This window comes from Eriocheir sinensis, chromosome 20, assembly GCF_024679095.1.
Source record: "Eriocheir sinensis breed Jianghai 21 chromosome 20, ASM2467909v1, whole genome shotgun sequence".
NCBI lineage: Eukaryota > Metazoa > Arthropoda > Malacostraca > Decapoda > Varunidae > Eriocheir > Eriocheir sinensis.
In genome coordinates, this window is record NC_066528.1 from 11,222,246 (window position 1) to 11,277,245 (window position 55,000).

Sequence of the window (55,000 nt, forward strand, 5' to 3'; positions counted from 1 at the left end):
AATGAGAAATGAGGACAAATCAATTTCTGTATGTTAGTAAATGTGATAATGAGATAACTGCACACCCTCTGTATGTCAGTAAATGTGATAATGAGATAACCTCCACCCCTTGTATGTCAGTTAAATGTGATAAATGAGATAACCTCCACCCTTGTATGTTGGTAAATGGATAAATGAGATAAACACCCTTCTGTAATGTCATTAAACGTGATAAATGAGATAACTTACACCCTTGTATGTCAGCAATGATAAATGAGATAACCTACATCCTTGTATGTCAGTAAATGTGATAAATGAGATAAACCCCTTGTATGTCAAGTAAATGTGATAAAGAGATAACTCCACCCCTTGTTTGTCAGTAAATGTGAAAAATGAGATAGCCTGTACCCTTGTATGTCATTAAATGTGATAAATGAGATAACCTGCATCATTGTATGTCGGTAAATGTGATAAATGTGGATGACCCCTTTGTATGTCAGTAGATGTGATAAAGTGATGACCTGCATCCCTTGTATGTCAGTATATGTGATAAAATGTGATGACCTGCACCCATTGTATGTCGGTAAATGTGATAAATGTGATAAATGTGATGACCTGCACCCATTGTATGTCGGTAAATGACAGATAAAATGTATGACCGTCGGTAAATCTGATAAATGTGATGAACTGCACCTTTGTATGTGTCGGTAAATGGGATAAATGATATAACCTGCACCCTTTGTAAGTCAGTATGTGATTAATGTGATGACATGCACCTTGTATGTCGGTAATGTGATAAATGTGATGACTTGCACACCTTGTATATCAGTAAATGTGATAAAATGCTGTGACCTGCATCCCTTTGTATGTCGGTAATGTGATAACTGACACAATTGCCCCCAGACCGCTCTCCAGGGGATTCTTCAGTTGGGCAGAGTTTGGCAGGCAATTCTTCAGTTGGGCAGAGTTGGGGGTGCAATTCTTCAGTTGGGCAGAGTTGGGGTGCAATTCTTCAGTTGGACAGAGTTGGGGAAGGCAATTCTTCAGTTATCCTTCTTTCTTTCCTCTCTCCTTCTCCTTCCTTTTCCATCCTCGCTTTTCTTTGTTCCCTATCTTCTTCTTCCGGAGGAGAGAGAGAGAGAGAGAGAGATAGAGAGAGAGAGAGAGAGAGAGAAGGGGGTTAAGTTACTACTTGAGACAGTGAGTGAGCTATGGGAAACAATTCCCTCTCTCCGGCGAAGAAGAAGATAGAGACAAAGAAAAGCGAGGGATGGAAAAGGAAGGGAGGAAGGAGAGGAGGAAAGAAAGGAAGGATAAGAGGAAGGAAGAAAAGGAAGGAGAGAAGGTTGGGGGAAAAATATAAAGGGAGATGGAGAAGGAGAAAGAATAACTCTGAAAAATGACTCTGTATCTATCTGTCTGTCTGTCTATCTGTCTGTCTATCTGTCTGTCTGTCTATCTGTTGATATATATTCTACATATCAGTGTTTCCACGTCACAGCCGCTTCACAGGACAAAACAACTTTATGTCGGCACCGTTTCCGTTGCCACGTTTCCAACTGACCTCGCACACCATGCCCCCCTCTCTCTCTCTCTCTCTCTCTCTCTCTCTCTCTCTCTCTCTCTCTCTCTCTCTCTCTCTCTCTCTCTCTCTCTCTCTCTCTCTCTCTCTCTCTCTCTCTCTCTCTCTCTCTCTCTCTCTCTCTCTCTCTCTCTCTCTCTCTCTCTCTCTCTCTCTCTCTCTCTCTCTCTCTCTCTCTCTCTCTCTCTCTCTCTCTCTCTCTCTCTCTCTCTCTCTCTCTCTCCTCTCTCTCTCTCTCTCTCTCTCTCTCTCTCTCTCTCTCTCTCTCTCTCTCTCTCTCTCTCTCTCTCTCTCTCTCTCTCTCTCTCTCTCTCTCTCTCTCTCTCTCTCTCTCTCTCCTCTCTCTCTCTCTCTCTCTCTCTCTCTCTCTCTCTCTCTCTCTCTCTCTCTCTCTCTCTCTCTCTCTCTCTCTCTCTCTCTCTCTCTCTCTCTCTCTCTCTCTCTCTCTCTCTCTCTCTCACTCTCACTCTCTCTCTCAGGCTCTCTCACTCTCTCTCTCTCTCTCTCTCTCTCTCTCTCCTCTCTCTGGCAGCTGTGTGTGTGTGTGTGTGTACGTGCGAGAAAAGTGGGGTGTACTCATATGGGGAGTATGGTGCACGACAATGCATAATAATAATAATATTAATAATAAACCTCTTTAAAAAAAGCACCAAGACTCTTTACCTCTTGGGTGGTGTGGAAATAAGGTCAAAGTGTAATATTTTAATGTTCTTAGCGACCACTCCTTCCCCACTCCCTGGTCATCCCCGGCGGAACCTCACCATTCACCTGGATGATTCACATCAAAATTTGCTTGACGGTCCTGGCATTACATATACAGGTCCAGTCTCCATTTTTTGTCATAATTATGCCATATGGCTGATATTGTATGGCAGATGGCAGACACACACCAAAAAATGGCAGAAATGCGATAATTAAAGCAGGCAGAGCAACTGGCACCTGCGGTGTGTTTGGTTGACTTGTACTGACAACGCCGCGGTGGCAACGCTGCCAAGTGTTGTACAAATTTCTTTGTATTCACTCACAGAAAGAGAATCAATCATAAAAACCATATCTGTTTTTATACTAGAGTGAGAGAGAGAGAGAGACACGAGGAGAGAGAGAGAAGGTGTGAAAGGCACGGTGCGCGAGGTCAGTTGAGACATAGCACCAGTGTTCAGCGGGCTGTTCACGTCAGAGCCGCCACTTAAGATTTGCCGGACTATACTACTGCCTCTACTACTACTACTATTACTATTAGCACTACTACTACTACTACTACTTTTAAAACTACTAAAACTACTATTACTACTACTACTACTGCTACTACTACTACTACTACTACAACTAACTAGAGTATATGGCGAACATTATTATAGTGAGTTTTTAACATAAGTAGGATAAACATATAACAGACAAGCTAGAATATATTGCAAATTTTATTATAGTGAAATTTTAACATGGTGGCATACGTAAGATATGTGTAACAGGCTAACTGGAGTGTGTGGCGAACAATACTGTATGAAGTTTTAACATGGTGTCATACGTACGATATGTGTAACAGGCTTACTGGAGTGTGTGGCGAACAATACTGTATGAAGTTTTAACATGGTGGCATACGTAAGATATGTGTAACAGGCTAACTGGAGTGTGTGGCGAACAATACTGTGGCGAAGTTTTAACAAAGTGACATACGTAGGATATGTGTAACAGGCTTACTGGAGTGTGTGGCGAACAATACTGTGGCGAAGTTTTAACAAAGTGACATACGTAGGATATGTGTAACAGGCTTACTGGAGTGTGTGGCGAACAATACTGTGGCGAAGTTTTAACATGGTGACATACGTAGGATATGTGTAACAGGCTTACTGGAGTGTGTGGCGAACAATACTGTGGCGAAGTTTTAACATGGTGACATACGTAGGATATGTGTAACAGGCTTACTGGAGTGTGTGGCGAACAATACTGTGGCGAAGTTTTAACATAGTGACATACGTAGAATGGATATAAGCCAAAAGAAAATCATCGAAATGAAACTAAAAAAAAAAATAAATAAATAAAACTGACTGAAGTAAGAAAAAAAAGAAAACATGATATAATAAAAAAAAGTCTAATAATAAGACGAGCCCTTGGCAGAAACAATCATGGAGGGAAAACACGCAACAAGCTCAAAGTGAACACTGGCACCAGAAATATGAAGCAAAAAAGTGAACACTGGCACCAGAAATATGACGCAAAAAAGTGAACACTGGCACCAGAAATATGAAGCAAAAAAGTGAACACTGGCACCAGAAATATGACGCAAAAAAGTGAACACTGGCACCAGAAATATGAAGCAAAAAAGTGAACACTGGCACCAGAAATATGACGCAAAAAAGTGAACACCGGCACCAGAAATATGAAGCAAAAAAGTCAAAAAGTGAAAAAGTGAAAAAAAGAAAAGAAATTGTCGAAACAACAAAACTCACTGAGAAATATATTGCCTGTTCACTCCTCCTCCTCCTGCTCTTAAACCACCTCCTCTTCTTCCTCCTCCTCCTCCTCCTCCTCCTCCTTCACGCCATCACGCCTGCTTGTCTGGAGGGTACGGTGCTGCCTCCTGCTTGTCTGGAGGGAACGGTGCTGCCCCCTGCTTGTCTGGAGGGCACGGTGCTGCCCCTGCTTGTCTGGAGGGCACGGTGCTGCCCCCTGCTTGTCTGGAGGGAACGGTTCTGCCCCTGCTTGTCTGGAGGGCACGGTGCTGCCCCCTGCTTGTCTGGAGGGCACGGTGCTACCCCCTGCTTGTCTGGAGGGCACGGTGCTGCCCCCGCTTGTCTGGAGGTCACGGTGCTGCCCCTGCTTGTCTGGCGGGCACTGTGCTGCCCCTTCTTGTCTGCAGGGCACGGTGCTGCCCCCTGCTTGTCTGGAGGGCACGGTGCTGCCCCCTGCTTGTCTGGAGGTCACGGTGCTGCCCCCTGCTTGTCTGGAGGGCACGATGCTGCCCCCTGCTTGTCTGGAGGTCACGGTGCTGCCCCCTGCTTGTCTGGAGGGCACGGTGCTGCCCCCTGCTTGTCTGGAGGGCACGGTGCTGCCCCTGCTTGTCTGGAGGACACGATGCTGCCCCCTGCTTGTCTGGAGGGCACGGTGCTGCCCCATGCTTGTCTGGAGGGCACGGTGCTGCCCCCTGCTTGTCTGGAGGGCACGTTGTTGCCCCTGCTTGTCTGGAGTGCACGGAGCTGCCCCTGCTTGTCTGGAGGGCACGGTGCTGCCCCTGCTTGTCTGGAGGGCACGGTGCTGCCCCTGCTTGTCTGGAAGGCACGGTGCTGCCCCTACTTGTCTGGAGGGCACGGTGTTGCCCCTGCGTGTCTGGAGGGCACGGTGCGGCCCCTGCTTGTCTGGAGGGAACGGTGCTGTTCCCTGCTCGTCTGGAGGGCACGGTGCTGCCCCCTGCTTGTCTGGAGGGCACGGTGCTGCCCCCTGCTTGTCTGGAGGGCACGGTGCTGCCCCCTGCTTGTCTGGAAGGCACGGTGCTGCCCCCTGCTTGTCTGTAGGGAACGGTGCTGCCCCTACTTGTCTGGAGGGCACGGTGCTGCCCCATGCTTGTCTGGAGGGCACGTTGTTGCCCCTGCTTGTCTGGAAGGCACGGTGCTGCCCCTGCTTGTCTGGAGGGCACGGTGCTGCCCCTGCTTGTCTGGAGGTCACGGTGCTGCCCCCTGCTTGTCTGGAGGGCACGGTGCTGCCCCCTGCTTGTCTGGAGGGCACGGTGCTGCCCCCTGCTTGTCTGGAGGGAACGGTGTTGCCCCTGTTTGTCTGGAGGGAACGGTGCTGCCCCCTGCTTGTCTGGAGGGCACGGTGCTGCCCCCTGCTTGTCTGGAGGGCACGGTGCTGCCCCCTGCTTGTCTGGAGGGCACGGTGCTGCCCCTGCTTGTCTGGAGGGAACGGTGCTGCCCCCTGCTTGTCTGGAGGGCACGGTGCTGCCCCTGCTTGTCTGGAGGGAACGATGTTGCCCCCTGCTTGTCTGGCGGGCACGGTGCTGCCCCTGCTTGTCTGCAGGGAACGGTGCTGCCCCCTGTTTGTCTGGAGGGTACGGTGCTGCCCCCTGCATGTCTGGAGGGCACGGTGCTGCCCCCTGATTATCTGGAGGGTACGGTGCTGCCCCCTGTTTGTCTGGAGGGTACGGTGCTGCCCCCTGCTTGTCTGGAGGGCACGGTGGTGCCCACTGATTATCTGGAGGGCACGGTGCTGCCCCCTGCACGGTGCTTCCACTTTCTTTTCTGGAGGGCACAGTGCTGCCCCCTGCACTCTGCTGCCCTGCTTGTCTGGAGGGGACGGTGCTGCCCCCTGCTTGTCTGGAGTGCACGATGCTTCCCCTGCTTGTCTGGAGGGGCACGGTGCTGCCCCTGCTTGTCTGAGGGCACGGTGCTGCCCCTGCTTGTCTGGAGGGCACGGTGCTGCCCCCTGCTTGTCTGGATGGCACGGTGATGCCCCCTGTTTGTCTGGAGGGCACGGTGCTGCCCCTGCTTGTCTGGAGGGCACGGTGCTGCCCCTGCTTGTCTGGAGGGCACGATGCTGCCCCTGCTTGTCTGGAGGGAACGGTGCTGCCCCTGTTTGTCTGGAGGGAACGGTGCTGCCCCCTGCTTGTCTGGAGGCCACGGTGCTGCCCACTGATTCTCTGGAGGGCACGGTGCTGCCCCTGCTTGTCTGGAGGGCACGGTGCTGCCCTGCTTGTCTGGAGGAACGGTGCTGCCCCCTGCTTGTCTGGAGGGCACGGTGCTGCCCTGCTTGTCTGGAGGGAACGGTGTTGCCCCCTGCTTGTCTGGCGGGATCGGTGCTGCCCCTGCTTGTCTGCAGGGAACGGTGCTGCCCCCTGTTTGTCTGGAGGGTACGGTGCTGCCCCCTGCATGTCTGGAGGGCACGGTGCTGCCCCCTGCTTGTCTGGGGGCACGGTGCTGCCCCCTGTTTGTCTGGAGGGCACGGTGCTGCCCCCTGCTTGTCTGGAGGGCACGGTGGTGCCCACTGATTATCTGGAGGGCACGGTGCTGCCCCTGCACGGTGCTTCCACTTTCTTTTCTGGAGGGCACAGTGCTGCCCCCTGCACTCTGCTGCCCCTGCTTGTCTGGAGGGCATGGTGCTGCCCCCTGCTTGTCTGGAGTGCACGATGCTTCCCCCTGCTTGTCTGGAGGGCACGGTGCTGCCCCCTGCTTGTCTGGAGGGCACGGTGCTGCCCCCTGAGTGTCTGGAGGGCACGGTGCTGCCCCCTGCTTGTCTGGATTGCACGGTGCTGCCCCTGATTGTCTGGAGGGCACGGTGCTGCCCCTGCTTGTCTGGAGGGCACGGTGCTGCCTCTGCTTGTCTGGAGGGCACGGTGCTGCCCCTGCTTGTCTGGAGGGCACGGTGCTGCCCTCTGCTTGTCTGGAGGGCACGGTGCTGCCCCCTGCTTGTCTGGAGGGCAAGGTGCTGCCCCCAGCTTGTCTGGAGGGCACGGTGCTGCCCCCTGCTTGTCTGGAGGGCACGGTGCTGCCCCCTGCTTGTCTGGAGGGCACGGTGCTGCCCCCTGCTTGTCTGGATTGCACGGTGCTGCACCTGCGTGTCTGGAGGGCACGGTGCTGCCCTCTGCTTGTCTGTAGGACACGGTGCTGCCCCCTGCTAGTCTGGAGGGCACGGTGCTTCCCCTGCTTGTCTGGAGGGCACGGTGCTGCCCCCTGCTTGTCTGGAGGGCACGGTGCTGCCCCCTGCTTGTCTGGAGGGCACGGTGCTGCCCCCTGCACGGTGCTGCCCCCTGCACGGTGCTGCCCCCTGCTTGTCTGGAGGGCACGGTGGTGCCACTTGCACGGTGCTGCCCCCTGCACGGTGCGGCCCCCTGCTTGTCTGGAGGGCAAGGTGCTGCCCCCTGCTTGTCTGGAGGGCACGGTGCTGCCCCCTGCTTGTCTGGAGGGCACGGTGCTGCCCCCTGCTTGTCTGGAGGGTACGGTGCTGCCCCCTGCTAGTCTGGAGGGAACGATGCTGCCGCCTTCAGGGTGCCCTCATCCTGCAGTGCTCACCCCTGCGGGCGTGCTGGCCTGGGTGTGGCAGCAGCCGGGGCCCCGTGCGTCAGGAGCGGGGTCATGCAGTCTCGCCTCACCACTTTGTGACCCCTGAGGGCGTGCCCGGAGGGGCTCGCCTCGGAGCCAGGTAGTTTCCGTCATCGTATTCTGAATCTTCGTCTACGTGGCATTGTGAATGCTCGGCGACATTTTCGTAGATTGGAGGCTCGGCGACATTTTCGTATATTGGAGGCTCGGGGATCTCCTCGTAAATGTGCTCCTCGTCGTCTCCGAAGTACAGGTAGTCGGGCTCCTGCTGCCGCGGCGCCACGCGCTGGAGCACGGTGGGGCCCGTGGGCGGCGCAACGTCTACGTAGTTGTCGTCGACCTGTACCTCGCCGCCGAAGCGCCAGGAGGCGGCCAGTCCGCGCTGCGTCGGCACGCGGGGCACTGCGGGAAGAGTGTGACCATTACGACGACGACGACGACGACCGTCACGATGGGAGAGAGAGAGAGAGAGAGAGAGAGAGAGAGAGAGAGAGAGAGAGAGAGAGAGAGAGAGAGAGAGAGAGAGAGAGAGAGAGAGAGAGAGAGAGAGAGAGAGAGAGAGAGAGAGAGAGAGAGAGAGAGAGAGAGTGTGATTGTGTGTGTGTGTGTGTGTGTGTGTGTGTGTGTGTGTGTGTGTGTGTGTGTGTGTGTGTGTGTGTGTGTGAGTGTGTGTGTGTGTATGTGTGTAATAATAATAATAATAATAATAATAATAATAATAATAATGATAATAAACGATTTATTAAATGATTGCAGCTGTAAAGCTGAAAATATACATGTTAAAAATACAATATTGAAAAAAAAAAAAGTACAATAGGAAAGGGGTATAGGGGGTCTGGGTTGGTGGGGGGAAGGTGAGGTGGTGGAATGCAGTGCGTTAGTGCTGTAGGAGGCGGTGTGGTTTTCCGAGTGACGGGTCAGGTGCTTAAGCCCCAGGTCAACCCCAGGTCAAAAAAGGGTCAGGTCGCAGTTGATGGCAGGGGTGCAGGTAGAAGCGGTGTCGGCCGTCACTCAGCTTAGTGATGACCTTCTAATCTCTCCGGCCGGTGAGACAAGATAGGAAGAGGTGGACCGAGAAGCGGTAGGAGTGGGAACATCTAACGTCTGCACTTCCCCATGCCACTTGCCCTTGCCACTTGCCCCAACCATGACTCCACCTGAGTGACGGGCCTCAACACTGCACTGCACCTGAACCGAATTCTCCCAGCAGCATGATGGTCGGGCTGGTGTACCTGGGGGCACCTGGGGGCCGGCGTCGGCTGGATGGTTAGGCGGCGTCGACGTCACACTGGCCATTACTACTCTTCAGTGTCTTCACGGCACCACAAACGCACTGCACTCACTTTCTCTCACCATGATTAAGCTTGATGTCACAAAAGTTTCTTACAGTGTTGGGTTATTGATGAAAAGGGAGAGGGGGATGGAGGGGAAGGGGAGAGGCCAACAGGCTAGCCCCTGGCTGCTCCTTACGGAGCGCCGTGACCCATATCTGACCTCGGTCAGGTCTGGGCCACACGTGTGTGTGTGTGTGTGTGTGTGTGTGTGTGTGTGTGTGTAATTCATCACAGCCTCATCACGAGCTGGACTCGTTTTCGCCAGCAGGTACCCTCCCGACATGAGCAAGTGCGTCGATCTCTGGGTACTGCCAGGACCTCACACACCACACACCCCATCTTCTTTGCTCAAGAACGACTCACTGATATTAGGAGACTTTAACCTCCCCCATATCGACTGGGTGACACTGTTAGGTACAGAAGGCGAGTCACATAGAATGATCGAATTTCTAGAAGAAAATTATCTAAGCCAAATGGTTTCTGAGCCAACTCGACAAAATAATATACTCGACCTTGTTATAACGACCCAAGATAACCTAGTCAGTAATGTCACGGTAGGAGATCACCTCGGTTCTTGCGATCATAAATTAGTGCGCGTCGACGTTAGAGCTCAATCATCAGTGACTGAAAATAAAGTAAAGGTGCCCAATTTGAAAAGAGCTAACTTCGTAGAAACTGACAAAACTAACAGAAATACAACTATCAGATGACGGCAACGTAGAGGAATCCTGGCTAAGCTTTAAAATCACTTACTCACTCAGCAGAACACATTCGTCCCCTTGTCCGAGAAGCGAATTAACACTAATAAAAGCCCACTGTGGTTTAATAGCGAAATTAAACAATCAGTCAATGAGAGAAAATTGTTTTACAGATTAAAGAAAGAACAAAGCACGCCCGAAAACATTAGATTTTATAATGATGCCAGGCGACGAGTAAAAAGACTAGTAGGTCAGGCAAAGCGTAGATATGAAGAAAATATTGCAGCCAACTGTAAAAATAATCCGAAATTTTTCTTCAGTTACATAAACAACAGAGAGGCGATCAAAAGTGGTATTGGACCTTTAACAAACAGCGACGGTGCACTAGTGACTGACAGCCAACACATTGCAAACCTCTTAAACAACTACTTTTCCTCTGTGTTTAATACTAACAGTCTTCCTCTCGCTACCACCAACACCAGTACTATTGTAAATCTCGAGCATGCATTGCCTAATTTTGAAATAACAACCGATGAAGTCCTTAAAGCTCTCCATTCACTTAAAACAAATAAAAGTCCCGTACTCGACAAAGTATATCCTATACTGCTTAAAGAAACAAAGACCGAAATACTCTCCTCCCTCACTACCGTATTCAATATGTCCTTGCGACAAGGCATCGTCCCTTCGGACTGGAAAAAGGCTAACGTGACACCGATTTTTAAGAAAGGAGACAAAAAAAAAAAACAGGTAACTACCGACCCATTAGTCTAACTTCAATTGTAGGTAAGCTACTCGAGAGCATAATTAGAGACAAAATTGTGAGTTACCTCGAAAACCACTCATTAATTGGGGATTCACAACATGGCTTCCGTAACAAAAGATCCTGCGTGTCAAACCTACTGACCTTTTATAACGATCTCTTCTTAATTTATGACGTAACCAAATCACTGGACGTAGTCTATCTTGATTTCCAGAAAGCGTTTGATAAAGTCCCACATTATAAATTACTTTATAAATTAAAGCAAATAGGCATTGACGGTCAAGTAAACCAATGGATCGCGAATTGGTTGAGCAACAGACAACAAAGAGTTGCGATTGACGGATTTAACTCAGAGTGGGCGCCGGTCACTAGGGGCGTCCCTCAGGGCTCGGTTCTTGGCCCAGTGCTCTTCATTATTTACATCAACGACGTGGATGTTGGACTCAATAATCGCATTAGTAAATTTGCAGACGACACAAAGATTGGTAACTCGGTTCTCACTGACGAAGACAGGCAAAGCCTCCAAGAGGATTTGCAGAAAATTTCAGCTTGGTCGGATAAATGGGAGATGCCCTTTAACGTAGACAAGTGCCAGGTCCTTCAAGTTGGAACAAAAAATAAGAAGTTCGATTACGAAATACGCAACGTTAAACTCACAAGCGTTCAATGCGTTAAGAACCTGGGGATTAAAATCGCTTCTAACCTCAAATTCTCACATCAGTGCATCGATGCAGCAAATAAAGCGAACAGAATGTTGGGCTTCATTAAAAGAAACTTTTTATTCAAGAATAAAGATGTAATACCTCCGCTCTACAATAGTTTAGTCAGACCCCACTTGGAATATGCGGTACAGTTTTGGTCTCCCTACCATGCAAAGGACATTGCTAAATTAGAAGGTGTTCAGCGTCGAGCAACAAAAATGATCCCTTCCATGCGCAACAAATCCTACGAAGAAAGGCTTTCCACCCTTAACATGTTCTCTCTTGAGAAACGTCGCCTCCGAGGAAAACTGAACGAATGTTTTAAAATACTTAATGGTTTCACGAATGTAGACAGAACAAAATTGTTTATGATCGATGACACTTTGCGAACGAGGAACAATGGCAGAAAACTCAAATGTAGACAAGTAAATTCAGACTGCACCAAATTTTTCTTCACCAACGTTGTAGTGCGAGAATGGAATAAGATCCCACCATCAGTGGTCCAGTGTAACACGATTGACTCCTTTAAAAACAAGCTCGACCGTCACTTCCTTGAACTTAATATTATCTAGAGTAGAAAAGCAACGTTTTGGAGCCATCTGATTAATGTAAACTCACTTAGGTTTAAGGACAGACCACCTAGGCTGGACCATGGGGTCTGTGTGGTCTGATTTTCTATGTAAATCTATGTAAGAATGAACAGTAACCACTCCTAGTCAACCGAAAGAATCCGGCCTGAGCGGGGCTCGAACTGCCGCCTGTTTGGCCGTTAAGCCTCGCAGCGGAGCGCTCTACCGACTGAGCCACCGGAGCGGTGTGTGTGTGTGTGTGTGTGTGTGTGTGTGTGTGTGTGTGCCCGGAGCCGTGGCCGCCACTCAGCCGTGGAAGATTCAACTTGAAAACTTAAGCCGCCAACTTTTAGATTTCTACAGTAAACTCGCGGCACTCAGGTGGCTTTAGGGCAGAAATTAAGCACACACACACACACACACACACACACACACACACACACACACACACACACACACACACACACACACACACACACACGCCCCCTCTCCCTGTCCACGCCGCCGCCTCCGGTAGGTCACACACACCACAATGGCCAGGATCACCGCCACCACCACCGCTATCGGCACCGCTATCACCACTGTCGAAGAGGAGAGAGACAGAGTGACCTTTCCTTGTGGCGGCGAAGGTGTGGACGTGGTGTGGCTGTGGTTGTCAGGGTGGAGGAAGAGCTTGTAAGAGGAACACCTGGAGGGGCTGTGGTGGCATAGGTTGTGGAGGGTGTTGTGGTGGTAGTGCCTGGAGGTGTTAGTGTTGTTGTGGTGGTGGTGGTAGTGATGGTAGTGGTGTAGTGGTGTTAGTACTTGAGGTGTTGTTGTGGTGGTGGTGTTGATGATTTAAATACCTGAAGGTGCTGTTGTTGTGGTAGTGGTGGTGGTGGTGGTACTTGAAGGTGCTGTTGTTGGTGTCGTGGTAGTGGTGGTGCTGGTTGTGGTACTTGGAAGTGCTGTTGTTGTTGTGGTGGTGGTTGTGGTGGTGGTGATAGGGCGCGGCGGATCCCTGCAGGTGGGTGGGTTCTGCAGGCTCGTGAATTGTATTGGACCGAGACATCTGCCGCCCGTTTCTTCGGCTGTGCTTGTCCAGCTGGAAGAGCCGTGAGCCACAATACTAAAGCCAGTAATGACTTTGTACCATGATTGTTGCCTCTTGCATCTTCCACTGTATCCTTCAATGTTTAGGGTGAAATGCAGAATTTGGGTAAATATATTCGTGTCGTCCACATCCACCTTCAGTTTGATCCACTTGTTGTCGCTGTAACACTTGTCAAGGCCAAACCAGGCTACTTGAGTTGTTGCAAAGAGTACATTTCTTTCTGTCACTTCAAGACTAACTCCCTGGAAGTCATCTCCCGGCTTCACGTACACTGTTGTCGACACTTTATTTTCTAATCCTAATGCCAATGATAATGCTGATCTTGTCTTCAAACAAATTGTCTCCTTCCCTCCTTCACTGACGGCCACCACTCCATGAAGATCCTCACAGTCCCTGGTGCCGTGGGCGCCTCCAAGACGCAACAGGAGCACCGCCGCCACAGCCACACGCCACGCCATCACCCCAAGACACGCCAGGCCTGTTTGTCTCCGGGTTTGAGGGTGAGGGTGCAGGATGGACGCCGGATATACTTCCCCTGATAATATAATGCAAAAACATAAAACACACACACACACACACACACACACACACACACACACACACACACACACACACACACACACACACACACATATGGCATTTATATATTACATATTTATATATATTATGGGGAGTTAGTTAGACCAGGAAGAAAATCATTTAAGAATTTGATCTTGAGTTTGTGTGGTAGAAAATGAAGAAAATAATGCGAAACAAAGTGATAGAGAGGAGAGGGAGACCAGGGAAGGCACAGAGAAGAGAAGACGGACACCTGAACGCCATATTAGGAACAGAAACAAAAATAAATAAGAAGAAGGAAAGGAGAAAGAAAAGAAAAGGAAGTGAAATAAGAAGGAAAACAACAAAGATAGAGAAACATGAAGAAAAAGAGAGAGAGAGAGAGAGAGAGAGAGAGAGAGAGAGAGAGAGAGAGAGAGAGAGAGAGAGAGAGAGAGAGAGAGAGAGAGAGAGAGAGAGAGAGAGAGAGAGAGAGAGAGAGAGAGAGAGAGAGAGAGAGAGAGAGAGAGAGAGAGAGAGAGAGAGAGAGAGAGAGAGAGAGAGAGAGAGAGAGAGAGAGAGAGAGAGAGAGAGAGAGAGGGTAGGAGGGAGGGAAGGTGATAGAGAGAGGGGGAAGGATATAGAGGGGGAGGGAGAGAGAGATAGGAAGGGGGATTATGATAATGATAATAATAATAATAATAATAATAATGAGGGATGAGGGATGAGGGAGGACGGGAGAATAGGGAGGAGAGATGGAAAGAGGAGAGCGGAAAGAAAGGAGAGGAGAAGGGAGGAACGGAGGGAAGAAAAGACATGAAGAGGAGGAGGAAAGTGAGGAGCAGAGAAAGGAAGAAGACTAACGGAGATGAGATAAGAAAAAGGGAAGAGAAGCGGAGAGAAGAGAAAAACTGAGGCACGAAGAGACAAATGAATAACAGAGAATAACGAAGGAATAGAAAGACGAAAGGAAAAGGACAAAAAGAAGATAAAGAAAAGGAAAAGAGAAAAAGGAATAATAAAAACGATAAAATAGAGAAAAGGAAACGAAAAAGAATGAAAAAAATGATATATATATATAGATATATATATATATATATATATATATATATATATATATATATATATATATATATATATATATATATATATATATATATATATATATATATAAATGAGGCACGAAGAGACAAATGAATAACAGAGAATAACGAAGGAATAGAAAGACGAAAGGAAAAGGTTTTTCTCTTCTCTCCGCTTCTCTTCCCTTTTTCTTATCTCATCGCCGTTAGTCTTCTTCCTTTCTCTGCTCCTCACTTTCCTCCTCTTCATGTCTTTTCTTCCCTCCGTTCCTCCCTTCTCCTCTCCTTTCTTTCCGCTCTCCTCTTTCCATCTCTCCTCCCTATTCTCCCGTCCTCCCTCATCGCCCCCTTCTTCATTCCCTTTCCCTTGATGGTAGGTTTGGCTGGTATGGTGGTGGTGGTGACAGTGGTGGTTGTGGTGGAGGTGGTGGAGGTGGTGGTGGTGGTGGCAGTGGTGGTGTTGGTGGTGGTGGTGGTTCTTGTCGCCAGAGGAGGTCATAGCAGCGATAAAGGTCACCGTGTTTGTAAAGTCATGAGCCGCGACGGATGTGTTTTGTCTCTGCGCATCAGTCACCTAATCTCAAAGTGCTCGTTTCTTTGTGCATGGGCTGACTTCTTATTGCTTCGTGTCTCCATGTCCACGTTCGTCTCTTTCTCTGATAACCTCAAGACGAGCTCCTTCTCTTCGTCCGCATTCCCCTCTTTAACGCCTTCAAGAGGAACAAGAAGACCAAGACGCCTCGCCAGCCAACCCTGATCCCTCACCCTTGCCTGACCTCCTTCTGCCTTGTCGTGCTGGGGGGAGGGGGGGGGAGGTTTACAGTGGTGGTGGTGGTAGTAGTGATGTGACCTCCTTCTGCCTTGTCGTGCTGGGGGGGAGGTGTTCAGTGGTGCTGGTGGTGATGTGACCTCCTTCTGCCTTGTCGTGCTGGGGGGGAGGTGTTCAGTGGTGCTGGTGGTGATGTGACGTCCTTCTGCCTTGTCGTGCTGGGGGGGAGGTGTTCAGTGGTGGTAGTAGTGATGTGACCTCCTGCCTTGTCGTGCTCGAGGGGGGAGGTGTTCAGTGCTGGTGGTGATGTGACCTCCTTCTGCCTTGTCGTGCTGGGGGAGGTGTTCAGTGGTTGTGGTAGTGATGTGACCTCCTTCTGCCTTGTCGTGCTGGGGGGAGGTGTTCAGTGGTGGTGGTAGTGATGTGACCTCCTTCTGCCTTGTCGTGCTGGGGGGAGGTGTTCAGTGGTGGTGGTAGTGATGTGACCTCCTTCTGCCTTGTCGTGCTGGGGGAGGTGTTCAGTGGTTGTGGTAGTGATGTGACCTCCTTCTGCCTTGTCGTGCTGGGGGGGGGAGGTGTTCAGTGGTGGTAGTGATGTGACCTCCTTCTGCCTTGTCGTGCTGGGGGGGGAGGTGTTCAGTGGTTGTGGTAGTGATGTGACCTCCTTCTGCCTTGTCGTGCTGGGGGGAGGTGTTCAGTGGTGGTGGTAGTGATGTGACCTCCTTCTGCCTTGTCGTGCTGGGGGGAGGTGTTCAGTGGTTGTGGTAGTGATGTGACCTCCTTCTGCCTTGTCGTGCTGGGGGAGGTGTTCAGTGGTGGTGGTAGTGATGTGACCTCCTTCTGCCTTGTCGTGCTGGGGGAGGTGTTCAGTGGTAGTAGTGATGTGACCTCCTTCTGCCTTGTCGTGCTGGGGGGAGGTGTTCAGTGGTGGTAGGAGTGATGTGACCTCCTTCTGCCTTGTCGTGCTGGGGGGGAGGTGTTCAGTGGTGGTAGTAGTGATGTGACCTCCTTCTGCCTTGTCGTGCTGGGGGGGAGGTGTTCAGTGGTGGAGTGATGTGACCTCCTTCTGCCTTGTCGTGCTGGGGGGGAGGTGTTCAGTGGTGGTAGTAGTGATGTGACCTCCTTCTGCCTTGTCGTGCTGGGGGGGAGGTGTTCAGTGGTGCTGGTGGTGATGGTGCTAAAAGAAGTGGTGATGGAGCCCGTGGTTTTTAGAGGTGGTGGTGGTGGTACTGGTGGTGGTGGTGGTGGTGCTGGTGATGAGGTCGGTGATGGTGGTTGTCCTGATCTATTTTAATTTTTTTCCTTCCTGCGTGTAGTTCACCCACGGCCGTATCACGCGCTGGGCTCGCACTCCCCAGCAAGTTCCCGCCTGGCAGGAGCAAGGCTCGTTATAGTCCATCTCTGGGTACTGCCGGAGCCTTGTGTGTCTCTGTGTTGTTATTCTTTATTTACAGCAAAGGAAACAGCTCGAGGGCAAAAAAAAAGAAAACAATGAAAAAAAGAGCCCGCCAATCACTGCTCCTACAGAAAAGACTTCAGAGGAGTGGCCAAAAGAGAGTTCAATTTCGGGAGGAGAGGTGTCCTGATATACCCCATTGAAAGAGGTCAAGTCGTAGGCAGGAGGAAAGGAGAGAAAGGCAGGTGTGTGTGTGTGTGTGTGTGTGTGTGTGTGTGTGTGTGTGTGTGTGTGTGTGTGTGTGTGTGTGTATAATCACCGCAAATTAAAAAAAAAAAGAAAATCAACCCCACCTCACGCATTATATCATTAGCCTATAATTATCATTACTATTATTTTTTATTTATATCGTTGTTGTTGTTGTTGTTGTTGTTGTTGTTGTTGTTGTCGTCAGGTGAGGCGTTTTCGGAGGCTGGGACACCTTACCTGCCTGCTCCTTAATTACTCCCCTCACCTGTTTGGGCGTCGTGGAGAGAGAGAGAGAGAGAGAGAGAGAGAGAGAGAGAGAGAGAGAGAGAGAGAGAGAGAGAGAGAGAGAGAGAGAGAGAGAGAGAGATAGAGAGAGAGAGAGAGAGAGAGAGAGAGAGAGAGAGAGAGAGAGAGAGAGAGAGAGAGAGAGAGAGAGAGAGAGAGAGAGAGAGAGAGAGAGAGAGATAGAGAGAGAGAGAGAGAGAGAGAGAGAGAGAGAGAGAGAGAGAGAGAGAGAGAGAGAGAGAGAGAGAGGAATGCGAGAGAGAGAGAGAGAGAGAGAGAGAGAGAGAGAGAGAGAGAGAGAGAGAGAGAGAGAGAGAGAGAGAGAGAGAGAGAGAGAGAGAGAGAGAGAAAGGATGGGGGGGTTGGTCGTTACTATTTTAGACAGTGAGTGAGCTATAGGAAACAGTTTTTTTTCTCTCTCTCTCTCTCTCTCTCTCTCTCTCTCTCTCTCTCTCTCTCTCTCTCTCTCTCTCCCGGCGAAGGAGAAGATAGAGACAAAGAAAAGCGAGGGATGGAGAAGGAAGGGAGGAAGGAGAGGAGGAAAGAAAGGAAGGATAAGAGGAAGGAAGAAAAGGAAGGAGAGAAGGTTGGAGGAAAAACATAAAGGGAGATGGAGAGAAGGAGAAAGAATAACTCGAAAAAATAACTCTGTATCTATCTGTCTGTCTGTCTATCTCTGTCTGTCTATCTGTCTGTCTGTCTATCTCTCTGTCTGTCTATCTGTCTGTCTATCTGTTTATATATATTCTACATATCAGTGTTTCCACGTCACGGCCGCTCCACAAGACAAAACAACTTGGCTTTGTCGGCACCGTTTCCTGCCCCGGTGATGCTTCTGAGGGTGACAACTAAACCCCCCCCCCCCCCCCGCACCCCCTCTCTCTCTCTCTACCTAGGTTCAACTCCTCCTTCTCCTCCTCCTCCATCTCCTCCTCCTCCTGCTCCTCCTCAACTACTGCTACTGCTACAACAACTACTACTACTTTTTTTTTTTTTTTTTTTTTTTTTTTACAGCTAAGGAGACAGCTCAAGGGCGTAAAGAAAAAAAAATAAAAAAAGGCTCGCTACTCACTGCTCCCGAACAGATGTTATAGGAGTGTCCAAAATAAAAATACTACTACTACTACTACTACTACTACTACTACTACTACTACTACTACTACTAAGTAGAGTGTATAGCGAACTCATTTATAGCAAAGTTTTAACACAAGTAGGATAAACATATAACATACAAGCTAGAGTATATAGCAAATTTTATTATAGTGAAACTTTAACATGGCGACATCTGTAGGATATGTGTAACAGGCTTACTGGAGTGTGTGGCGAACAATACTGTGGCGAAGTTTTAACATGGTGACATACGTAGGATATGTGTAACAGGCTAACTGGAGTGTGTGGCGAACAATACTGTGGCGAAGTTTTGACATAGGGAAATACATAGGATTTATATAAGCCAAAAGACAATCATCGCAATGAAACAAAAAAAAAAAAAAAAAAAACTGACTGAAGTAAGAAAAAAAGAAAAAATGATATAATAAAAAAAAACTAATAATAAGACAAGCCCTTGGCAGGAACAATTATGGAGGAAACACAAAAAGTGAACACTGGCACCAGAAATATGACGCAAAAAGTGAACACTGGCACCAGAAATATGACGCAAAAAAGTGAACACTGGCACCAGAAATATGACGCAAAAAGTGAACACTGGCACCAGAAATATGACGCAAAAAGTGAACACTGGCACCAGAAATATGACGCAAAAAAGTGAACACTGGCACCAGAAATATGACGCAAAAAAATGAACACTGGCACCAGAAATATGAAGCAAAAAAGTGAACACTGGCACCAGAAATATGAAGCAAAAAAGTGAACACTGGCACCAGAAATATGAAGCAAAAAAGTGAACACTGGCACCAGAAATATGACGCAAAAAAGTGAACACTGGCACCAGAAATATGAAGCAAAAAAGTGAACACTGGCACCAGAAATATGAAGCAAAAAAGTGAACACTGGCACCAGAAATATGAAGCAAAAAAGTGAACACTGGCACCAGAAATATGACGCAAAAAAGTGAACACTGGCACCAGAAATATGACGCAAAAAAGTGAACACTGGCACCAGAAATATGAAGCAAAAAAGTGAACACTGGCACCAGAAATATGACGCAAAAAAGTGAACACTGGCACCAGAAATATGACGCAAAAAAGTGAAAAAGTGAAAAAAGAAAAGAAATTGTCGAAACAACAAAACTCGCTTAGAAATATATTGCATGTTCACTCCTCCTCCTCCTCCTCCTCCTCCTCCTTCTCCTCCTCCTCCTCTTCCTCCTCTTCCTCCTCCTCCGCGCCAACACCATAAACAACACATAAAAAAAACTAGTGATTGATGCCGTTTGGAAAATTTACCGTCCGAATGTACTTGTGTGTGTGTGTGTGTGTGTGTGTGTGTGTGTGTGTGTGTGTGTGTGTGTGTGTGTGTGTGTGTGTGTGTGTGTGTGTGTGTGTGTGTGTGTGTGTGTGTGTGTGTGTGTGTGTGTGTGTGTGTGTGTGTGTGTGTGTGTGTGTGTGTGTGTGTGTGTGTGTGTGTACGGGAATCTTGATAGACTTGTGATCTTGTTCCAAATGATTTTTATTCTACCAAAGGTCTCTCTCTCTCTCTCTCTCTCTCTCTCTCTCTCCCCCACTCCCCCCGTCTCCACGCCGTGAGAGCGAATGGCACGGTGCTGCCCCCTGCTTGTCTGGAGGGCACGGTGCTGCCCCCTGCTTGTCTGGAGGGCACGGTGCTGCCCCCTGCTTGTCTGGAGGGCACGATGCTGTCCCCTGCTTGTCTGGAGGGCACGGTGCTGCTCTCTGCTTGTCTGGAGGGCACGATGCTGACCCCTGCGTGTCTGGAGGGAACGGTGCTGCCCCCTGCTTGGCTGGAGGGCATGGTGCTGCCCCTGCTTGTCTGGAGGGCACGGTGCTGCCCCTGCTTGTGAGGAGGGCACGATGCTGCCCCCTGCTTGTCTGGAGGGCACGGTGATGCCCCTGCTTGTCTGGAGGGCACGGTGCTGCCCCTGCTTGTCTGGAGGGCACGGTGCTGCCCCTGCTTGTCTGGAGGGCACGGTGCTGCCCCTGCTTGTCTGGAGGGCACGGTGCTGCCCCTGCTTGTCTGGCGGGCACGGTGCTGCCCACTGCTTGTCTGGAGGGCACGGTGCTGCCCCATGCTTGTCTGGAGGGTACGGTGCTGCCCCCTGCTTGTCTAGAGGGCACGGTGCTGCCCCTGCTTGTCTGGAGGGTACGGTGCTGCCCCTGCTTGTCTGGAGGGTACGGTGCTGCCCCTGCTTGTCTGGAGGGTACGGTGCTGCCCCTGCTTGTCTGGAGGGCACGGTGCTGCCCCATGCTTGTCTGGAGGGTACGGTGCTGCCCCCTGCTTGTCTGGAGGACACGGTGCTGCCCCCTGCTTGTCTGGAGGGCACGATGCTGCCCCCTACTTGTCTGGAAGGCACGATGCTGCCCGCTGCTTGTCTGGAGGGCACAGTGCTGCCCCCTGCACGGTGCTGCCCCCTGCTTGTCTGGAAGGCACGATGCTGCCCGCTGCTTGTCTGGAGGGCACAGTGCTGCCCCCTGCACGGTGCTGCCCCCTGCTTGTCTGGAGGACACGGTGCTTGCCCCTGCTTGTCTGGATGGCACGGTGCTGCGCCCTGCTTGTCTGGATGGCACGATGCTGCCGCTTGGTTGCCCTCATCCTGCAGTGCTCACCCCTGCGTGGCGTGCTGGCCTGGGTGTGGCAGCCGGGGCCCCGTGCGTCGGGAGCGGGGTCAAGCAGGCTCGGGGGTCTCCTTGTAGATTGGAGGCTAGGGGATCTCGTCGTAGATGTGCTCCTCGTCGTCGCCGAAGTACAAGTAGTCTGGCTCCTGTTGCCACGGCGCCATGCGCGGGAGCACGGTGGGGCCCGTGGGCGGCTTCTTGTGGTTGTCGTCGACTCTTACCTTTCCACCGACGCGCCAGGAGGCGGCCAGCCCAAGCCGCGGCGCCACGCGCGGGAGCACGGTGGGGCCCGTGGGCGGCTTCTTGTGGTTGTCGTCGACCTGTACCTCGCCACCGACGCGCCAGGAGGCGGCCTGCCCAAGCCGCGGCGCCACACGCGGGAGCACGGTGGGGCCCTTGGGTGGAGCCATGTCCATGTAGTTGTCGTCGACGTCTACCTCGCCGCCGACGCGCCAGGAGGCGGCCTGCCCAAGCCGCGGCGCCACTCGCGGGAGCACGGTGGGGCCCTTGGGTGGAGCCATGTCCATGTAGTTGTCGTCGACGTCTACCTCGCCGCCGACGCGCCAGGAGGCGGCCTGCCCAAGCCGCGGCGCCACACGCGGGAGCACGGTGGGGCCCTTGGGTGGAGCCATGTCCATGTAGTTGTCGTCGACGTCTACCTCGCCGCCGACGCGCCAGGAGGCGGCCTGCCCAAGCCGCGGCGCCACACACGGGAGCACGGTGGGGCCCTTGGGTGGAGCCATGTCCATGTAGTTGTCGTCGACGTCTACCTCGCCGCCGACGCGCCAGGAGGCGGCCTGCCCAAGCCGCGGCGCCACACGCGGGAGCACGGTGGGGCCCTTGGGCGGAGCCATGTCCATGTAGTTGTCGTCGACCTGTACCTCGCCACCGACGCGGCAGGAGGCTGCCTGCCCAAGCCGCGGCGCCACACGCGGGAGCACGGTGGGGCCCTTGGGCGGAGCCATGTCCATGTAGTTGTCGTCGACGTCTACCTCGCCGCCGACGCGGGGCACTGCGGGAAGAGTGTGACCATTACGACGACGACGACGACGACCGTCACGAAGGAGAAGAGAGAGAGAGAGAGAGAGAGAGAGAGAGAGAGAGAGAGAGAGAGAGAGAGAGAGAGAGAGCCCTAGCCCGGTATTAATAATGAGTCCTAGGAGTGATATTCAACTTTCAAAGTGAGTTTCCTCCTAACTTTGTTGCTAACTTCTAGAAGTCGCGAGTTTACTGCTAGGAGTCGCCAAGGTTGTAGAGGTGGTTGCATGTGGAGCGGAAGGAAACTGACTAGCTGGCATCTCGTCTCGGCGGCCGAAGCTCCCCCCCCTCGCCTGCCTAAGCCCCCCATGTTGACAAACCGAGTTTACTGCTAGGAGTAGCGACTTTACTGCTAGGAGCCGCCGAAAATGTAATAGTCCTCGTGGGGTACTGACTTAAGAGCTAACTTTTTGGATGTCTCGTTCAATATAATAACGATAATTACAGTTGACTGATGGCCCCCGCGCACTAATTATGGTGTCCGACGTGTTGTGGCAATACAAATACGGACAAACAGCTTTTTCAGGGGCGCCCTTCAAAACAAGCAATGTGCATTGAAGGCGATTATAATAGGCTACCTATTAAGTAATGCACACTTTGTCATTATTTCCTACATAGCTCACTCACATAGGCATACTAAATATGTATAAGCCAAGGATACAAAACTTATTCCTTAATACAATGATTCCTACCTGTATGAAGTTACTGTAGAAGATATTTTTTATGTGATTACATTTGGCATGCCTCTGTGAATGAGCTATGTAGGAAATAATGACGGAAAGTGTGCATTACTTAATATGTAGCCTACCATAATCGCCTTCAATGCTACATTGCTTGTTTTGAAGGGCCGCTTGTTATCCCTTAAAAAAACTGGGGGAGAGGCAGGGAGAGTAGGAGATAGATAGATAGATAGATAGACAGCATGAAGACCAAAGCCTGTCTCTAGAGCGTTCATTAGGTCGTCCGGGGAGCGACAGGAATAGTACTGGGCACCAGCGGGGGGGGCGGGGGAGAGGCAGGGAGAGTAGGAGATAGATAGATAGATAGACAGCATGAGGACCAAAGCCTGTCTCTAGAGCGTTCGTTAGGTCGTCCGGGGAGCGACAGGAATAGTACTTGTCATGCAACAGCTTGGGGGGCGGGGGAGAGGCAGGAGAGTAGGATATATATATATATATATATATATATATATATATATATATATATATATATATATATATATATATATATATATATATATATAGAGAGAGAGAGAGAGAGAGAGAGAGAGAGAGAGAGAGAGAGAGAGAGAGAGAGAGAGAGAGAGAGAGAGAGAGAGAACGTGTAGGTACATGACTGTGTGTGTGTGTGTGTGTGTGTGTGTGTGTGTGTGTGAGAGAGAGAGAGAGAGAGAGAGAGAGAGAGAGAGAGAGAGAGAGAGAGAGAGAGCGCCCATAGCCGTGGCCGCCACTCATGCGTCAGAGATTCAACTTGAAAACTTAAGCCGCCAACTCTTGAGATTTTTACAGTAAACTCGCGGCACACACACACACACACACACACACACACACACACACATACTCACGCTGCCCCTCTCCCTGTCCACGCCGTCGCCTCCGGTAGGTCACACACACCACAATGGCCAGGATCACCGCCACCACCACCGCTATCGGCACCGCTATCACCACTGTCGAAGAGGGGAGAGACAGAGTGACCTTTCCTTGTGGCGGCGAAGGTGTGGACGTGGTGTGGCTGTGGTTGTCAGGGTGGAGGAAGAGCTTGTAAGAGGAACACCTGGAGGGGCTGTGGTGGCATAGGTTGTGGAGGGTGTTGTGGTGGTAGTGCCTGGAGGTGTTTGTGTTGTGGTGGTGGCGGTGGTGGTGATGGTAGTGGTGTTGTGGTGTTGGTACCTTGAGGTGTTGTTCTTGTGATGGTGGTGGTGGTGATGGTAGTGGTGTTGTGGTGTTAGTACCTTGATTTGGTGTTGTTGTGGTGGTGGTGGTGGTGATGATTGTGGTGGTGTTGTGGTGTTAGCACCTTGAGGTGTTGTTGTTGTGTTGGTGATGGTGGTGGTGATGGTGGTGATGATCGTAGTACCTGGATGTGCTGTTGTTGTTGTGGTGGTGGTTTTGGTAGTACCTGGAGGTGGTGGTGTTGATGTGGTGGTGGTGGTCGTGGTGGTGGTACCTGGAGGTGCTGTTGTTGTTGTTGCGGTAGTGGTGGTGGTGGTACCTGGAGGTGGTGTTGATGTGCTGGTGGTGGTGATAGGGTCGGGCGGATCCGTGCAGGTGTTTGGGTTCTGCAGGTTCGTGAATTCTTCCGGACCGTGACATCTGCCGCCCGTTTCTTCGGCTGTGCTTGTCCAGCTGGAAGAGCCGTGAGCCACAATACTAAGGCCAGTAATGTGTTTGATCCGAGCTGTTTGCCTCATGCATCTTCCTCTGTATCCTTCAATGTTTAGGGTGAAATGCAGAATTAGGTTCAATATACTCCCTTGACCCGTGTTTCCCACATCCACCTTCAGTTTGATCCACATGTTGTCGCTGTAACACTTGTCAAGGCCAAACCAAGCTACTTGACGATGTTGTACATAAGATAGTAATGTTTGTGTCACTTCAAGACTAACTCCCTTGAAGTCATCTCCCGGCTTCACGTACACTGTTGTCGACTCACTATATCTTCCTGTTTCTCGTCTCTCCTCACAAATTGTCTCCTTCCCTCCTTCACTGACGACCACCACTCCATGAAGATCCTCACAGTCCCTGGTGCCGTGGGTGCCTCCAAGACGCAGCAGGAGCACCGCCGCCACAGCCACACGCCCCGTCATTACCCCAAGACACCCCAGGCCTTTGTGTCTCTGGTGCCTCCGTGTGTCTATTGGTGTGACGATGAGGGAGCCGAGATGGACGCCGGATATACTCCATGATTATAAAATGCCAACACACACACACACACACACACACACACACACAGAAAATGCTCCCTATGTATCATCACTTACACGCCTGTTCCACGTGGTCATGTCAGCTGGTATGAAGACTGCTTGTGGCTCATTGTTTACAGGCGTCCCCAAAGTGGTCAGTACAGATCCGCCCAGGGCTCGGCGGACCATTCTGTGCCATGAACGTGAAATAAACGCCCATGAAAACCCGATCGATCTCCTTCACGGCATCTGGAAATGGTTGACGTGAGTGGCGGAAGCGTCTGGCAGCACCGGCCTGGGATTGTCAGACTTCCTTTGCATTTCAGATTTTGTTTGAAGGGGAAGAATAAACACACTTTCACGTTAAAAAAGTGAAAAATTAATAGATAAATCATAATGGAGAAAAATAATACGAATTATAAATGTAGATATAACTTATTAATGTAGATAACATTTGTGATACAGGATATGATTTTCGTGGCATACTCGAACTTTAAAACTACTCAGTAAAAATGGTCAATACATTCTGGTGTTGGCACTCTGGCACCTCTCGGACGGAAGTTGTCATCACAGGAAAGTTTCTCGACGCACGCAGAGCAGTGCGGGGCAACAGAGACGCTAAACATTGTATTATTATGTTCAGTAAACTTTCAAGCACACACAATCCGTTTTATAATGATGTACGGTACTTCTACTGGGGAAAAAAGACACTGAGGAGACAGTGCGATAATTCCCAACTGAAAACGTGGCGCTGGCTACGGCGTGAGGCACAACGTTACCAGATTGTCGTACTCAGCACATTATATTTCCCGGTATCTGCCCTAAGCCTGCCGCCCCCACACAAATAACGATACTTTTTTTTTACAGCTAAGGAGACAGTTCAAGGGCATAAAGGAAAATATATAAAAAAAAGCCTGCTACTTACTGCTCCTGAATAGAGGTCAAAGGAGTGTCCAAAAAGAGAGGTCAATTTCGGGAGGAGAGGTGTCCTGATACCCTCCTCTTGAAAGAGTTCAAGTCATAGGCAGGAGGAAATGCAGATGAAGGAAGATTGTTCCAGAGTTTACCAGCGTGAGGGATGAAAGAGTGAAAATGCTGGTTGACTCTTGCATAAGGGGTTTGGACAGTATAGGGATGAGCATGAGTAGAAAGTCGTATGCAGCGGGGCCGCGGGAGGGGGGGAGGCATGCAGTTAGCAAGTTCAGAAGAGCAGTCAGCATGAAAATATCGATAGAAGATAGAAAGAGAGGCAACGTGGCGGCGGAATTTAAGAGGTAGAAGACTATCAGTATGAGGAGGAGAGCTGATGAGACGAAGAGCCTTTGAATTATGCTGAGTGTTAAAACCTTTGATTATATAGATGTTCTTTTTCTAGTGTAAACGTTAAACCAAAATTCCTAAAACGTTCCTAAAACGCCCATGATTACCGTATTTCTTACTTTTCAAACGCCTGATCAGAGATCCGAAATGATACTTTTTGTTGCCAAATGTTACGTTTTCAAATTTCCCACTGGGAGTTACACTGGCGGTGATGACTGCAGGGTTGCCAGATTATCGTATCCAACATTATCTTTACCGTTTTTGGACACTTAACTATAGCGAAAAGACACTAATAATTAAACCTTTCACCGGTAACTATAAATAAATGTAGTCATTGGAGTGGAGGAGACAGTTTTTGGGTCGGAAATCGGAAAACATAAGAGGCTGAGTACGACAATCTGGTGACGCAGGTGTCGAATCGGTGTCGGAGTGTTGGTCAGTGAGGGTGGGCGTGCAGGTGTGAGTCAGTGTCTGAGTGTTGGTCAGTGAGGGTGGGCGTGCAGGTGTTGGGTCAGTGTTGGAGTGTTGGTCAGTGAGGGTGGGCCTGCGGGTGTTGAGTCAGTGTCGGAGTGTTGGTCAGTGAGGGTGGGCATGCAGGTGTGAGTCAGTGTCGGAGTGTTGGTCAGTGAGGGTGGGCGTGCAGGTGTCGAGTCAGTGTTGGAGTGTTGGTCAGTGAGGGTGGGCGTGCGGGTGTTGAGCCAGTGTTGGTGTGTTGGTCAGTGAGGGTGGGCGTGCAGGTGTGAGTCAGTGTCGGAGTGTTGGTCAGTGAGGGCGGGCGTGCGGGTGTTGAGTCAGTGTCGGAGTGTTGGTCAGTGAGGTGGGCGTGCGGTGTTGAGTCAGTGTCGGAGTGTTGGTCAGTGAGGGTGGGCGTGCGGGTGTTGAGTCAGTGTCGGAGTGTTGGTCAGTGAGGGCGGGCGTGCGGGTGTTGAGTCAGTGTCAGAGTGTTGGTCAGTGAGGGTGGGCGTGCGGGTGTGTAGTCAGTGTCGGAGTGTTGGTCAGTGAGGGTGGGCGTGCAGGTGTTGAGTCAGTGTCGGAGTGTTGGTCAGTGAGGGTGGGCGTGCGGATGTTGAGTCAGTGTCGGAGTGTTGGTCAGTGAGGGTGGGCGTTCAGGTGTTGAGTCAGTGTCGGAGTGTTGGTCAGTGAGGGCGGGCGTGCGGGTGTTGAGTCAGTGTCCGAGTATTGGTCAGTGAGGGAGGGCGTGCAGGTGTTGAGTCAGTGTCGAGTGTTGGTCAGTGAGGGTGGGCGTAGGTGTTGAGTCAGTGTCGGTGTGTTGGTCAGTGAGGGCGGGCGTGCGGATGTTGAGTCAGTGTCAGAGTGTTGGTCAGTGAGGGTGGGCGTGCGGGTGTTGAGTCAGTGTCGGAGTGTTGGTCAGTGAGGGTGGGCGTGCGGGTGTTGAGTCAGTGTCGGAGTGTTGGTCAGTGAGGGTGGGCGTGCGGATGTTGAGTCAGTGTCGGAGTGTTGGTCAGTGAGAATGGGCGTGCAGGTGTTGAGTTTGTGTCGGAGTGTTGGTCAGTGAGGGCGGGCGTGCAGGTGTTGAGTCAGTGTCAGGTGTTGGTCAGTGAGGGAGGGCGTGCAGGTGTGAGTCAGTGTCGGAGTGTTGGTCAGTGAGGGTGGGCGTGCAGGTGTTGAGTCAGTGTCGGTGTTGGTCAGTGAGGGTGTGTGCAGGTGTTGAGTCAGTGTCGGAGTGTTGGTCAGTGAGGGCGGGCGTGCAGGTGTTGAGTCAGTGTCGGAATGTTGGTCAGTGAGGGTGGGCGTGCGAGTGTTGAATCAGTGTCGGAGTGTTGGTCAGTGAGTGCGGGCGTGCAGGTGTGAGTCAGTGTCAAGTGTTGGTCAGTGAGGGTGGGCGTGCAGGTGTTGAGTCAGTGTCAGAGTGTTGGTCAGTGAGGGCGGCGTGCAGGTGTTGAGTCAGTGTCAGAGTGTTGGTCAGTGAGGGAGGACGTGCAGGGGTTTAGTCCGTGTCGGCGGGTTGGTCAGTGAGGGTGGGCGTGTGGGTGTTGAGTCAGTGTCGGAGTGTTGGTCAGTGAGGGCGGGCGTGCAGGTGAGAGTCAGTGTCGGAGTATTGGTCAGTGAGGGGCAGTGAGGGTGTTGAGTCAGTGTCGGATTGTTGGTCAGTGAGGGTGGGGGTGTGGGTGTGGAGTCAGTGTCGGAGTGTTCGTCAGTGAGTGCGGGCGTGCAGGTTTGAGTCAGTGTCGGAGTGTTGGTCAGTGAGGGCGGGCGTGCAGGTGTGAGTCAGTGTCGGAGTGTTGGTCAGTGAGGGTGGGCGTGCGGGTGTTGAGTCAGTGTCGGAGTGTTGGTCAGTGAAGGCGGGCGTGCGGATGTTGAGTCAGTGTCAGAGGGTTGGTCAGTGAGGGTGGACGTGCGGGTGTTGAGTCAGTGTCGGAGTGTTGGTCAGTGAGGGCTTGCGTGCGGGTGTTGAGTCAGTGTCGGAGTGTTGGTCAGTGAGGGCGGGCGTGTAGGTGTTGAGTCAGTGTCGGAGTGTTGGTCAGTGAGGGTGGGCGTGTAGGTGTTGAGTCAGTGTCGGAGTGTTGGTCAGTGAGGGTGGGCGTGTAGGTGTTGAGTCAGTGTCGGAGTGTTGGTCAGTGAGGGTGGGTGTGCGGGTGTTGAGTCAGTGTCAGGTGTTGGTCAGGGTGGGCGTGCAGGTGTTGAGTCAGTGTCTGAGTGTTGGTCAGTGAGGGCGGGCGTGCAGGTTTGAGTCAGTGTCAGGTGTTGGTCAGTGAGGGCGGGCGTGCAGGTGTGAGTCAGTGTCGGAGTGTTGGTCAGTGAGGGCGGGCGTGCAGGTGTTGAGTCAGTGTCGGAGTGTTGGTCAGTGAGGGTGGGCGTGCAGGTGTTGAGTCAGTGTCGGAGTGTTGGTCAGTGAGGGCGGGCTTGCGGGTGTTGAGTCAGTGTCGGAATGTTGGTCAGTGAGGGTGGGCGTGCGAGTGTTGAGTCAGTGTCGGAGTGTTGGTCAGTGAGGGCGGGCGTGCGGGTGTTGAGTCAGTGTCGAAGTGTTGGTCAGTGAGGGTGGGCGTGCGGGTGTTGAGTCAGTGTCGGAGTGTTGGTCAGTGAGGGCGGGCGTGCAGGTGTTGAGTTAGTGTCGGAGTGTTGGTCAGTGAGGGTGGGCGTGCAGGTGTTGAGTCAGTGTCGGAGTGTTGGTCAGTGAGGGTGGGCGTGTGGGTGTTGAGTCAGTGTCGGAGTGTTGGTCAGTGAGGTCGGGCGTGCAGGTGTGAGTCAGTGTCGGAGTATTGGTCAGTGAGGGTGGGCGAGCAGGTGTTGAGTCAGTGTCGGAGTGTTGGTCAGTGAGTTCGGGTGTGCGGTTGGAGTCAGTGTCGGAGTGTTCGTCAGTGAGTGCGGGCGTGCAGGTGTGAGTCAGTGTCGAAGTGTTGGTCAGTGAGGTCGGGCGTGCAGGTGTGAGTCAGTGTCGGAGTGTTGGTCAGTGAGGGTGTGCGTGCGGGTGTTGAGTCATTGTCGGAGTGTTGGTCAGTGAAGGCGGGCGTGCGGATGTTGAGTCAGTGTCAGAGGGTTGGTCAGTGAGGGTGGGCGTGCGGGTGTTGAGTCAGTGTCGGAGTATTGGTCAGTGAGGGTGGGCGTGCAGGTGTTGAGTCAGTGTCGGAGTGTTGGTCAGTGAGGGCGGGTGTGCGGGTGGAGTCAGTGTCGGAGTGTTGGTCAGTGAGGGCGGGCGTGCGGGTGTTGAGTCAGTGTCGGAGTGTTGGTCAGTGAGGGTGGGCGTGCGGGTGTTGAGTCAGTGTCGGAGTGTTGGTCAGTGAGGGTGGGCTTGCAGGTGTTGAGTCAGTGTCGGAATGTTGGTCAGTGAGGGCGGGCGTGCGGGTGTTGAGTCAGTGTCAGAGTGTTGGTCAGTGAGGGTGGGCGTGCGGGTGTGTAGTCAGTGTCGGAGTGTTGGTCAGTGAGGGCGGGCGTGCGGGTGTTGAGTCAGTGTCGGAGTGTTGGTCAGTGAGGGTGGGCGTGCGGATGTTGAGTCAGTGTCAGGTGGTCAGTGAGGTGGGCGTGCAGGTGTGAGTCAGTGTCAGAGTGTTGGTCAGTGAGGTGGGCGTGCAGTGTTGAGTCAGTGTTGGAGTGTTGGTCAGTGAGGGTGGGCGTGCAGGTGTTGAGTCAGTGTCGGAGTGTTGGTCAGTGAGGGCGGGCGTGCGGGTGTTGAGTCAGTGTCGGAGTATTGGTCAGTGAGGGTGGGCGTGCGGGTGTTGAGTCAGTGTCGGAGTGTTGGTCAGTGAGGGTGGGCGTGCAGGTGTTGAGTCAGTGTCGGAGTGTTGGTCAGTGAGGGCGGGCGTGCGGATGTTGAGTCAGTGTCAGAGTGTTGGTCAGTGAGGGTGGGCGTGCGGGTGTTGAGTCAGTGTCGGAGTGTTGGTCAGTGAGGGCGGGCGTGCGGGTGTTGAGTCAGTGTCGGAGTGTTGGTCAGTGAGGGTGGGCGTGCGGATGTTGAGTCAGTGTCGGAGTGTTGGTCAGTGAGGGTGGGCGTGCAGGTGTGAGTCAGTGTCGGAGTGTTGGTCAGTGAGGGCGGGCGTGCGGGTGTTGAGTCAGTGTTGGAGTGTTGGTCAGTGAGGGCGGGCGTGCAGGTGTGAGTCAGTGTCGGAATGTTGGTCAGTGAGGGTGGGCGTGCAGGTGTGAGTCAGTGTCGGAGTGTTGGTCAGGAATGGGCGTGCAGGTGTTGAGTTTGTGTCAGGTGTTGGTCAGTGAGGGCGGGCGTGCAGGTATGAGTCAGTGTCGGAGTGTTGGTCAGTGAAGGCGGGCGAGCAGGTGTGAGTCAGTGTCGTGTTGGTCAGTGAGGTGGGCGTGCAGGTGTTGAGTCAGTGTCAGGTGTTGGTCAGTGAGGGCGGGCGTGCAGATGTGAGTCAGTGTCAGAGTGTTGGTCAGTGAGGGTGGGCGTGCAGGTGTTGAGTCAGTGTCAGGTGTTGGTCAGTGAGGCGGGCGTGGGTGTTGAGTCAGTGTCGGAGTGTTGGTCAGTGAGGGTGGGCGTGGTGTTGAGTCAGTGTCGGAGTGTTGGTCAGTGAGGGTGGGCGTGTAGGTTTTGAGTCAGTTTCGGAGTGGTGGTCAGTGAGGTGGGCGTGCAGGTGTTGAGTCAGTGTCGGAGTGTTGGTCAGTGAGGGTGGGCGTGTAGGTGTTGAGTCAGTGTCGGAGTGTTGGTCAGTGAGGGCGGGCGTGCAGGTGTGAGTCAGTGTCAGGTGTTGGTCAGTGAGGGTGGGCGTGCAGGTGTTGAGTCAGTGTCAGGTGTTGGTCAGTGAGGGTGGGCGTGCGGGTGTTGAGTCAGTGTCGGAGTGTTGGTCAGTGAGGGCGGGCGTGCAGGTGTTGAGTCAGTGTCGGAGTGTTGGTCAGTGAGGGTGGGCGTGCAGGTGTTGAGTCAGTGTCAGGTGTTGGTCAGTGAGGGTGGGCGTGCAGGTGTTGAGTCAGTGTCAGGTGTTGGTCAGTGAGGGTGGGCGTGCAGGTGTTGAGTCAGTGTCAGGTGTTGGTCAGTGAGGGCGGGCGTGCAGGTGTTGAGTCAGTGTCGGAGTGTTGGTCAGTGAGGGTGGGCGTGCAGGTGTTGAGTCAGTGTCGGAGTGTTGGTCAGTGAAGGCGGGCGTGCGGTGTCGAGTCAGTGTCAGAGTGTTGGTCAGTGAGGGTGGGCGTGCAGGTGTTGAGTCAGTGTCGGAGTGTTGGTCAGTGAGGGAGGGCGTGCAGGTGTTGAGTCAGTGTCGGAGTGTTGGTCAGTGAGGGCGGGTGTGCGGGTGTGAGTCAGTGTCGGAGTGTTGGTCAGTGAGGGCGGGCGTGCAGGTGTTGAGTCAGTGTCGGAGTGTTGGTCAGTGAGGGTGGGCGTGCGGGTGTTGAGTCAGTGTCGGAGTGTTGGTCAGTGAGGTGGGCGTAGGTGTTGAGTCAGTGTCGGAATGTTGGTCAGTGAGGGCGGGCGTGCGGGTGTTGAGTCAGTGTCAGAGTGTTGGTCAGTGAGGGTGGGCGTGCGGGTGTTGAGTCAGTGTCGGAGTGTTGGTCAGTGAGGGCGGGCGTGCAGGTGTTGAGTCAGTGTCAGGTGTTGGTCAGTGAGGGTGGGCGTGCAGGTGTTGAGTCAGTGTCAGGTGTTGGTCAGTGAGGGTGGGCGTGCAGGTGTTGAGTCAGTGTCGGAGTGTTGGTCAGTGAGGGTGGGCGTGCAGGTGTTGAGTCAGTGTCGGAGTGTTGGTCAGTGAGGGTGGGCGTGCAGGTGTTGAGTCAGTGTCGGAGTGTTGGTCAGTGAGGGCGGGCGTGCAGGTGTTGAGTCAGTGTCGGAGTGTTGGTCAGTGAGGGTGGGCGTGCAGGTGTTGAGTCAGTGTCGGAGTGTTGGTCAGTGAGGGTGGGCGTGCAGGTGTTGAGTCAGTGTCGGAGTGTTGGTCAGTGAGGGCGGGCGTGCGGATGTTGAGTCAGTGTCAGAGTGTTGGTCAGTGAGGGTGGGCGTGCGGGTGTTGAGTCAGTGTCGGAGTGTTGGTCAGTGAGGGCGGGCGTGCGGGTGTTGAGTCAGTGTCGGAGTGTTGGTCAGTGAGGGTGGGCGTGCGGATGTTGAGTCAGTGTCGGAGTGTTGGTCAGTGAGGGTGGGCGTGCAGGTGTGAGTCAGTGTCGGAGTGTTGGTCAGTGAGGGCGGGCGTGCGGGTGTTGAGTCAGTGTTGGAGTGTTGGTCAGTGAGGGCGGGCGTGCAGGTGTGAGTCAGTGTCGGAATGTTGGTCAGTGAGGGTGGGCGTGCAGGTGTGAGTCAGTGTCGGAGTGTTGGTCAGTGAGAATGGGCGTGCAGGTGTTGAGTTTGTGTCGGAGTGTTGGTCAGTGAGGGCGGGCGTGCAGGTATGAGTCAGTGTCGGAGTGTTGGTCAGTGAGGGCGGGCGTGCAGGTGTGAGTCAGTGTCGGAGTGTTGGTCAGTGAGGGTGGGTGTGCGGGTGTTGAGTCAGTGTCAGAGTGTTGGTCAGTGAGGGCGGACGTGCAGGTGTTGAGTCAGTGTCGGAGTGTTGGTCAGTGAGGATGGGCGTGCGGGTGTTGAGTCAGTGTCGGAGTGTTGGTCAGTGAGGGTGGGCGTGCAGGTGTTGAGTCAGTGTCGGAGTGTTGGTCAGTGAGGGTGGGCGTGCGGGTGTTGAGTCAGTGTCGGAGTGTTGGTCAGTGAGGGCGGGCGTGCAGATGTGAGTCAGTGTCGGAGTGTTGGTCAGTGAGGGTGGGCGTGCAGGTGTTGAGTCAGTGTCGGAGTGTTGGTCAGTGAGGGCGGGTGTGGTGGTGTTGAGTCAGTGTCGGAGTGTTGGTCAGTGAGGGTGGGCGTGTAGGTGTTGAGTCAGTGTCGGAGTGTTGGTCAGTGAGGGTGGGCGTGTAGGTGTTGAGTCAGTGTCGGAGTGTTGGTCAGTGAGGGCGGGCGTGTAGGTGTTGAGTCAGTGTCGGAGTGTTGGTCAGTGAGGGTGGGCGTGTAGGTGTTGAGTCAGTGTCGGAGTGTTGGTCAGTGAGGGTGGGCGTGTAGGTGTTGAGTCAGTGTCGGAGTGTTGGTCAGTGAGGGTGGGTGTGCGGTTGTTGAGTCAGTGTCGGAGTGTTGGTCAGTGAGGGTGGGCGTGCGGGTGTTGAGTCAGTGTCTGAGTGTTGGTCAGTGAGGGCGGGCGTGCAGGTTTGAGTCAGTGTCGGAGTGTTGGTCAGTGAGGGCGGGCGTGCAGGTGTGAGTCAGTGTCGGAGTGTTGGTCCGTGAGGGCGGGCGTGCGGGTGTTGAGTCAGTGTCGGAGTGTTGGTCAGTGAGGGTGGGCGTGCAGGTGTTGAGTCAGTGTCGGAGTGTTGGTCAGTGAGGGCGGGCTTGCGGGTGTTGAGTCAGTGTCGGAATGTTGGTCAGTGAGGGTGGGCGTGCGAGTGTTGAGTCAGTGTCGGAGTGTTGGTCAGTGAGGGCGGGCGTGCGGGTGTTGAGTCAGTGTCGAAGTGTTGGTCAGTGAGGGTGGGCGTGCGGGTGTTGAGTCAGTGTCGGAGTGTTGGTCAGTGAGGGCGGGCGTGCAGGTGTTGAGTTAGTGTCGGAGTGTTGGTCAGTGAGGGTGGGCGTGCAGGTGTTGAGTCAGTGTCGGAGTGTTGGTCAGTGAGGGTGGGCGTGTGGGTGTTGAGTCAGTGTCGGAGTGTTGGTCATTGAGGGCGGGCGTGCAGGTGTGAGTCAGTGTCGGAGTATTGGTCAGTGAGGGTGGGCGAGCAGGTGTTGAGTCAGTGTCGGAGTGTTTATCAGTGAGTTCGGGTGTGCGGGTGGAGTCAGTGTCGGAGTGTTCGTCAGTGAGTGCGGGCGTGCAGGTGTGAGTCAGTGTCGGAGTGTTGGTCAGTGAGGGCGGGCGTGCAGGTGTGAGTCAGTGTCGGAGTGTTGGTCAGTGAGGGTGGGCGTGCGGGTGTTGAGTCATTGTCGGAGTGTTGGTCAGTGAAGGCGGGCGTGCGGATGTTGAGTCAGTGTCAGAGGGTTGGTCAGTGAGGGTGGGCGTGCGGGTGTTGAGTCAGTGTCGGAGTGTTGGTCAGTGAGGGCGGGCGTGCGGGTGTTGAGTCAGTGTCGGAGTATTGGTCAGTGAGGGCGGGCGTGTAGGTGTTGAGTCAGTGTCGGAGTGTTGGTCAGTGAGGGTGTGCGTGTAGGTGTTGAGTCAGTGTCGGAGTGTTGGTCAGTGAGGGTGGGCGTGTAGGTGTTGAGTCAGTGTCGGAGTGTTGGTCAGTGAGGGTGGGTGTGCGGGTGTTGAGTCAGTGTCGGAGTGTTGGTCAGTGAGGGTGGGCGTGCGGGTGTTGAGTCAGTGTCTGAGTGTTGGTCAGTGAGGGCGGGCGTGCAGGTTTGAGTCAGTGTCGGAGTGTTGGTCAGTGAGGGCGGGCGTGCAGGTGTGAGTCAGTGTCGGAGTGTTGGTCAGTGAGGGCGGGCGTGCAGGTGTTGAGTCAGTGTCGGAGTGTTGGTCAGTGAGGGTGGGCGTGCAGGTGTTGAGTCAGTGTCGGAGTGTTGGTCAGTGAGGGCGGGCTTGCGGGTGTTGAGTCAGTGTCGGAATGTTGGTCAGTGAGGGTGGGCGTGCGGGTGTTGAGTCAGTGTCGGAGTGTTGGTCAGTGAGGGCGGGCGTGCGGGTGTTGAGTCAGTGTCGAAGGGTTGGTCAGTGAGGGTGGGCGTGCGGGTGTTGAGTCAGTGTCGGAGTGTTGGTCAGTGAGGGCGGGCGTGCAGGTGTTGAGTTAGTGTCGGAGTGTTGGTCAGTGAGGGTGGGCGTGCAGGTGTTGAGTCAGTGTCGGAGTGTTGGTCAGTGAGGGTGGGCGTGTGGGTGTTGAGTCAGTGTCGGAGTGTTGGTCAGTGAGGGCGGGCGTGCAGGTGTGAGTCAGTGTCGGAGTATTGGTCAGTGAGGGTGGGCGAGCAGGTGTTGAGTCTGTGTCGGAGTGTTGGTCAGTGAGTTCGGGTGTGCGGGTGGAGTCAGTGTCGGAGTGTTCGTCAGTGAGTGCGGGCCTGCAGGTGTGAGTCAGTGTCGGAGTGTTGGTCAGTGAGGGCGGGCGTGCAGGTGTGAGTCAGTGTCGGAGTGTTGGTCAGTGAGGGTGGGCGTGCGGGTGTTGAGTCATTGTCGGAGTGTTGGTCAGTGAAGGCGGGCGTGCGGATGTTGAGTCAGTGTCAGAGGGTTGGTCAGTGAGGGTGGGCGTGCGGGTGTTGAGTCAGTGTCGGAGTATTGGTCAGTGAGGGTGGGCGTGCAGGTGTTGAGTCAGTGTCGGAGTGTTGGTCAGTGAGGGCGGGTGTGCGGGTGGAGTCAGTGTCGGAGTGTTGGTCAGTGAGTGCGGGCGTGCAGGTGTGAGTCAGTGTCAGGTGTTGGTCAGTGAGGGCGGGCGTGCAGGTGTTGAGTCAGTGTCGGAGTGTTAGTCAGTGAGTGCGGGCGTGCAGGTGTGAGTCAGTGTCGGAGTGTTGGTCAGTGAGGGCGGGCGTGCAGGTGTTGAGTCAGTGTCGGAGTGTTGGTCAGTGAGTGCGGGCGTGCAGGTGTGAGTCAGTGTCGGAGTGCTGGTCAGTGAGTGCGGGCGTGCAGGTGTGAGTCAGTGTCGGAGTGTTGGTCAGTGAGTGCGGGCGTGCAGGTGTGAGTCAGTGTCGGAGTGTTGGTCAGTGAGGGCGGGCGTGCAGGTGGTGGCGTCACGTTGTGCTGACTGATGCGTGGACTAATCCAAAGTTACGGAGACTGAGGCGGGACACAAAGGCCGGGGATATGGAGGTGACAGCCCGGAGCCCCAAAGTGATATGGTAGGAGGCATTTAAGTACTGTTTAGAGAAAGAGAGGTTCGAAACACGTGCTCCATTTCTCTCTCTCTCTCTCTCTCTCTCTCTCTCTCTCTCTCTCTCTCTCTCTCTCTCTCTTCCATGGCTACCACACTCCTACCTTGTATCACCTTTTCAGAGCGTCAAAGTGATATGGTAGGAGTCATTTATGTTGTTTAATTTAATGCTTGTTCAAATTCCTCCACCTCCTCCTCATTTTCACTGTTTTTATCTATATTAATATCTAGTCGAAGAGGCCTAGGGAGGGATGTGAAGGATAGGAGGGATGCAAGACGAGGGGCATAGGAGTTTAATAGAGGATGACTAGGCTATTGCTGTTTAATGTAATGCTTGTTCAAATTCCTCCTTTTTCTCCTCCTCCTCTTCTGCTACCAACATTATTTTTAACCCATTTTCACGGTTTTCATCAATTTACTTAGTGGAAAAAGCCTAGTAAGGGATGTGAGGGATAGCAGCAAAGAGACTATAATACCCGTTCTACAGTCTCCTTGGATAGCAGGGAGGCAGGAAGTGGAGCATAGGAGTGTAATAGAGGAGGGCTAGGCTATTGCAAGTTAGCCTAATAGTTGTTCGGACTCCTCCGCCTCTTCTTCGCCTACCAATTCACCATTTTAACCGCCCATTTTCACGGTTTTCATCACTTAGTCGAAGAGGTCTGGGAGGGATGTAAAGGATAAAAGGTAGGAAGAGGGACATAGTTTCAATAGAGGATGGCTAGGCTATTCATGGTTAGCCTAATGGTAGCTCAAATCCCCCCTTCCTCCCCTCCTCTTCTGCCACCAACATGCTATTTTAACACATTTTCACGTTTTCATCACATTTCTTATCATTTCCTCCACTGCATAGCGATATGAATATTGTACACATGTTTCTTGTATTGCTCCAAATCACACCATGTATTGCCTGGGGGTTGGGATGGCGTGTTCCTCCCTTATTTGGTGTGTACGTTAGAACAATGAACCATCAATCATTTAATCAATACATCATTAAGTAAGCTAAATATGGTAATTACTAAAACCAGAAGTTAGTTATTTAGAAGCAAAAAAGTCATAGGAGTTGAGAAAAATTTATTTATTCTTTTATTATTTATCAATTCATGTTGAGTAATATTGAAGAGAGGGTTGCCACCTTTTTGCGAAATTAATACTAACAATATGGATTATTTTTTTGGTCCCTGACTGAATGCAGTGCAGGAAGAAATGACTTCCAGACAATAGAAGGGAGGCTCGAGGGGGAGAAGCTCCCCCGTCACTGGGTCGTGGGGGGCGAAACCTTCCCGTGAAAGGGGCCGAGAGTGGCGAAGCTACCTCCCCCCCTGTTAGGTAGATTACGTGAGGTTGTTAGGTTAGGCTGGTATTTATTCGGTATGGGGTGTGTGGCGGGGCGGCGGCGGGTACACACACACAGGCATTGAAAACTCAATTAGTTAGTAATTTCTGGAAAAAAAAAAAACTATCTCCACAAGAAGAAGAAAAAACATACTTTGTCCAGAAATAAGTAGTCGGTGACTCGAAAGGAAAAGGCTATATACCCTCTCTTCAATAATCCCCATTACTTTTTATCCATATAGTTTCTCGTTTATCACCTTTATGTAATTTATCATACGGTTGTAGACTTTTAAACTCAAGGAGGCGTATGAGACAAAAATATTGAAATGTCCCTTAGAATTACCATTTTCTGTTTGTGTTTCCTGAGATAAAGTTTTGGTGAGGGAAAACTGTGTTAAAATATTAATGAAATCTGACGCTTGTATTTAGACAGGGATTACCCTTTTATGACTCTCCCTCACGCTGGGAGAGAGAGAGAGAGAGAGAGAGAGAGAGAGAATGTAGTTTTTGCTAGTCACATTCAGTATCACCACCATCACTACCACTATCATCACCACCACCTCCACCACCACCACTATTACACTGGTGGTGATTGTAGGGGTGATGATGTTACGTGGTGGTGAGTTTATAATGGATGAATCTCTCTCTCTCTCTCTCTCTCTCTCTCTCTCTCTCTCTCTGCACCGTTTTTTTTTGTCTCTACCTTTATTTTTTCACTAATTTATTTATTTTTCTGCCTTTTCCTTCTTTCTTTATTTTTATCTTCTTCTTTTTCTTCGTCATCCTTCATGATCCTCGTTCTCTTACTATCACTCTTCCTCCTTCTCCTCCGGCCGTCACTTCGCTGTGTCGGGAGTAAACTGAATATTGAGGTGCTTTCATCTGCTCCTCAATATCGAGGTGCTTTCATATGGTCCTCAATATCGAGGTGCTTTCATCTGCTCCTCAATATCGAGGTGCTTTCATATGGTCCTCAATATCGAGGTGCTTTCATATGGTCCTCAATATCGAGGTGCTTTCATCTGCTCCTCAATATCAAGGTGCTTTCATCTGCTCCTCAATATCGAGGTGCTTTCATCTGGTCCTCAATATCAAGGTGCTTTCATCTGCTCCTCAATATCGAGGTGCTTTCATCTGCTCCTCAATATCAAGGTGCTTTCATATGCTCCTCAATATCAAGGTGCTTTCATCTGGTCCTCAATATCAACGTGCTTTCATATGGTCCTCAATATCAACGTGCTTTCATATGGTCCTCAATATCGAGGTGCTTTCATATGGTCCTCAATATCAACGTGCTTTCATATGGTCCTCAATATCGAGGTGCTTTCATATGGTCCTCAATATCGAGGTGCTTTCATATAGTCCTCAATATCAAGGTGCTTTCATCTGCTCCTCAATATCGAGGTGCTTTCATCTGGTCCTCAATATCGAGGTGCTTTCATCTGCTCCTCAATATCGAGGTGCTTTCATCTGCTCCTCAATATCGAGGTGCTTTCATCTGGTCCTCAATATCGAGGTGCTTTCATCTGCTCCTCAATAAAGAGGTACTTTCATCTGCTCCTCAATAAAGAGGTACTTTCATCTGCTCCTCAATAAAGAGGTGCTTTCATCTGGTCCTCAATATCGAGGTGCTTTCATATGGTCCTCAATATCCAGGTGCTTTCATCTGCTCCTCAATATCGAGGTGCTTTAATCTGCTCCTCATTATCGAGATGCTTTCATCTGGTCCTCAATATCGAGGTGCTTTCATCTGGTCCTCAATATCGAGGTGCTTTCATCTGGTCCTCAATATCGAGGTGCTTTCATCTGGTCCTCAATATCGAGGTGCTTTCATCTGGTCCTCAATATCGAGGTGCTTTCATCTGGTCCTCAATATTGAGGTGCTTTCATCTGGTCCTCAATATCGAGGTGCTTTCATCTGGTCCTCAATATCGAGGTGCTTTCATCTGGTCCTCAATATCGAGGTGCTTTCATCTGGTCCTCAATATCGAGATGCTTTCATCTGGTCCTCAATATCGAGGTGCTTTCATCTGGTCCTCAATATCGAGGTGCTTTCATCTGGTCCTCAATGTCGAGGTGCTTTCATCTGGTCTTCAATATCGAGGTGCTTTCATCTGGTCCTCAATATCGAGATGCTTTCATCTGGTCCTCAATATCGAGGTGCTTTCATCTGGTCCTCAATGTCGAGGTGCTTTCATCCGCTCCCCAGGCCCCAAGTGGCTGTCGAGCAGATTAAATCACCAAAGGGGACAACCTCGTATTGAGCCAATAGTCTTTCTGTTGCCTGCATTTCCATGTTTCCTCCTCCTCCTCCTCCTCCTCCTCCTATCACAGTACAGTTTTAGTAGACATAAAAAACACTGGAATCCCTCGGTAGCCTGACTCCTTATAAAACTTAACCAGCAAACAGCCAACCTATAGTTACCCTCCTTACATTTACTCCATCTTCCCCTTCACCAAAAAAACAATGTATAAGTGGGAGAGATGAGAGCAAAGTTACAAAAACATGGAGTGCCGCAGGGGACGGAGTAGGAGGACTGGAACCTGTTGCCCCATTGTTAGTCTTGGGATCAGAGCGTACTGTGTTTAGGTATATATGTTAACTGAGAGGGTTCACGAGATTAGGCAATAGTTGTTTAGTGGGAGAGGAGGAGGAGGAGATAGGGAGGTGAGGAAAGACCCAGCAGGAATTAGGAAGAGGAGGAGGAGGAGGAAAGGGAGGAGGAAGTGACGAGGCAGCTTAGGTTGTATTATACTTGACTTTGAATGAGTAGAGACGGGAAGAATGGAGGAGGAGGAAGGAGAAGAAGGAAGAAAAGGAGGAAGTAGAGGAGGTGGGAGTGTTGAGAGAGAAAGAAGAGTAGGAAGGGGAATAATGAAGTAAAGGAAGAAGAGGAGGAAACATTGAAGAAGGGAGAGGAGGAGGAAGAAGGTGAAGGAGGTGGGAGTGCTGAGAGAGAAAGAAGAGTAGGAAGGGGAATAATGAAGTAAAGGAAGAAGAGGAGGAAACATTGAAGAAGGGAGAGGAGGAAGAAGAAGGTGAAGGAGGTGGGAGTACTGAGAGAGAAAGGGGAGCAGGAAGAGGAAAAAGGAGTCAAGAAAGAAGAAAGGAAGAGGAGGAGTAAGAAGGGGGAGGAAGGAAGAGTGTCGAGAGAGAAAGAGGAATAGGAGAGAGAAAAACAGTTGGGAGGGAAGGAAGAGAATGAAGAGGAGGAGGAAACATGAAAGAGGAAGGAAGAGGATGAGGAAGAAGGTGAAGGAGGTAGAAGTGTTTAGAGAGAAAGAGGAGTAAAAGAGGAAAAAGGAGTAAAGAAGAAAAGAAGAGGAGGAAACATGAAAGGAGAGAAAGCATGGAAGAAAGAAGAGGAGGAAGGAAGAGAAGGACGTAGGACTGTTGAAAGATAAAGAGGAGAGGGAGAAGGAAAAAAAGAGGAAAAAACATGAAAGAGCAGGCAACAGAAAGCTAGCGGGGTAGAGTCACGGGTAGAAGGAGATCCCCCATCTTTTGGCTCTTCTTCTCGGGGATCGAACCCAGAACCTCTCGGGTGTGAGTCGAATGTGCTAACCATTGCGCCACGGAGCACTTCAACACCTGAGAACTGCATGAAGAAAGAGGAAGAGAAAGAGAAAGAGGACTAAGGAAATTTATAAGAAGGAAATCGTAGATGGAGAAGGATGAAGAAGAAGGAATAGTGAATAGGAGAAGGAGAAGAAGAAAAAGATAATGAAGATAAGGGAGAGAAGGGGAGTGTATAGATGTGTTGTGAAGGGTGGTGGTGATGGTGGTGATGATGGTGGTGGTGGTGATGGTGATGGTGGTGGTGATGGTGGTGTTGGTGGTGTTGGTGTTGTTGTTGGTGTTGGTGGTGATGGTGGTGTTGCGTGTGCCTAGGGAAGCAGAGCCAAGGAGGTGATGAAGAGGAGGAGGAGGAGGAAGAGGAAGAGGAGGAGGAGGAGGAGGAGGAGAAAGAGGAGGGGGGTGAAGGAAAGGAGGGATGGAGGGGCAAGGACGGCCGCGTGAGAGAGAGAGAGAGAGAGAGAGAGAGAGAGAGAGAGAGAGAGAGAGTAATGGAGCTTTTTGCATTGCCCATCAAGAATTATAACATTTCCTCTCTCTCTCTCTCTCTCTCTCTCTCGTCATTTCAAAATATAACACCGTCTGACTTCCACATCCCCTTGCACACACACACACACACACACACACACACACACACACACACACACACAGACATGCCAATCGCCGTGTGTGGGGTGTAAGGGGTGCACCAAGAAACGGACAGACACACAGACAGACAGACAGTAATAAGAATAGCGGTAGTTTGATGACGTTGAACCTATTCTTCGTGTACACTCAGCGCAAAGGTATCTGTCACACACACACACACACACACACACACACAACGAAAATGTATAGGTTTTCACGGAGGAGGCTCAATGTAACTTATTTATTTTTTGTTCTTATTGCCTAAAAAATGTGAGGTCACTAGTGTAATTTCGTTGGAATTTTTTGGGGATTTTGTAAACTATACATTTTTGGAATGCTTACAAGTCAAGGAATCTCATAAACAATGTTGCCAAAATTAATTAGGTCACCTTGGCGGCCATCTTGGATGTTGAAAATGGCCGACTTCTGAAATGCAATTTTCAATTGAGAGACTTCAGCACAGCTAAGTTTGGCTATTTTTTTCTTTAATTTGCTTTGTCATAATATAAATGTAGTCTTTAGATATGATTTAAAACATGAAGTAGCAGAAATTACCATTTTTAGGCATTTTATTAAGGAACATTATGGTAATAAATGTGTTACAAAACCGAAAACTACTTGTTCCATGTTGGCATTATTTTTCATAACCTACATACAATGTGAAACTAGAAACACATCAGCACCATACATTCTAAAGTGTTAAATATTATTTACATACAATTTGTGACACTAAGTGATAGTATTACAGTAGTCTAATCAGAGGTAAGCACCAGGTGTTTCCACGCAACAATTGCAATTTCAAGTAGCAGCAGAAGTATGCAAGGTAATACATTTAAGCATTGAGTGATCATAGAAAGAATTAAAGAAACAGCAGCTAAAACTGCCACAATTAATCTGTATTATTGTCTTTAGGCAATATATATCATGGTCTCTCAATCATCGTCTGTATCATCATCATCGTCACTCTCCGAGTCAATGAGATTAGATGAAACATCCTTTGAATCTTGGTCATTTTGGCAGTCACTTGTGCACTGACATATTTCAGTGCAAGGAAGGTTCACTGCAGCACAAGAGCACCTTTTAGTTGAGCAGTTTGTCTTGCAAAGACATCTTACCATTTCCAGAATGGCTTCTGGTGCTGGCAGAAGTTCTGTTGTAAGCGGTTGCAGTTGTCCATCCTTGGTAAATAATGTTACGAGCGACACAGTAGTTTTGTCTAGGGTGATAATTTAAGAAACTGGTTACCCGAACATTAAATGAGGTGATGAAAATACGAAGATAGTCCTTAACATAAATTTAATGTATAAGTAAGAAACAACAATATTAACAACACCTGTAGCAAGTGAGAGTAATTACGTTACTTGCTCTTAAGACCTTATGGTCGTTTAAATCAAGTAAATGGTGTGAAGGTCATTAAGCACAAAATAGTTCAATACGAGTATGGAAAATAACAAGATAATATACCAAAACGAAGATTAAACCAAAGACAAAATGACACACAGATAACAATGAGAAAAGAAAACACAAGAAACCCACACAATGACACACAATAATAATAGATAATAATAACCACCACCAATGAATAAATGGATGATAATCACTGATGAATGGATGAATGAAAAGATAAGATGGACACAGAAATGATGAGATATGAGAAAAAATAGTATTGTTCACCTCCTATAGTTCACTGGTCACTTTGTAAGTGGTTACTGACTCACTGACTCGGCTGATGACGTGAGAGTTGTTGTTAGTAACCACTAATGGTTAAAAGTGATGCTTGGAATGTGACACAGTAATCTCCTGAACTATTAACTAGTTCACAATCCTGGCATGAGATTAATTGATAGGGGAGCGACCCCTGAAGAGATAACACTTCGACGAAGATAACGAGCCAGTGGAGAATGACCAGAGAATGCAATACCCACATCTGCAAACAGGATCTGGCATTAAGTACTCGTTTGAGTTTGAGCTGGTCAAGTTATGAGTCGAGTGAAGTATTGAATTGATTCGGAACGTCAGTGGTTCCTAAAGAAAATGAGTCTCGTAGGCTATGGGGAGAAAGTGTCTCACAGGAAAGATTCGAACAGAGCAAAACGTAATTAAGAGTATGAGGAACTGATAAAGTCTCCACGCTAGGCCTTTGCGTGGTTAGTTATTAAAGGCACAGTCAATCCCTACACTCAATCACGTTGCACATGAAACAGCACCAACAAACACAGTGACACAGTGATTACAAAAGTAATAGGAGTGATACTAGGGGTGAACGAACATACATGAAACAATAAATGATTAGCGAAGATGAAGTGGTGGAAAATAACAATGAATTAGTTATAATAATCCACTACATATGATCCCGGACAGGCCCCCAATAATGTTACGAGCGACACAGTAGTTTTGTCTAGGGTGATAATTTAAGAAACTGGTTACCCGAACATTAAATGAGGTGATGGTCATGGTCATATTTCATCATAATCAGTACAGTTAAAACAAAATTAATAAGTAAATAAGAGAAAAATAAGATTTTGTGGTCGCCATATTAGAAATCCAAAATGGCCGCCAAAATGACCTCGAAAATTCTGGCAACATTGGTTTTTGCATTCTTTGTAATGTTAGCTTTCTAAAAATGTATAGTTTATAAAATCCCCCAAAAAATCCAACGAACTTATATCTCAGAACATATCAGACCTCACTAAAACGGGGAGAGGGTCGTTTTTTTAAAGGGAGCCACATCCTTACGCCTCCTAGCCACATCCTCACTAACTTGGTCACGCTGCACGCTAAATTTATGTGTATCTACTTATCTATCTATTTATCTATCTACTTAGTTTCCTGGTCTTGGTGAAGGCCTTGGTGAAGGTTAAATATACGGTTTTGTTGTTTATCTCTCTCTCTCTCTCTCTCAAATGATTATCGCTGTTTTATGTGTGTCTGTCTGTCTGTCTGTCTGTCTGTATTTACCTATCTATCTATCTCTCTATCTCTCTATCTATCTATCTATCTAACAGTATATATCTATTTTTTATTGTTATTATTATTATTATTATTATTATTATTATTATTATTATTATTATTATTATTATCATCATCATCCCCCTTCCTCTTTCTCTCTCTCTCCCTCCCTCCTTCCCTTCTTATAAACTCAAGACGAGCTCCTTCTCTTCGTCCGCATTCCTCTCTTTCCTCGTCTTCCTAAACGCCGTCAAGAGGAACAAGAAGACCAAGACGCCTCGCCAGCCAACCCTGATCCCTCACCCTTGCCTGACCTCCTTCTGCCTTGTCGTGCTGGGGGGGGGGGGGGTGGAGGTTTACAGTGGTGGTGGTGGTAGGAGTGATGTGACCTCCTTCTGCCTTGTCGTGCTGGAGATGAGGTGTTCAGTGGTGCTGGTGGTGATGGTGCTAAAAGAAGTGGTGATGGAGCCCGTGGTTTTTAGAGGTGGTGGTGGTGGTACTGGTGGTGGTGGTGGTGGTGCTGGTGATAAGGGTGGTGATGGTGGTTGTCCTGATCTATTTTAATTTTTTTCCTTCCTGCGTGTAGTTCACCCACGGCCGTATCACGCGCTGGGCTCGCACTCCCCAGCAAGTTCCCGCCTGGCAGGAGCAAGGCTCGTTATAGTCCATCTCTGGGTACTGCCGGAGCCTTGTGTGTCTCTGTGTTGTTATTCTTTATTTACAGCAAAGGAAACAGCTCGAGGGCAAAAAGAAAAGAAAACAATGAAAAAAAGAGCCCGCCAATCACTGCTCCTACAGAAAAGACTTCAGAGGAGTGGCCAAAAGAGAGTTCAATTTCGGGAAGAGAGGTGTCCTGGTATACCCCACTGAAAGAGGTCAAGTCGTAGGCAGGAGGAAAGGAGAGAAAGGCAGGTGTGTGTGTGTGTGTGTGTGTGTGTGTGTGTGTGTGTGTGTGTGTGTGTGTGTGTGTGTGTGTGTGTGTGTGTGTGTGTGTGTGTGTGTATAATCACCGCAAATTAAAAAAAAAGAACATTAACCCCACCTCACGCATTATATCATTAGCCTATAATTATCATTACTATTATTTTTTATTTATATCGTTGTTGTTGTTGTTGTTGTTGTTGTCAGGTGAGGCATTTTCGGAGGCAGGTTCGGGCCGCTTTACCTGCCTGCTCCTTAATTACTCCCCTCACCTGTTTGGCCGTCGTTGGGCGGGGGGAGAGAGAGAGAGAGAGAGAGAGAGAGAGAGAGAGAGAGAGAGAGAGAGAGAGAGAGAGAGAGAGGAATGCGAGGGACAGAGAGGAATGAGAGAGAGAAAGGATGGGAGGGTTGGTCGTTACTATTTTAGACAGTGAGTGAGCTATAGGAAACATTTTTTCTCTCTCTCTCTCTCTCTCTCTCTCTCTCTCTCTCTCTCTCTCTCTCTCTCTCTCTCTCTCTCTCTCTCTCTCTCTCTCGGCGAAGAAGGAGAAGATATAGACAAAGAAAAGCGAGGGATGGAGAAGGAAGGGAGGAAGAAGAGGAGGAAAGAAAGGAAGGATAAGAGGAAGGAAGAACAGGAAGGAGAGAAGGTTGGAGGAAAAACATAATGGGAGATGGAGAGAAGGAGAAAGAATAACTCGAAAAAATAACTGTATCTATCTGTCTGTCTGTCTGTATGTCTGTCTGTCTGTTTGTCTGTCTGTCTGTCTGTCTGTTTGTCTGTCTGTTTGTCTGTTTATTTATCTATCTACATATCAGTGTTTCCACGTCACGGCCGCTCCACAGGACAAACAACTTGGCTTTGTCGGCACCGTTTCCCGCCCCGGTGATGCTTCTGAGAACTGAACCCCCGCACCCTCTCTCTCTCTACCTCCCCTCAACTCCTTCCAGAACTCCTCCTCCTCCTCCTCCTGCTCCTGCTCCACCTCCTCTACTACTGCTAATGCTACGACTACTACTACTACTTTTTTTTTTTTTTTTTTTTTACAGCTAAGGAGACAGCTCAAGGGCGTAAAGAAAAAAAAGAAAAAAAGGCCCGCTACTCACTGCTCCCGAACAGAGGTTATAGGAGTGTCCAAAATAAAAAAAACTACTACTACTACTACTACTACTACTACTACGTTTAACACAAGTAGGATAAACATATAACAGACAAGCTAGAGTATATAGCAAATTTTATTATAGTGAAACTTTAAAATAGTGACATCTGTAGGATATGTATAACAGGCTTACTGGAGTGTGTGGCGAACAATACTGTGGCGAAGTTTTAACATGGTGACATACGTAGGATAAATATAAGCCAAAAGAAAATCATCGCAATGAAACTAAAAAAAAAACTAAAAAAAACTGACAAGTAAGAAAAAAAGAAAAAAAACATGATATAATAAAAAAAAAACAATCTAATAAGAAGACGAGCCCTTGGCAGGAACAATTATGGAGGGAAAACACGCAACAAGCTCAAAGTGAACACTGGCACCAGAAATATGACGCAAAAAAGTGAACACTGGCACCAGAATTATGACGCAAAAAAGTGAACACTGGCACCAGAAATATGACACAAAAAAGTGAACACTGGCACCAGAAATATGAAGCAAAAAAGTGAACACTGGGACCAGAAATATGACGCAAAAATGTGAACACTGGCACCAGAAATATGACGCAAATAAGTGAACACTGGCACCAGAAATATGACGCAAAAAAGTGAACATTGGCACCAGAAATATGACGCAAAAAAGTGAACATTGGCACCAGAAATATGACGCAAAAAAGTGAACACTGGCACCAGAAATATGACGCAAAAAAGTGAACACTGGCACCAGAAATATGACACAAAAAAGTGAACATTGGCACCAGAAATATGACACAAAAAAGTGAACACTGGCACCAGAAATATGACGCAAAAAAGTGAACACTGGCACCAGAAATATGACGCAAAAAAGTGAACATTGGCACCAGAAATATGACACAAAAAAGTGAACACTGGCACCAGAAATATGACGCAAATAAGTGAAGACTGGCACCAGAAATATGACGCAAATAAGTGAACACTGGCACCAGAAATATGACGCAAAAAAGTGAACACTGGCACCAGAAATATGACACAAAAAAGTGAACACTGGCACCAGAAATATGAAGCAAAAAAGTGAACACTGGCACCAGAAATATGACGCAAAAAAGTGAACACTGGCACCAGAAATATGACGCAAATAAGTGAACACTGGCACCAGAAATATGACGCAAATAAGTGAACACTGGCACCAGAAATATGACGCAAAAATGTGAACACTGGCACCAGAAATATGACGCAAATAAGTGAACACTGGCACCAGAAATATGAAGCAAAAATGTGAACACTGGCACCAGAAATATGACGCAAAAAAGTGAACACTGGCACCAGAAATATGACGCAAAAAAGTGAACACTGGCACCAGAAATATGAAGCAAAAAAGTGAACACTGGCACCAGAAATATGACGCAAAAAAGTGAACACTGGCACCAGAAATATGACGCAAAAAAGTGAACACTGGCACCAGAAATATGACGCAAAAAAGTGAACACTGGCACCAGAAATATGAAGCAAAAAAGTGAACACTGGCACCAGAAATATGACGCAAAAAAGTGAACACTGGCACCAGAAATATGACGCAAAAAAGTGAACACTGGCACCAGAAATATGACACAAAAAGTGAAAAAGTGAAAAAAAGAAAAATTGTCGAAATAACAAAACTCGCTGAGAAATATATTGCATGTTCACTCTTCCTCCTCCTCCTCTTAAACCACCTCCTCTTCTTCCTCCTCCTCTTCCTCCTCCTCCTCCTCCTCCTCCTTCACGCCATCACGCCTGCTTGTCTGGAGGGCACGGTGCTGCCCCCTGCTTGTCTGGAGGGAACGGTGCTGCCCCCTGCTTGTCTGGAGGGAACGGTGCTGCCCCTGCTTGTCTGGAGGGCACGGTGCTGCCCCCTGCTTGTCTGGAGGGAACGGTGCTGCCCCCTGCTTGTCTGGAGGGAACGGTGCTGCCCCCTGCTTGTCTGGAGGGAACGGTGCTGTCCCCTGCTTGTCTGGAGGGAACGGTGCTGCCCCCTTCTTGTCTGGAGGGTACGGTGCTGCCCCCTGCTTGTCTGGAGGGAACGGTGCTGCCCCCTGCTTGTCTGGAGGGAACGGTGCTGCCCCCTGCTTGTCTGGAGGGAACGGTGCTGCCCCCTGCTTGTCTGGAGGGAACGGTGCTGCCCCCTGCTTGTCTGGAGGGAACGGTGCTGCCCCTGCTTGTCTGGAGGGAACGGTGCTGCCCCTGCTTGTCTGGAGGGAACGGTGCTGCCCCTGCTTGTCTGGAGGGAACGGTGCTGGCCCCTGCTTGTCTGGAGGGCACGGTGCTGCCCCCTGCTTGTCTGGAGGGCACGATGCTGCCCCCTGCTTGTCTGGAGGGCACGGTGCTGCCCCCTGCTTGTCTGGAGGGAGCGGTGCTGCCCCCTGCTTGTCTGAAGGGAACGGTGCTGCCCCCTGCTTGTCTGGAAGGTACGGTGCTGCCCCCTGCTTGTCTGGAGGGCACGGTGCTGCCCCCTGATTATCTGGAGGGCACGGTGCTGCCCACTGATTATCTGGAGGGCACGGTGCTGCCCCTGCTTGTCTGGAGGGAACGGTGCTGCCCCCTGCTTGTCTGGAGGGTACGGTGCTGCCCCCTGCTTGTCTGGAGGGCACGGTGCTGCCCCCTGATTATCTGGAGGGCACTATGCTGCCCACTGATTATCTGGAGGGCACGGTGCTGCCCCTGCTTGTCTGGAGGGAACGGTGCTGCCCCCTGCTTGTCTGGAGGGTACGGTGCTGCCCCCTGCTTGTCTGAAGGGTACGGTGCTGCCCCCTGCTTGTCTGGAGGGCACGGTGCTGCCCCCTGATTATCTGGAGGGCACGGTGCTGCCCACTGATTATCTGGAGGGCACGGTGCTGCCCCCTGCTTGTCTGGAGGGAACGGTGCTGCCCCTGCTTGTCTGGAGGGAACGGTGCTGCCCCCTGCTTGTCTGGAGGGTACGGTGCTGCCCCCTGCTTGTCTGGAGGGTACGGTGCTGCCCCCTGCTTGTCTGGAGGGCACGGTACTGCCCCCTGATTATCTGGAGGGCACGGTGCTGCCCACTGATTATCTGGAGGGCACGGTGCTGCCCACTGATTATCTGGAGGGCACGGTGCTACCCCCTGCACGGTGCTTCCACCTTCTTGTCTGGAGGGCACGGTGCTGCCCCCTGCTTGTCTGGAGGGCACGGTGCTGCCCTCTTCTTGTCTGGAGGGCACGGTGCCGTCCCCTGCTTGTCTGGATTGCAGGGTGCTGCCCCCTGCTTGTCTGGAGGGCACGGTGCTGCCCCCTGCTTGTCTGGAGGGCACGATGCTGCCCCCTGCTTGTCTGGAGGGCACGGTGCTACCCCCTACTTGTCTGAAGGACACGGTGCTGCCACCTGTTTGTCTGGGGGGCACGGTGCTGCCCCCTGCTTGTGTGGAGGGCACGGTGCTGCCCCCTGCCAGGTGCTGCCCCCTGCCAGGTGCTGCCCCCTGCTTGTCTGTAGGGCACGTTGGTAATGTGTATATTATAACATACATGTGAATGTGTGTATGTATGTCATTTCGCCATGGCCCAGCGGCGCCAGGACGTTACCCACAGACGCTACGTTGTGCTTAGGAGGTGTTCGTTGCCGTGGGAACGGTGTTGATTCAGCAAGCATGGTGAAGCTGGCCGCTCCTGTCCCGGGAGACGCCGGGGCAGATCAGGGCGGGCGGCGGACGAGAGCACAGGACTTCTCGGAGTGTGCGTACGACTTACGACTCGTCCACAAAATACTGTAACTATTCTGTGAATATATTTAAAAAGCAATACAACCATTTAATCAACCAGAGAGAGAGAGAGTAAATTAAGTGAACTCAAAGTGAACTTAACGGCTCCGCTCGGCCAACACATAACCCACATGACTTAACTAAAAGGCTATTGTGTTGTCTCACGACTTCTATCAACTAGGGAGAAAGCAGGCAACGGTACACCGGACCCGACGTGAGATAACAGTTCGCGCCTTAATCAAAAACACAAAAAAACAGCTAACAAAAAGGCTAACAACGTTGCTGCCGCCTGCACGGTGCTGCCCCCTGCTTGTCTGGAGGGCACGGTGAAATGCCAGAATTTTTCTCTTTTCTACACTCCCACACGGCCTCTGCGTGTAACGAAACACACGAGAAATTAATCCAGACAAGGAAAGGTTTGCCGGCCCCGGGGATCGAACCCGCGAGCAGCGTAACGGGAGAGCCACTCCTTTACCAGTCGGCCAAAGAGGTACTCCCCTGGCTAAGTGGGTTATGGGAGGCTCGCCCATCAGGCAAGTCGTGTCACTACACGGCTCCCCATTCCTATTTAGATTAATTTCTGTGTGTTGAGTTCCCGTTTTCTATGAACTTCGGAGAGCATGGGCCATCACTCTACCTGTTACCCTCTCGGGGTGACACAACAGAACAACAGGAGAGGATGCCTACTGCTTTTGCCAGGCAACGGTACACCGGACCCGACGTGAGATAACAGTTCGCGCCTTAATCAAAAACACAAAAAAACAGCTAACAAAAAGGCTAACAACGTTGCTGCCGCCTGCACGGTGCTGCCCCCTGCTTGTCTGGAGGGCACGGTGAAATGCCAGAATTTTTCTCTTTTCTACACTCCCACACGACCATCGCGTGTAACGAAACACACGAGGAATTAATCCAGACAAGGAAAGGTTTGCCGGCGCCGGGGATCGAACCCGCGACCAGCGTAACGGGAGAGCCACTCCTTTACCAGTCGGCCAAAGAGGTACCCCTCTGGCTAAGTGGGTTATGGGAGGCTCGCCCATCAGGCAAATCGTGTCACTACAACGGTGCTGCCCCCTGCTTGTCTGGAGGGCACGGTGCTGCCTCCTGCTTGTTTGGAGGGCACGGTGCTGCCCCCTGCTTGTCTGGAGGGCACGGTGCTGCCCCCTGCATGTCTGGAGGGCACGGTGCTGCCCCCTGCTTGTCTGAAGGGCACGGTGCTGCCCAGTGCACAGTGCTGCCCCCTGCTTGTCTGGAGGGCACAGTGCTACCCCCTGCTTGTCTGGAGGGCACGGTGCTGCCCAGTGCACGGTGCTGCCCCCTGCTTGTCTGGAGGGCACGGTGCTGCCCCCTGCTAGTCTGGAGGGAACGATGCTGCCGTTTGCAGGTTGCCCTCATCCTGCAGTGCTCACCCCTGCGGGCGTGCTGGCCTGGGTGTGGCAGCAGCCGGGGCCCCGTGCGTCGGGAGCGGGGTCATGCAGCTTCGCCTCACCACTTTGTGACCCCTGAGGGCGTGCCCGGAGGGGCGCGCCTCGGGGTCAGGTAGTTTCCGTCATCGTATTCTGAATCTTCGTCTACGTGGCATTGTGAATGCTCGGCGACATTTTCGTAGATTGGAGGCTCGGCGACTTTTTCGTAGATTGGAGGCTCGGCGACTTTTTCGTAGATTGGAGGCTCGGCGACTTTTTCGTAGATTGGAGGCTCGGGGATCTCCTCGTAGATGTGCTCCTCTTCGTCGCCGAAGTACAGGTAGTCGGGTTCCCGCTGCCGCGGCGCCACACGCGGGAGCACGGTGGGGCCCGTGGGCGGCGCCACGTCCACGTAGTTGTCGTCGACCTGTACCTCGCCGCCGATGCGCCAGGAGGCGACCAGTCCGCGCCGCGTCGGCACGCGGGGCACTACGGGAAGAGTGTGACCATTACGACGACGACGAAGACGACCGTCACGATGGGAGAGAGAGAGAGAGAGAGAGAGAGAGAGAGAGAGAGAGAGAGAGAGAGAGAGAGAGAGAGAGAGAGAGTGTGTGTGTGTGTGTGTGTGTGTGTGTGTGTGTGTGTGTGTGTAATAATAATAATAATAATAATAATAATAATAATAATAATAATAATAATAATAAACGGTTTATTAAGTGATTGCAGCTGTAAAGCTGAAAATATACATGTTAAAAATACAATATTGAAAAAAAAAAAAGTACAATGTGAAAGGGGTATAGGGGGTCTGGGTTGGTGGGGGGAAGGTGAGGTGGTGGAATGCAGTGCGTTAGTACTGTAGGAGGCGGTGTGGTATTCCGGGTGACGGGTCAGGTGCTTAAGCCCCAGGTCAACCCCAGGTCAAAAAAGGGTCAGGTCGCAGTTGATAGCAGGGGTGCAGGTAGAGGCGGTGTCGGCCGTCACTCAGCTTAGTGATGACCTTCTAATCTCTCCGGCCGGTGAGACAAGATAGGAAGAGGTGGACCGAGAAGCGGTAGGCGTGGGAACATCTAACGTCTGCACTTCCCCATGCCACTTGCCCTTGCCACTTGCCCCAACCATGACTCCACCTGAGTGACGGGCCTCAACACTGCACTGCACCTGAACCGAATTCTCCCAGCAGCATGATGGTCGGGCTGGTGTACCTGGGGGCACCTGGGGGCCGGCGTCGGCTGGATGGTTAGGCGGTGTCGACGTCACACTGGCCATTACTACTCTTCAGTGTCTTCACGGCACCACAAACGCACTGCACTCACTTTCTCTCACCATGATTAAGCTTGATGTCACAAAAGTTTCTTACAGTGTTGGGTTATTGATGAAAAGGGAGAGGGGGATGGAGGGGAAGGGGAGAGGCCAACAGGCTGGCCCCTGGCTGCACCTTACGGAGCGCCGTGACCCATGTCTGACTTTCGCCAGCAGGTACTCTCCCGACGTGAGGAAGTGTATGCTCATTATCGTCGATCTCTGGGTACTGCCAGGACCTCACACACCACACACCCCATCTTATTTGCTCAAGAACGACTCACTGATATTAGGAGACTTTAACCTCCCCCATATCGACTGGGTGACACTGTCGGGTACAGAAGGCGAGTCACATAGAATGATCGAATTTCTAGAAGAAAATTATCTAAGCCAAATGGTTTCTGAGCCAACTCGACAAAATAATATACTCGACCTTGTTATAACGACCCAAGATAACCTAGTCAGTAATGTCACGGTAGGAGAACACCTCGGTTCTTGCGATCATAAATTAGTGCGCGTCGACATTAGAGCTCAATCATCAGTGACTGAAAATAAAGTAAAGGTGCCCAATTTCAAAAGAGCTAACCGTAGAAATCCGACAAAAACTAACAAATACAACTATCAGATGACGGCAACGTAGAGGAAGCCTGGCTAAGCTTTAAAAATCACTTACTCACTCAGCAGAACACATTCGTCCCCTTGTGCGAGAAGCGAATTAACACTAATAAAAGCCCACCGTGGTATAATAGCGAAATTAAACAATCAGTCAATGAGAGAAAATTGTTTTACCGATTAAAGAAAGAACAAAGCACGCCCGAAAACATTAGACTTTATAATGATGCCAGGCAACGAGTAAAAAGACTAGTAGGTCAGGCAAAGAGTAGATATGAAGAACATATTGCAGCCAACTGTAAAAATAATCCGAAATCTTTCTTCAGTTACATAAACAACAGAAAGGCGATCAAAAGTGGTATTGGACCTTTAACAAACAGCGACGGTGCACTAGTGACTGACAGCCAACACATTGCAAACCTCTTAAACAATTACTTTTCCTCGGTGTTTAATACTAACAGTCTTCCTCTCGCTACCACCAACACCAGTACTATTGTAAATCTCGAGCATGCATTGCCTAATTTTTAAATAACAACCGATGAAGTCCTTAAAGCTCTCCATTCACTTAAAACAAATAAAAGTCCCGAACCCGACAAAGTATATCCTATACTGCTTAAAGAAACAAAGAGCGAAATACTCTCCTCCCTCACTACCGTATTCAATATGTCCTTGCGACAAGGCATCGTCCCTTCGGATTGGAAAAAGGCTAACGTGACTCCGATTTTTAAGAAAGGAGACAAAAAAATACCAGGTAACTACCGACCCATTAGTCTAACTTCAATTGTAGGTAAGCTACTCGAAGGCATAATTAGAGACAAAATTGTGAGTTACCTCGAAAGCCACTCATTAATTGGGGATTCACAACATGGCTTCCATAACAAAAGATCCTGCCTGTCAAACCTACTGACCTTTTATAACGATCTCTTCTTAATTTATGACGTAACCAAATCAGTGAACGTAGTCTATCTTGATTTCCAGAAAGCGTTTGATAAAGTACCACATCATAAATTACTTTATAAATTAAAGCAAATAGGCATTGACGGTCAAGTAAACCAATGGATCGCGAATTGATTGAGCAACAGACAACAAAGAGTTGTGATTGACGGATTTAACTCAGAGTGGGCGCCGGTCACTAGTGGCGTCCCTCAGGG

General features: G+C 50.6%; 1 protein-coding gene across 1 annotated transcript; it reads right to left on the bottom strand.

Annotated features, from left to right (window-relative positions):
• Positions 1 to 20,855: 20,855 nt before the first annotated feature.
• Positions 20,856 to 23,723, bottom strand: LOC127001398 (uncharacterized). The gene is made up of 2 exons (XM_050865947.1): positions 23,415 to 23,723; positions 20,856 to 21,824 (listed from the first exon to the last, which is right to left on the bottom strand). The coding sequence occupies exon 2, from the start codon at positions 21,781 to 21,783 to the stop codon at positions 20,899 to 20,901; it is 885 nt and encodes a 294-aa protein (XP_050721904.1). The 5' UTR covers positions 21,784 to 21,824; positions 23,415 to 23,723; the 3' UTR covers positions 20,856 to 20,898.
• Between the last annotated feature and the right edge of the window lie 31,277 nt (positions 23,724 to 55,000).

Bases quoted from the DNA above. Each gene is read 5' to 3' on its own strand.
- LOC127001398 (XM_050865947.1), bottom strand. From the start codon at position 21,783: ATGGACATGGCTCCGCCCAAGGGCCCCACCGTGCTCCCGCGTGTGGCG.